Raw genomic sequence first — 72089 nt, forward strand, 5'->3', positions numbered from 1 at the left:
GAGTTTATTGATACAAAACATCAATTGGCCGATATTTTTATAAAACCTTTAAGTGAAGAACAATTTGATTTTATTAGAAGAGAATTAGGAATGTTGATTTATCCGAATACATGAATTTGTTAAATTTCGTTTTCGGACTTTCTTAATTCTTTGATCACTCACTTAAAATCTGTGTTGAAAATTGTGTGCCTTGATGCTAAAAGTTTCTATAATCATGCAATATCATGTTTACCTTCATAATTGTGATTGAAAAGCTATGACAAAACATTGTCCGAATGCATGATTTTGTTGTATTTTTCTTCTGGACTTAATGTATTTCTTGAATGAAACTTTCATGAGTCTATGCCATATCAAATTTATTTCATATCCGTACTCCATCACTTAATAATTTTTTATACATGGAATTAATTGGCAAATGCATCTCTCATGGATTTATCTTTTGTAAATTTTTATTAAGAAATGGATTTGATATAATGATTCTTTCACATGAATTCCTTCTTGATGAAGGAAGAACATTTTTTTGAGATGAACACTTGCAAGGATTTAATTTCATATGAATATCTTGATCCTTGTGAAAAATGAAGCATGATTTAATGAAACTCTCTTATCATTTTTAACTTCATTCAAAGTTGGTTCTCAATGGCTTTTCCTCCTTACTTTCCTCCTTCATGCAAAGCTTTGATGATAAATAAAAGGGAAGAAATAATGAATGCTATCTCCTTAATGTTGAGAACTTTTTAATGATACCATGTCATGAATGCTTGAAATATGATTGATATAAATTTCTTTACAAAATTGAAATATGACATGAATATTTACCACACTTACATATATTGTTGAAGCGTTCTCCTTTTTGTTGATGACAAAGGGGGAGAAATGATACCAAAATTTGATAAATTGATGATAAATGATGCAATTTGATATGTTTGCATTATGATAAGATATCTAAAGCTTAACTTATAATTTTATAAATTGATATCTTACCATAGAATAAATTGCTATGATTGTTATCTCTCATATTTGAAATATAAGACTTGAAAATGGATGTCATGCCTTGACATCATTTTCAGAATGTTACATCATGATAGAAATCATGATGTGTGTATTGATAAGTTTAAATGAACTTAACTTATCAATATGTCTCTTGAATTCAAAGGCTTTGAATTCAAGAATGACTTTTCTCAAGTATGACATATAGATAGGGGGAGTTAAGGTTAACTCCGTCATTAATTGATTGTCATCATCAAAAAAGGGGAGATTGTTGAATCTTAGATTTTGATGATGAAGTCAATTGTCATTTATTGATCTAATCTATATGTTGAGAAAAGTGTGCAAGATTAACTACGATGGCAGTAAGACATGCAGCAAGTGTTATGCCAGAGTCAAGATCAAGATCACGTTGGGAGTTCGAGAGTTCGTCGAAAGTCCGGACGTTCGTCGGAAGTTCTGTGGGAACCAACCGAGAAGTCCAGGAGCTTGGCATAGAAGCTCGTCGGAACTCGCCAAGAAGATCAATGCAAAGTCCAGGAGCTTGCTAGGAGTCCGTCGGAGCATCACCAAGAGTTCGTCGAATGTTCGCCGGAAGTACGTCGGAAGCTCGCCGAAAGAAGCGATTGACGCATCGGAACACGAATTGCAGTAATCATGTCTTAATTATCATAGTTAGAGTGTAGATTGAGTTAGGATTGGGAGGTAATCCCACTAACTTAATTAGGGGCCAATTGGGCTCTTAACAGACCTAAATTGGGCCGAATGGGCTATCCCATTTGACCCCTGAATTCCTGGCCGACGGTGGCACCGCCTGGGAGACTCGATCTCCTAGGAATTTTAGGCGGTGGTACCGCCCCTGTCAGGCGGTGGCACCACCGGCAATTATTGCTGCTAGTGGTGGTACCACCCCTGTCAAGCGGTGGTGCCACCAGAGCTCGATCTCCGAGCTCTATCAAGCGGTGGTACCGCCTAGACTGAGCGTTAGTACCGCCCAATAATGGCGGTGGTACCGCCAGGACCTCAAAAATATGGGATTGGACACTTTTAGGCTCCATTTTTGAACTTTTTGGGGCCTATAAAAACCGTACCCTTTCTTGCATGAAAGGGCACGAAATCTTGAAATACTCTTGAGCCTTTGAGGCCTTAAAGTGTTGTAAAAGCTAAAGTTCTCCTCTTTCTTTCTAAGCATTGAGATCATTCAAGAGATGAGTGAAACTTGTAAGGGTTTTCTCCTAAGCCCGACAAAAGGAGAAAAGCTGTAAAAGGGTGGTTGGCCTTCGCCTATTGAAGGAAGGCCTCTAGTGGACGCCGGTGACCTCATCGGAGGAGGAAGCCGAAAGTGGATGTAGGTCACATTTGACCGAACCACTCTAAAACTCAGTTTGCATTTACTTTGAGCAACTTTCTTTTATAACAAACTACTTCTCATCCTTACTGTGCTTTAACTTCGTCTACATACGCTTTGACGTTAACATCTTCCGAGATCGGCTTTAATCGTTCGAAGACTTACGAAACCGACGCTTTTCATTTGTGCAACTTACATTGCTGCAAATCACCTTAGTCTTCTCTTACAATTTCACTTAAGGCTTCAAGTTCAAATTCCTTCCGAAACGGATTGAGTTGAAATCATTCTCGTTGAATTGGCTTTAATCGAAATAAGGTTTTTGAAATAGCGAAAGTTTTCCACTGTACTAATTCAACCCCCCCCCCCCCCCCCCCCCCCCCCCCCCCCCTTAGTGCGCTCTTGATCCTAACATGATGACCTATGAAATGACGTGTATGGCACATGATGAATTTGAGAATAACCTTCCAAAGAACATGAAGGATTTGACACTTAGAACAAAAGAAGACCACTCGAGCGAAAGCTCAAGTAATGATGATCTTGAACTCCACACAAGTAAATTTAAAATGTTCATAAAATAAGAATAAAAAAATAAAAATGAACTTAAAAAGAAGATGTTATCAAAGAAGAAGAAAGCACTTAAGGCAACTTGGGACAAATCGAGCTCATCCGAAGACGAGAAGCAAACCAATAAAGGCGAGGTGGCGAACTACACCTTAACGACTCTCAACAACGAGGTAAACGACTCAATCGAAATGTCTTTACCTTACAATGAATTATTTGATGCATTCAATGATTTGTATGATAAATTTAAATTAGTCGGTAAAAAGGGATCATGCTTCTCTTTCTAATGAATTTGAAAAATAAAAAATAAGCATGATAATTGCATGCTAAACTATTACACTAAATGTGAAAAATTAGATTCATACCAAAAAAAAAATAATTATTACAACAAATACTTAAACATGATTCTTGCCAATAAGAGTCATGTTTATAGAAATGTATGAATTGGCTTTGTGAATAATACTCAACAAAAGTCAACTATCTTCGTTAAAGAACCCGCATTATATGTTTCCTATGAAAATAGATGTAATTTTTGTGGTAGATGTGATCATTTTATTTTTAAATATTTATTTAAAAAATATGACTCACATAAATTGGTTTAGATTCCTAAAGGAACCATGAATGTCTTAATGCCAAAAATTAAAATATATAGATCCAACCATGTGGGACCCAAAATCAAATGGGTACCTAAAGGAAACCCACCTTTCTTTAGACATCTCTACAATCGAAAGCTAGAAGCAAAAATAAAACTTTGATAGTGAATGCAAGGCTTATGACCGGAGATCCAACACACTTCACAAAGCTTACTAGCTGAAACAAAATGATTTTGATTGAAAATATTTTATGTTTATTGAAATCATGCTTCATGATTTAATGATTTAATTATGCATGATGATTTGAAGTAATGATGATTTTTGAGATTTATAGTTTATTGATATTGATGATTTTTATGATGAAATTTACTTTTTTGGTTTTAAATGATGATATATATTTTTATTTGGCATAAAAGACAAAGGCATGCTTATGTGAAATAAATCACATAAATTGAAACACATAAAAAGCGAATGCATTTTTCTTGAAATTTTCTATCACTATCTTATCGATTTTTCAATAAGAGATTGATTAATTTATGTTATTTTTCTCTTGAACTATGAAAGTAATTTTTATTATTTAAATTTGAATGACTTTTATCCAAATTTTTCATATATTTATTCTAAATGAATCAAGATCTTTTATCTCCTATTTCTTTTTTACTATTTACAAAAGAAGAATTATCTAAATGAATCATAATTTTTCTTTTGATTTCTTGGAATTATAACTTCAAATCTTTTATGAATTAAGATCTCTTGTTATGTGTTCTACTATCATTCCTTCTTATTATTTAAGAAATTTTTTTTTTATGAATCATAATTTTTCTTATAAATTCTAAGAATTTTAATATATGAATCATGATCTTGACAACTTGAGATTTCTTATACATAAATCAAGATATTTTATTCTCCTATGTTACTTTTTTCTATTTACTAAAAAGAATATCTTTTTCGGAATTCATGACTTAAGATTTCCCTTACTATTCGGTCTTCTAATATTTCTTTTCATATTTTTTTAAAGGATATCAAAATAAATCATATCTATTGATATTCACATGATCTTTGATATTATATCTTTTTTTTTACATGATTTTCATTATATACAATTCTTTTGTATTTATAGTTACATACCTTATGTGATGCTTAGAGAATTGATGTAAAAGGAAATGAATTGCACCATTGTATTATTCTCATCTTCTTCTTTCTTACAATAACAAAGGGGAGAAAAAAACTTGCTAGCATCTCAAGAAATACAAAAATGCTAGCTTGCACATTTCAAGAATAACCAAAAAATACTTGCACATATAAAGAGAAGTGCTAGTTTGCACATTTTAAGAAGATGCAAAAACATGCTATTTTGCACATCTCGAAAGATGTAAAATTTTTACTAACTTTCAATCTGAAAAACTTGCTAGCTTGCATGATGATAAATGTAATGCTTTGAAATTATATCTTAAAAACTTACTAATTACACTTCTCCTTTTTGTTGATGACAAAGGAGAAGGTATGATGATGATCATACATGGTATAATGAAATTTTATTATGAATGATGGTTCAGATGCAATACTTGAACTTATGATGTAAATAATGATATGATGTATTGCAAATAATTCATGATTGAAATTATGGCATGTTGATAGGGGGAGTTTAGTTTAAATTATGTCATCAATTGGTTGTCATTATAAAAAAAAGGGAGAGATTTTTGAATCTCGGATTTTGATGATGAAATCAATTGATGAGTTTACGATCTAATCTGCGTTTTGAGTGACGCAAAACTAACTTTAATCAGAAAAGACAAATTGATTAAAGCAGAAAGAATCAAACGTTGGGCCAGAGTGAACATGTTAGAAGATTGGACGTCGGCCGAAAGTGAACATATCAGAAGATTGGATGTCGGTTGGAGGATCGGTCGACATGCTGGTAGAAGGACTTCGTGTTGTGAGTTCAATCATCGAGCCGAAGGATTGTACATTGCACTAAGGAGATCGGAAGTTATGGGAGGTCAACGTGCCGATTGAACAATATGCCGAAGGAGAAGACGATGCGCCGAATGATCGAATAAAGCATTGGATGAAACAATCATATGCCAATCAACATAGAATTCTAGTCTTGTAATCATATGTCTTAATTAGTCGTACTTAGGTCGTAATTGAATTGCTTTTGGATATAACCATACCAACTCAATTATAGGCCCATTGGGCCTGAGTTGTGACTCTTTTGGGCCAAGTGGAAGACTCATTCGGTGACCCAAGATTAGGTGGAACCACATATGAGTTGGAAAAGTCAAGAGAATAATTTTTTAGGCTATCAGGTGGTGGTACCGTCAGACTAGACGGTGGTACCGCCCAGATACAATCTCCTAGACTGTGTCAAGCGGTGGTACCGCCCAATGTCAGTGTTAGGCGATGGTACCACCCAATGTCAGTGTCAGGCAATGGTACCGCCTAGTGTTAGTGCCGCAAGTGGTGGTACCACCCAGCATAGGCGGTGGTACCGCCAAGACCCGAGAAACTCGGGATAATACCTTTTTTGGGTCCATTTTTAAAGTCATTTGAGGTCTATAAATACCCAAGTTATTTCTGCTTGAAAGTGCACCAAATTGAGTAGAAAAAGAGAAAAAGTATACTTGGAAAAAAGGTGTTGTAATTTCTCTAAAGTTAGTGAGTCTCTTCCTCCCAAAATTAGAAGATTTATAAGGGAGGAGTGAGGTCTAAAAGAGAGAGTCTTGTAAAGGTTGTTGTCTTCAAAACCTGTGAAAAGGAGAAAGAGTTGTAAAGGTAATTGATCTTCGCCCATTGAAAAGAAGATCGGTAGTGAAAGCAGATAACATGATGAACTGCATAGAAAAGCATATCGACAAAATAAATAGATTGTTCAAGTATTGTATATTAAAATCGAATAACACATTTTCACAAGTGAAGGGTACTAACAAATAGATCTAAATATAAAATAGAGTTGAAATACTTTTACGATATAAAATATTTGATTTTAAAACAGGGCTCTTATACCAATTGTAAGCATAAAAACCATGATTATACTATTATATAAAAAAAAATTAGTGTCAAAAAATTGAAATCAAATAATGATAGATCAAAATTTACAATACATATCTACTTAGAAAGTCTTTATTTGATTTGTAGGCGTCGGATTCGAAAGCTATAGCGATGTCGATCCTTCACAGGACCACTATAAACGATGATTTAGGGATAAAGGAGAGATGAGATAAGATCTATAATCTCTTAGTTGAGTATTTTTGTAAATAAAAATGAAAGATCTAGGGTAAATAATTAGAAAAATCTCTCCATCAATATCATGGAATCATATCATAATTGAATTTCTATTTTATTGACCGTTAATCATAATCAAAATTAAATAATATCTATAATATATTTTATCTAATAATCTAATAGTTATACTTTTAGATGGCTTTTTGATCATAAGTTGAACAACCTTTTTAAGGGTAGTATGCATTGCAATTGATATTTTTGTTGTAAGAGCATTTGGAGCATCAGCTTTGCCGGCTTTTTATACCTCCGCGATGCTATGGACATAACAACCAGACACCAAGATTACATTTTCTTAATTGTGCTAGTTGTTGATTCTCCCTGTCCTATCTACTTGGTGTTCTTATACTAATATCTCAGATTTGATCCAGGCATCTACATAGTTCTTCCATAGCTCTTTTATTGTCTCTAAGTCTTTATAAAAGCTTTGTGAAGTACCTTAACCCAAAGATTGGATCTACATGTTAGAATTTTAAAGAGTCACACATGTATAATTAAATGTGTTAAGCCATTATTTTGAGTAGCCAAAATTAAAGTGATCCAATTAAAGTAAAGTTATTTGGCTAAGGGACATAATTGTTATGAAAATTAATTATGTGGATACCATCATGTTCCTAACTTAATGACGAGATAAGTTAGGAATATGAAACTCTTGAGGCATAATTGCAGATTCATCAATTATGAATACAATCATAATTGTAGATTCATCAGTTATGACTATAAATAAGGTTATGGTCCCCGGTTGCAGTATCAAATGAAGTTTCTCTTCACCCATCAAGGAGAAATCTAAAGTTCAAAAGGTACTATGCAATTGGAAGACCAAATCACCGATCAATTCAGAAAATACTCTAATGGATTCATCAGGTACGCTTCCGTGTTAATATGTTTATCAATTATCGTAGGATTTCATGCATATTATAGTGGATTAAATAAGTTTTATGGAAACATTCTTAATCCATTATTTTGGATCTATTTGGTTTTTGATTCTATAAAACAATTGTTTGATCCATATTTGATATGTTAAGAGAACCCCAACAAGTGGTATCAGAGCCATCCTACAATGATTGATGAACATTTAAGCTTATTTTCTCATATATTTTAATGATGTTTTCATCAATATTTTGAAGTGATTTGGTTCTATTATCGTTGGAAAAGATGATAGTTTTATATAATCATGCTATTTTGAAGTGATTTGATTCTATCGTTGGAAAAGATTATGGTTTTATGTAATCATGCTACAGCATGCTTCACATTCAATTCAATGCCTTTTTCTGATATGATATCAGTTTAATTTTGGATTATCTTTTCCACTTCGTGTCTTTTCCTATTCATCAATATGCAAAAAATTCATTTTTGCACTACAAGGCATAAATTTTTCAAATTCTTTTTGGATTTTATCTAATTAATATGAATTTAATTAATTAGATATTATTGTAATATTATGTTGGTTTAATAATATTGTTTTTGGATTTTATCTAATTAATATGAATTTAATTAATTAGATATTATTGTAATATTATGTTGGTTTAATAATATTGTTTTTGGATTTTATCTAATTAATATGAATTTAATTAATTAGATATTGTTGCAATATTATGTTGGTTTAATAATATTGTTTTTGGATTTTATCTAATTAATATGAATTTAATTAATTAGATATTGTTGCAATATTATGTTGATTTAATAATATTGTTGCAATATTATGTTGGATTAAACATAGTATTGGTTCTATAAAGTTGTTTGTTGACATAAATTGAATGATTTACATGCTTTAAATATTTTAGTCAATAAATTAAGATCAAGCCAATTTGACTAATATGGTTTAAATTCAATTAGTGATTGTTTAATATTAGATTGAGTAATTTAATATATGAAGTCGCCAAAGTGACCTTTCATATATAACATTTCTCATGAAAATATTAAATGTAATGTGTATTTACATCCATGCGGTAATTATCTGGCCCAAAGGAAGGTTAATGACTGGCAGGATTTTATACATACTTGTAATGGTAAATACGTGATAATTATAAAGTTATACATGTAAATGATAAATCAATCCAAAGATGGGTTTTTCATTTGACATGCCTTATTATCAGTATTTGATCATTACAACAAGACTACCACTAGCAATTAATATTGAAGTCCAAAGACAAGATATTAATGTTGCACTTGGTATCTTGAGATGGGTTAAATCATTATTTGAATTTACTTAAGTTTATGGTAATAAATATGAGCATAATTTCTGGTTATATGTTGTTCTCTTATTTAGGTTCTCTTGCAATAATATCTGCTAACCTCAGTTCTGTATCAGTTCTAAACGGAACCAACTTTAAAGATTGGAAAGAAAATATTCTAATCGTTTTGGGCTGCATGGATCTGGACCTTGCACTAAGAGAAGACCAACTTGCTTCTCTTACAGAAAATAGTACTCATGATGATAGGAGACTATATGAGAAGTGGGACAGGTCTAATCGCATGAGTCTCATGATCATTAAGCGCGGTATTCCAGAAGCCTTTAGGGGTGCGGTGTCCGAAGGGATTACCAAGGCCAAAGATTTTCTTACCGAAATAGAAAAACGTTTTCTTAAAAATGATAAGGCAGAAACAAGCACTCTACTTCAAAGATTGTTTACCATGAGATACAACGGCAAAGGAAATATAAGGGAATACATTATGGAAATGTCTAATCTTACTTTTAAGCTTAAAGCATTAAAGCTTAACCTATCAGAGGACTTACTTGTCCATTTTGTTCTGATATCTCTCCCTACACAATTCAATCAGTTTAAGGTCAGTTATAACTACCAAAGGAATAAATAGTCTCTTAATGAGCTCATTTCATATTGTGTGCAAGAAGAAGAAAGATTAAAGCAAGAAAAGATTGAAAGTGCAAACTTGGTCAACACCTCTAAGGATAAAGGCAAGAAAAGCAAATATAAATCTGGAAAGAATGAGGCTGATAAGGACCAGTACAGAAGAAACAAAATAAGGATGATACTTGTTTCTTTTGCAAGAAATCTGGGCATTTAAAGAAGGACTGTGCTAAATATCATGCTTGGCATGCTAAAAAGGGAACATTCCTTACTTTGGTTTATTTAGAAATCAATTTAACTTCAGTACCTAGAAACACTTGGTGGTTAGACTCCGGTGCAACAACTAACATCAGTGTATCAATGCAAGGTTGCCTAAGCTACCGAAGGCCTAATAATGCTGAGAGAAGCATTTATGTGGGGGACGAAAAATTGGTAGATGTGGAAGCTATAGGAATATTTAGATTGTTATTGTGTACCGGATATTATATGGATTTAAAAGACACTTTTATTGTACCGTCATTTAGACGGAACTTAATTTCTGTTTCTTATTTGGATAAATCTGGTTATTCTTGTTCATCTGGAAACAATCAGTTTACTTTGTCTTTAAATTCAAATATGATTGGAACTGGTTCACTTATGACTTATGACAATCTATATTTACTTGATACTATAGCTTCCTATCATGAATCCATGAATGCGGAATTGCGAGGTACCAAACATGGTTGTGAAAGAAAGGGTACAAAGTAAATAAATTTCTATAGAACACTTAGGAACAAACTTTATGTTGACAGATCCTCTCACAAAAGATGTACCACTTAAGTTTTTTTTTTATGAGCATACTGCTCATATGGGTATATTAGAATTTGAGGAAACTTCAGTTTAGTAGGAGTCTGTCATATGTTTGTTATATGTTCTATGCCAGATTATGTATTTGTACAGACATTTTCTGATTAGAAATAAAGCTTCAGTTTATTATACTTTGTACATTGTGACTATTAAAGTTATTAATGATCTTATAAAGATAAAGTTGGACCAGTTGAAAATTGACATGTACATATCACATTCATGTAATTTTCATGCTACACATTTCATAATTTATCTATGTCATTTGGTTATGTTAATATTAGTGATCATTGATGGGTTTAGCTATGATTGATATAGCGAAGACCGCTTTGGTCCTATATTAATATGGCCAATGGACGAGATTATTTTGTATGTCCTGTTTAATAATGGCAATAGTTTTGAGCTCATAAAGTATATCACATTTATAAGGATACATATGTGACTCAGTGGGAGATTGTTAGAATTTTAAAGAGTCACACATGTATAATTAAATGTGTTAAGCCATTATTTTGATTAGCCAAAATTAAAGTGATCCAATTAAAGTAAAGTTATTTGGCTAAGGGACATAATTGTTATGAAAATTAATTGTGTGGATACTATCATGTTCCTAACTTAATGCCGAGATAAGTTAGGAATATGAAACTCTTGAGGCATAATTGCAGATTCATCAATTATGAATACAATCATAATTGTAGATTCATCAGTTATGACTATAAATAAGGTTATGGTCCCCGGTTGTAGTATCAAATGAAGTTTCTCTTCACCCGTCAAGGAGAAATCTAAAATTCAAAAGGTACTCTGCAATTGGAAGACTAAATCACCGATCAATTCAGAAAATACTCTAATGGATTCATCAGGTACGCTTCCGTGTTAATATGTTTATCAATTATTGTAGGATTTCATGTATATTATAGTGGATTAAATAAGTTTTATGAAAACATTCTTAATCCATTATTTTGGATCTATTCGGTTTTGATTCTATAAAACAATTGTTTGATCCATATGTTAAGAGAACCCCAACACTACATTGATGTTCAACATGCAGATAGATGTTCTACCTTTGACACGAACCACGCATTTTTGGTGTTTCGCTGTACAACTGCTGAAATTTTTGTGGCTTGGTTGTTCGGTTTTGCTTGTCTGAAGTGCTGGTCTTGACCGTATAGTATCAAGATGTGCAATTTCCTACCATCTTCCTTCTAATAGTGCCACGGTCCATAATCGCAAAGTCAGCCTGCTACTGAATGAAAATTAGGATTGTTTTAGGCAATAAGAAGGCCTTCCTTTCTCCGTTTCTTTTTTGTTTTTGTTTCTTTCTTTTTTTAACTTTTTTTTCGCTCGCTATCAAGATTTTTAGTAGCATTGTTGCTAATTTAAATTTATTACAATCTTATTATTCAGAATTTTTCATGGGCAGTTGATAAGATGGAAGCATCGCCAGAGCCTTGGAATCTGACTAACGGACCTCGATGAAGGATAAGAGATGTTTTCTAAAGCACCTCACACACCCGAAGTCTCTGCTTAACATATCTAACATAGGAAAACTCCAGAGGCAGCGACTGGAATTCTTCTTCATTGTACCCATATGAAAACACCATTTTCTTATCTGAAATATTTTTATAATAGTATTATTCCCTGAAGAATGGCACTCTTGAACATTTGGTTTTATGTTCGACATTCGGCATGGAGATCAGGTGTCTTTGTCATCAATACATGATCTCGTGCATTAAGTCTATGCCTTGGTTTATATTGATTGCCCCTGCATAAACGTCATTCGTTATCACTAATAGGCCTGACCTCGGTTCCGCTTCCTAAATTTTGGGAATCATAGGGCCGGTTCTAGAATTGGTTCGGACCTACAGTTTTTTTTTCGGAAACGAATCTTTTTCTGTCCATTTCCATTTCACCCAATAATATTTATGTAATATCCATTTTTCGTTTGAACTTTTACCATGTATTTAGGTTCAGGTTGATATGGTGTTTTTCTTAACAGCTCAAGCTTTTGAAATTTCTGATCATCCAATTAAAATAATTTTTACTAATGCTTTCTTCCGTGTGTTTATATGTTCATCTTTCTAAAACCAGTTGCACTCATCATCTACAGCACCCGGCAGGATCTGCACCTTTGGACCTCTGATCCGAGATCTGATCCACACTTTTGGACCACTCGCCCCTCCCACTACCTCGGTCAATAGATCAGGCGTCTCTATGGCGAGACAAAACCCACTGATGCCGACAGCCGATCAGCCCATCGACCGGCCGACGGATCGACGATCACCTGCAAGTCTTAGCGATGGCTGGAGGAGCATGAGGTAATTTTCTTCCACCAATCTTCCAGGCCAATCCATCAACTTTTAGAGAGTTTGGTGGCTGTCAATGGTGGTGGGAGACCATGGTACATGGCATCACCCACACTGCACTGAGGCTTTTGTGGTCTGGGTGAAGGCATCAGCTGAAAAAGCTGAGAAGAGAGATGGTGAGCTGCCTTTCCTAACACATGCCTCATGTTCCCTTTGCTCCCACACACACACACACACTTTTTCTTCCCCATTAAAGCAGCTGAACACCAACCCATGAGATATGGGATTCTGCAGCTTTACAGTATGTAGGCTGGGAGATGTTACAGGAAGCAAGCAGTGGTAATGAGCGTCGTCACCACTTTTATGGTCTGCTTCCTTCCCCCACTAAGTTGTGCTGAGTACAGTCTCTGAGCTGTAGTATTAGATTGAGGGCCACTTCCAACTTTTCGCTTCATAGTATGAAATGGCAGTAATAAAAGTCATCTTTGGATTTCTCACATATGGAATGTACAAAATACTGAAACAACTAAGTATATATACAGTAATATGAAAAAAAAAAAAAAACATTTCCTCCTCATCCTATGAATTCCAAGATGGATAGTGATCTCTTTCATAATAGTAATTAGATTATGTATCAGAAAATATTCCAAAAGAACGAAATATTTTTTGACAATAGGTATTGATCTTACATTCCATATTCCTAAATCATGTATACATAATGTATGTATGTATAGATAGCTAGCTAGATAAATAGGCAGGTGGGTAGATAGATAATATCACTTGATGTTTCGATTCTCTTTTGTCATCCCATCTTGTCGGTGTGGTGGGACTCATCAACTATTTTTAGCACTTTTACAAATAGTTTCGGCTTATATGTGCATATGTTTTGCTCTTAAATTTAAACATGAGATGATCACAAAACAAAATTCATTCTCATCGGCCGATGGGAATAAAAGTTCTTCGAATGTATATTTAGTTTGGACTACGCTTGACTCCCCATATTAAATCTAAAACCAGTGCTCTTAACATGCAGCATTGCGTCAGGTTCCTTTTATCGTGTTACCAGAGTCGCATAGATCATGAGGATTTCATAGTTTATATATATATATATATATATATATATATATATATATATATATATATATATATATATATATATATATATATATATATATGGCATAGAATTGTTTGTTTATCTCTTTCTGGATAATCTTTTAATGAATTTTCTCTCTTTTCATATGGTTTTATGAATGTTTAATTCTATTCCTTTCAAATTTATTTCATGTATTTATATTGATTCTGATACATCTGTGCTCAGATTTTGTTCATTCGTGCTTTGGGATCAATTTTAAGTTTTGTTTCTTGCATTGGTATTTCTTATTTTTATAATTTTAGAGGTTGTGTATGAAATATTCTTTTATCATATATTCAATGTAAGTGTTTCACTTTTACAATTTTATTAGAGAATATAATTCCATAGAAATTTTGAGTAGTTCTTTCACGACATCTTTCATGTGATCTTTCCATCTATTATCAGAAAGGTTTCGGATATGGATATATCCTAGGAATGTTACATGCAACATTGACTGTCTTAATGGGTTCGAGCTACGCTTGGATGGATCCGACCCTTTAACACCACATATCAACGACTATGTGGTCGATGATTCAACACATCAGCTCATATCATGGCGTTCTAAATCGGAACACCACCAATAGTCCCTCGACTTGAGCCCCCGGGGTCCACTTATCACCTTTAGACGAGAACGATCTAATCGTGGGTGGATCCGTGCCCACAATGACAAGAAAGAGAGAGAGAGAGAGAGAGAGATATGAGGCCAAGGCAATGGAGTACACATTCGATGTCTTGGTAGGTGGGAAACACAACCCCCCCTGGTGGGATCTTAGTCGAGAAATGTATCACCTACGTCAATCCCGATGACCGAGTACAAGATCACAATGGGAGGGCGGGTGTTCTCACGAAAGACGAAAGGTTCGAAGCTAGAAATGGAATAGAAGGGAAGGGAAGGTTTGAAGGTTCTTCTCCACGGGCAAAAAATGATCGAGGGCAATGATGAAGGAAAAGGTGAGAGGTGTCAGGACAACCTCGACCTACTGATACAGCCATTGGAGTAGTCTCTCTCTCTCTCTCTCTCTCTCTTCCCATAGAGAAGGCTCACACACGTGCCCATGCAATTATTGCACCCTCTCCCACTGCCAACCCGTAAAGTGGCCGAGTTGGATGGAAAAGCAAGCAACCTAACAAAGCAAGAGAGGACGGAGGACGGTGTGATGCGTACCTGTTCGAAGCTTATTGGATACTTTGAATCAGTGCATATAAGAAGAATACGTACTTAACGTACCTCCTCACGTATGCATAATGCGGTGGTACGAAGAAGTCTCTTTCGAAGGAACCCAGTTCTGTTCAAGAAAAAGGTATAGATATCAGCAACTCAGCATAACGAATCTAGCAATTCACACGCATCAAATTGACAGAATTGGTCGTACATTAAAGCAAGGCATACATATATATTATTAGCCTGACGATAATCTTTAAGGTTCTGCAAGAGACTGACAGCATGGGCAAGCTGGTAAAGTTGGCATGTGGGAGATCATTATATAAGGAGGCTAGTCACTACACCATACTCCGCCACATCCTTTTGCTCTTGGGTTAATCTGTCTCTCTTTTGGTCCTATGGAAGAGGATGATCAAAGAGAACTGCGGCTGCTACTCTCCTCCTCCACCCGACCTCCCTCTCATGCACCAAAGTCCTCGGCTGGAACTGACACATCTGACCATCCGCTACTTGATCTTAATCTGTCAATGAGTATCAGCACACTGCAGCCATCAGCGACTGAGGAATCCCACGGCTATGCGAGGAGTCTGCAACTATTGAAGCAACAAACTGCAGAGCAGATCCGACTTGCAGCTGTAGAGAATGCTTATGCTGAACAGATAAGAGAGCTGACAAGGAGGGAGCTAGAGTTGGCTGAGCAAGAGTTTGCCCGTGCTCAGCTGGTCTGGGAGCGAGCCAGAGAAGAGGTGAAGAAGGCCGAGAGGATGAAGGAGATAGCCACCAGGAGGATCAACTCTGCATGTTTGGAGATCACTTGCTACAGTTGCCACCAACGGTTCCGGCCGTAGCAGAACCAATTCAACATCACTCTTCAGCTGTATATGGATCACAACAATGAAGCGATCATTCCTCCCCCATTCAACTCTTCCAAGATGACATCCCCAGTCAAAAGTCATGTGCTATCGCCGTTGCCGTACTGATGATGTCCTTAAAAATTTTCTTTCCCCATTGTTAATAACAAGCTAAGCCACTTGAGCTAAAATAAGGAAATTGGTATTGTCATAAAGGAAATGCTGTTCCAATTGCAAAATTGTTGACATGCTTCTAGTTGACCTGTCTGATATTGATATTTATTCTTGAGCTTTTTATGTAATCCATGAAGCAGCGATCATCTTCACCCGAAAATTGTGACAACAGATCAGAATTCTCTGCATGCTCGTCGTCTATGAAGATCCGAGGAACTCCTGTTCAAATAGAAACCAGAACAGAGTTAAAACAGTCTCCAATACTTATTGATGTTATTAACAGTAATATATGGGGAAAAATCAAGTAACAACCACAATTCTAAAATCTTCAGATTATCGCCCATCGTCAAAGTATTAATGAACTCAGTGTCGCTTATAATGGCCGGTGGCTTACAGACCATGTTACCACAAAGCAAGAAGAAAGAAAGAGAACCTTTTCTGCTTTATGGCTGCAGAATTAACTCTTTGTTATTTGTAATTGAAATTAGTTCATTATAATAGTGTGTTAATCTCTTGGGAGGAATCTTTCACCTGCCTCAGAGCGCAAGAATGGCAACTTACATGACAACGCAACCTCCAGCACAATTTGGTAACATAACCTACTCTCAGCAAACATCTGCAACCTAGATCGATATAGCTCCCGATGTAATATTAGACAATCTTTAGCTGGTACAGTACATAATACAATTTAACAACAATGGTAAAGAAACCAATTGTCAGCTATGTGCTCACCCATAACCTGTATGATTGCAACAAATTCAAATCTTGACACCACCTCTTGTTGCAACCACCCTGTACATGCTTCTTCATGTAAGCTATAAGACTACCAAAGGGTTTTTGACATGGATGTTGGGAGAATTGGTCGACTACAACCCACCTTGGACCCAAACACACAAGTGATGTGTGCATTACTAGAACACCATCTCCACCAAACATTTGTGTTGGGTGAACATCCTTATCCTCTCGAAACCAACAACAGAAAGTAGGATAAGAAAATTATTGAAGAAAAATTACTGTTTGACAGAACAAAAGAGAGAAATGATGAAATTGTATGTCTTTGAACTTGAGATCAGTCAAGATTAGCTGGATCAGATCGTCAGACCAGAAGTCAATTGAATCAACCAAGAATCAACAAGAATCTGCCTGGATTGTGTAGGATCGATCAAATTCCTCTAGAACCTACCTAAGATCAGCTTGGAAGTGATCAAATCCATTGGGGACTAGCTCAAAATCAACCAATATCACATAAAACACAAGAAAAGGGATTGTCCAGAATCCCTACCCTGGCTTTCATCAAAAAGAAAAAAAGAACCACCTACAAATAAGCTACACTATAACTTAAGAAGATATGGCCAACATTATATAATGACTCATATTATAGTAGAGCCAAGTCTTGGTTGGGCAATCTATAAGATCCAAAAAAGAACCTAATACTTGACATGTAATGAGCCCATAGGAATAGGTCTATAACAAATACAGGAAAGTCTTGGATAATCAAATTTGACTGCTAAGCATAGCTATTAAGAAGAGAGATACATGAAACAGAATAGGTTTAACCTGAATAGAATCAACAAATAACCTTTTTGATCGGCACCATGACAAATTGCTTTATTGCAGCCTTGCTTTCACCGATTCATACATAGAGATAACATGTGCATGTGAAGTTTAGGCAGCACACTTTAGACCCTTAGACCCATATTGGATCATCATTCGCATCACTATTCCCAAACTTGATTCCCTTGTTTGATGTTTGTGATTGTTTTACTTTGCATCTGCATTGTTCATGTCAATACATAATTCTATATACTAATTGGATACAAGTATTGGGTCAAGCGTGAGTTGGTTTGGAAGATATATTTTTTCACCAGATCCAATGTATAACATCAGACTTATTAAGAAACACAATACATGGAAAAAGAAGACAATGCTTTCTAGCATATTTCCTGTATATGAATTAGTTAGTCAGCAGTTCAGATTGACATCTTCAACAAGAATTATCAGAGCGATATGAATATGCTAATTATGCAAAAGAGTGGATCTGCAAAAAATAAAATACAAGGATCTTAACGCCAAAAGAAAAAATAAAAAAAAAACAGAAATGAGAACTAACCATGGAAGCATTCTCTTGCTTGCCCAGCCATAAGTATGATGTCTCCACTACGAAGGAACATGGAAACAGGCATATCCTCTCTAGATTTTCCCCCAAGAAGAAAAATAGCTTTGCACCCCAGGCTATAAGAGATTTACGAAGTTCATGAGCTTGTTACTAGATGCTTAACAACCAAGGTCAATTTAAGGCAAGCATACCTTATGCTTACAATAGGCTTACTCCAATCCGCTTCCATGTCATCAAGATGACCACCAAGCATGTCACCTGCAAAGAATCTCTCTTAGGTTGTTACATCATAAATCAGTGGAACCAACATACCAGTGGTACCATCTCTCAACCAACTAGCAATAGAACTGTGGGGTTTTAGATATGTTGTGACATACTTGGACTAAAATAGTTCACTATTGCAGCTTCGGGCTGGAATTCTTCCCCTGATGACATGGCTGGTACTGCCATCTTCTTGGCAAGAAGACATAAATCATTTGGTATCTTGTTATGAGGGAGAGATACATCATAGTTGCGCTACATCATAACAAACATAAACCAAGAGATAAGTGATGACGCAACACAAAAAAGCAAGCAAGGACCACATGTGAATAGGACATGATACCTATAAAGCAAAACATTAGCCAAATTGATGAACTTCCAATTCTGGATAAAATTATCCCAGCATTTCTGAAGAATGTAAGTTTTCCAGAAATGTGGCAGTTCTATTTTTTTTTTCTTGCATAAGAAAGATGCACTCAATATGATCATCTTTATCTTTTCAACAAAAGTTCAAATTGCAAACAGGTAAATCAGCTGAATCAGTGTACTTAACAATATAATGTGTTTTCACTAGCATTTATGAAGATAGGCTTGTAATAGGGTTGGTTCTTTGTCACATTTTGCATAAAAAAGATGCACTCAACCTAATCATCCTCAAAAAGCAATAATTCCAAACAAGTAAATCAGCAAACTGGGACAACAGAAAGCGCTCCAAATACTAGTAAATCTCAAAGCATTCATTATAGGCTTAATATAGAAAGTATATAGATGAAACTTAACTGCTATTAAAAGTTTTGCATTCTTACATGAGCAAAACCCATCTCTATGAAGGAGAAAAATTAATACGCCAAAAGTACCAAAAGAAACATCCCGATTTCCAAGCAAACAAAAATCAGGAATAAGGTTCTAATTGACTTAACAATAACCACGGTGTTTTCTGATAACTGACCAAGCGAGGTATGTAACAAGAACGAATTTTAAAGCAGGCATCTTCTTTTAGTAAGTGTCAAGCACATGTACTCATAAAACTATGATAGCAAGCTACTGCAAACAGGATATCACTGTTTCAACTTTCAAGTGCCCTCTGTCAATTGGAATTCCAGATATATAAAGCATCATTTAACTCTATTTTGCTTCATTCTTAACCTTAAGCAATTTATCTTCAGTTGCTAAAAATGATATATAAGTACAAATTTTCTTTTGCATACAAAGATACATTTTATCCTCTATAACTATTCGATACCCAAATTATAGCCAAAATTTATTTCCCAATGGACATCTATATATCTACTAAAAAAAAAGGTGAACTCTTCACTTAAATGAAAATTCACTATAATAATATTAATGATAGATGACAACGGCATATAAATACAACAATTTTCTTTTGAATATAGAGACAGACCATTTCATCCTATATTCCTATTCTATACCCAAACTATAGTCAAAAATATTTTCCCAATGTTCATCTATGATTCTATATCTCTACTTAAAAACTAGGGGAACTCTTCACTGAATTGGAAAACAAGTAAAATACAAAAATGAAACCTCAATGTACCTTAGACCAGTCAAACTGTAGGCCAAGGGTACTCCAACGCAGTTTTCTTAGGAGAACTGATGCTGAAACTGATTTGCATGAATCATGCCCCTCTACATGTGCATCAAGACTTGTTTCTGAAAAGATATATCTAGGTGCAAGCATATTGTTGTCAACCAGACTCACGTTTGAATTTTCTGCTTCCACCAAAATCTTCTTGTTTTGAACAGCAGTTAATAAGTCAGTAATTGGGCCATAAATAGCTGTATGGTTTGTTCTGTTAGGAGGCTGAGGAAAACTAATCAAACTCTGCCTGATCCAGTAGCACTGTTCTTCAATAGTCAATGCACATGGAATAAAATAAAATCCTACATGAAAATAACAAATATGAACCATATCAGCTAATGGTTTTATAACTAGAATCAAGGTTCTAAAGAAAATAGCTGATGCACATCTCTTGTAAGTAGCCAGATGTATAGGACAAGAATAAGACTACAAATAAAAATGTGAAACTTCCAGCAAAGATATCCCGATCCTATGGCATCAGATTTTTCTATCTGACGTAATACTGATCGGCAATCAGCATTGCCAGGAAACTGTATATATAAATAATAAGAATAAGAGAAAATACCCAACATCACATTTAATTTTCAAAATCAACAAATGTTTAAATACAACTGATGTCTTCACAAAGCTGAACAACTCATGATGGTGTCAACCATTAATCCTGACACCACACGCTAACCAAACTGAAACCATAGATGAGATTAGTTGGTTAATGAGTAATCGTATCAGAACAAGAAACACGATTTTATATTTTGGTCTGACCAATGATAACTTGTCTAATAAGATGATAGTGAAGAATGATGTCCATCACATTCCACTTTTTGCACAATTTGAAAAAAAACCTTAAACTCACTAACCAAAACCCAATATCTCTATTCCTATCCTGAGTTATTCTCTCCTCTAGTGCAGGTGATCAGATCCATATGGCAAATCCATGGATTTCTATAGCTGCTCAGTGAACAGGTGGCCCACTTCTATAGCTGCTTCACAGCTCAATGGTCCACAAAAAACTGCACTTTCTCTATTGTCCTTATAATCTATCACTTTCATCTCCATCTTAGACATTATTGAGCTCATATTAAAAAGGGAGTGAGACGAGTGACAAAGAGATGGTGAAAGTCTATATGGAAAAAAGGTGCCTAAGGATAAGTTGTGTTTGTTACTTCCCCGATTTGGTCATGGTGATCTTGAGGCGGTTGCCAATTTTAATGATGATCCTGATCTAGTACACTTCCTCAAGGCCACATGGTTCCTGATCATACCACAGTTGGAAAGTTGAGTGTACATGTTTGTACTTATCAGGTTTGAATTTTAGATAGATAAATCATGTTGCAAAGGTTGACCAGCTCATTACATGTATTAGAATTTGAATATTCTATTACATATAGAGTACTCCAGAGATAGCATGATTAGTTGGAGTTATTTGACTAGTAACAAAATTACTCATGTGATTTTTTTTTGTAATTAATGTTTTTGGATTTTGATCTGGACTAACCAACTGATGTTGCAGCACCACCATTGCCACCAGACAATCAAGATATAACACAATGCAATCATGTATGTGACAACATATCTAGCCCAACTCACTTTAAAATATTAAAACAACAATTGTTAAGAATCAAAACAGAAACAGATGTTCAAGTTCACTATAACTATGTGATTGATCTAAAAATTTAATTTACTAGAGTATTGGCAAACCACATCTAATTTTACATTATTTAAACATTGGTGAACAATAGTTTTGTTTTTCACCTCGAAAACATGTGTATAGATGTGTGTATATATATTAACCAAGTGCACCTCATTTCACCAACAAGTGTAACCTGCCTTAACACACCAGAGCTCCAAGATACTTTGCTGTCTCCATGTCATGAGGCCGTAATCAACTTTAATTTCTTTTTTTGCCAAAATCCAAGTGCAATCATGACACACCAACAAATATTTACACACTTTCTTTGCTTAGAACTAACACAGAAGCAAGTTTCATGTTTTCAAGCATATTTAGGAAATGACATCATATGCTTGTGTCTAACCACTATTTGTTATTGCCAAAAGCCCATTTTCTATGTTTTAAAAATCATTTTAATGCTTATGGGAACAAACTCCATGTCATGATGGAAGCTTAACCCAGTCTGCACAGCAGCAACAAAAAAAATAGAAAAGACGAAGACATTCTAAAACCATGTTCACAACAATATCATGAATCAAAAACTGAGTTAAGAAAATACTGGAGATGACCATCAAAACCTGAATCTGATAAGCCCAGAACGAACGAACACAAAGAACACCCAACAAGCATAGATAAGAAATAGACGTAATAATCCCTGCTACGAACTTTGGAAGCAGTAAAGGAACTAAATGCGGACTCAGAATCGTTTTCTTCCTTCAACTTAGTTTGCAACATTGACTTCACAAGCCTATAGACTCCAAGTGAATAACTTACAAATTCCTTCCTTATCAAAATCACACAAAAGAAAAGAAAAAAGCGCAAAAGAAACAGTAGCAGAACCAAGGACGACGGCCCACTCTGTACCTGGCCGATCTTTAAGGCAAAAGATTGGAAGAGCAAAACCCGGGCACTCGAATCTGTAGATCCCCTCCGGGGTACCTCCGTCGCGTTCGAAGGATTCAAGGACCGCAAGGAAATCGATGACGTCCGAGAGATCGGTCCGGTTCACAACCGGTTGCTTCCTGCAACCACAAAGCATCGAATTCTTCGTAAGAAAGCAGGCAGGAAGAAAGAAAAGGATCGAGAGAGAGAGAGAGAGAGAGGTTTAGGGTTTGAGCCCAAGAAGCGAACCGGGATCTGGGAGGCTGAGATTTGTAGAGCTTGTACCGTTTCTCCGCCCGCCGGAAGGCGGTCCGCTCGGTTTCCGCCCCGCTCGCCTCGACGCCGTACATCCTTCGGCCTCCGGTCGAGCGACTTCGCCGGGGAAATCCAAGGATCGAACCGACACATCAACGCGTTGCATTATATATATATATACATATATATATATACATACGTATATATATATACATATGTATATACATATATACATATATATACATATGTATATATATATACATATATATACATATATGTATATATGTATATATATATATGTATGTATATATATATTTATGTATAATACATATATGTATGTATGTATGTATGTATGATACTATTTATTATTATTATTATATATATATATATATACATCAATAATTTATTTTTTTTTCCCACTTTTGATACTAAGTAGCTCTTTTGTATTTTCTTTTACCGCCGGGATTTTCCCACTTAACATTAATCAGTTATTGTCTCTTTTGTCTTTTTGTTAATCCAGTTCAAGAAAAGAAGCAAAATGGGTAAGAAATTAAGATCCTGAAAAAAATAATAATAATAAGAGAAAGAGTAAGGTCTAAAAAGATTCGATAGAAATCAATTAAAATATTTATATGATCGAAATATCTCCAAATATTATATCCTGATCATGATAATTTTTGACTGGATTTAATATATTTTAAAAAAAAATAATGTAACAAAATAAATCTATGCCAATTATCCACTTTGTTGTATCGTAATATATAAATGAGTTGTATATTGTATTTCTAAGCTGAAATCATACTTTTATGTTTTTTCTGATTTGTAATTATTTTATAATTGAATTTTAAAAAGGTTTATAACTTTGATAAATAAACTTCAAATATATGGAAACCTCAAAATTTAGTTCCCAAATGATTCTTGGAAAGCCATACAGGACTATACTATATTTTTCAAAAATTATATAATTGGATAAATATTTATCAATTATGATTTTTTTATTTTTCAAAAATTATATTTTGATAAATCTTTATTAATTATGATTTTTTTTTATTTGTGCGGATCATGTACGAACAAGTTGAGGCATTTATAGAAGCTGAAGCAATATCTTGATTGAACTTTTGGCTAATTTGATAGAAAATTCACCATTTTTTTATAGTTTAATTATAAATATAAGATAACAAAAATTCAAATGGATAAAAGCTTGAAAATACAAGAACACCAAATTCAGATCCATGTAGATATTAGACAATATTTCAAGCCATATAAGTACATTAATATACAAAATGAATATACATTGTGTACCTAAATTGGTATATTCATGTTTTGATGTGCCACCCATCTAATACCATATGAAACAAAATCGTATGTTTCAAATCGATAGCTAATGGATGCGTAGACCACTCCATTTAGGATGGTATATAGTCAGGGATAAGCGTATCAGTTGGTACTTCTCTATTATGTATCGATACGATCATATCTATCTCCTAAGGGATACGATCATATCTATTATGTATCAGTTGGTCCAATGGCCGAATCAACTATTAGGCTTGTGTTACCCTTTAGATCCTCCTCCCTCCTCGTTCACTCGCTCGTTCACACACTCTCTGAATCGTTCTCATACTCTCACTTTGTTTAATCTTCTAATTGATTGGTATAAATCAACCTCTTGATTTTCACAAACGAGTAATCGTCTAAATTCTCCAACCGAAGGTATTTAGTTTTGTTAGTTTAACAAGTCCCATAGTTTCATGTCGGGAAAATCAGAATTATTGTCTCGTCTTGAAACTATAAATAAGGGTCTGGGCTTTGAAGTCAGATGCACCACAAGAGGTACCATAAGTGGCACCACAAGAAAAACCTAAGTGTTTGCTTTGGTTTAAGTCCATACTCATAAATAGTTTGGACTTATAGTTTGGTTTTTTTTTTTAGTATTTTCGGGTATTTTATGGCCTAGGAACATCTTCCTAAGGCATTTGTAATTGTCCCTCTTTTGTAGTAGTAATTTGCTTATCTTTCGTCCGTGGATGTAGGTCAAAGTCAATTGACCGAACCACGTATATCTGGTGTTCTAGTGTTCTGGTGTTCTTGTCTCGCTTTTATTCTTTCCGCTTTATTGTCTTGTTGGGTTGCCAAAATTATCTTTTGGTAAATTTCTTAGGGCTAGCTCTAACAAACTGGTATCAGAGTCTGGTTCTGAAATCTTTTGGCAACGATGACAATAACAAAGATTGTTGTCGAGAAATTCGATAGAAATGTCAACTTCGGCTTATGGCAACTCAAGATGGAGGCCATTCTGGTTCAAGACGGAGTTGATTTGGTACTACAGGGAGCCGAGAGCATTCCAGATGATATGTCAAAAGAAGAGCTTGTGGAGGCCCGATCAAGCATCATTCTAAATCTCTCTAATGAGGTTTTACGGGAGGTAGCTACGGAGACTACGACTAAGAGCATGTGGGACAAGCTTAAAGCCTTGTACATGAAGAGGACAGTGGATAATCGTCTTTACTTGAAGCAGAGTCTGTATATGCTTCGGATGATTGAAGGTACATCTATACTCTCGCATCTTGATAAATTTGATTCTTTGGTTATAGATTTGGAGAATATAGATGCAAAAATTGATGATGAGGATAAGGCTTTGTTACTCTTGTGTTCTTTTCCCCAATCTTTTAAGCATTTCCGTGATACTTTGATTTATGGAAAAGAAACAGTTTTGTATCAAGAAATTAAATCTGCATTGAAATCTAAGGAGCAGATAGATAGGAATATCACTGGGGAAAGTAGAGAGAATCAGGCTGAGGGTCTGGTTGTTAGGGGAAGAATGGATAAAAGAGAATTTGACAGTAGTAGATCTAAATCTAGATCTAAATCCAGATATAGAAATTTGGAATGCAGATATTGTCATAAAATGGGGCACATTAAATCTGATTGCTTTAAATTGAAAAATAAATTAAAGCAAAAGGAAAAATTTGTTGAAAAAACTACTGAATCCGCTGAAGTTAGTGTAGCAACTGATGAGATTGTTGGAAATATTTTTTCTGCTATTGATGACAAGACGAGGTCTAAAAATGAATGGATTTTAGATTCAGATTGTTCTTATCACATGTGTCCCAATAGAGATTTGTTTTCCACATATGAATCTTGTAATAGTGGAATTGTTTTGATGGGCAATAATGCCGCATGTGATGTTGTTGGTAGAGGCACAATCCGAATTAAAATGCATGATGGTATTGTGAGGACGCTCACTAATGTTAGACATGTTCCTGATTTGAAAAATAATCTCATCTCTTTAGGCACCCTAGAGGCCCTTGGGTGTAAATACATAGCTGAAAGTGGAGTTATGAAAGTTTCTAGAAGTGCCCTTATTGTTATGAAAGCTTGTAGGTCTGGTAGCTTGTATATTCTGCAGGGAACTATTGTCACAGGTTCGGTTGCAGTTTTGTCATCATCATTGTCTGATTCTGACATCACCAAATTATGGCATATGCGTTTGGGTCATATGAGCGAGAAAGGTTTGAGCATATTAAGCAAAAGAGGTCTACTTTGTGGACAGAGTACTGGGCCACTTGATTTTTGTGAACACTGCATTTTTGGAAAGCAGAAAAGAGTCAGCTTCACTTCTCCGGCAGTTCACAAAACGAAAGGTACTCTTGACTATATTCATTCAGACCTTTGGGGTCCAACTCATGTTCAATCTAAGGGTGGTGCCAGGTATATGTTGACTTTCATTGACGATTATTCCAGGAAAGTTTGGGTTTATTTTCTGAAGCATAAAAATGATGTTTTTCTAACATTTAAACAATGGAAGGCTTTGATTGAGAAGCAAACAGGTAAACAGATTAAGCGGCTTCGAACAGATAATGGCATGGAATTTTGTGAAGGTGACTTTGAAGAATTTTGCAAAAATGAAGGAATCGTTCGGCATCGCACTGTTAGGATGACGCCTCAGCAAAATGGTGTGGCCGAACGTATGAACAGAACACTCTTGGAGAGAGCGAGGTGTATGATCTCAAATGTAAGGTTGACAAAGGACTTTTGGGCAGAGGCGATTAATATGGCCTGTTACGTTGTCAACCGCGCTCCTTCTGCAGCACTTGACTTTAAAACTCCGGAGGGAGTTTGGTCAGGTACTCCTACTGATTATTCTGATTTAAAAATTTTTGGGTGTCCAGCATACATGCATGTAAATGAAGGAAAATTAGAGCCTCGGGCTAAAAAGTACATTTTCCTTGGGTATGCTTCTGGGGTGAAAGGATACAAATTATGGTGTTTTGATCCCAAATCCCCAAAATTTATAATCAGTAGAGATGTTACTTTTGATGAATTGTTTATGTTATCTTTCAAAGAGGATTCTACTAGTTGTACAAATGATAGTGCGCAGAAGCAAGTGGAGCTTGAGATTGGTAGTTCAGATTCTTTTAAGTCGAACTCTTCTACTCAAAGAATGCTAGTAGGTGGTCCCGAGTCTACTGACGCAGATGATCCAGAGGAAGAGCAATATTCCATAGCCAAGGATAGACCACGGAGAGATATTCGACCACCACAAAGATATGCAAATTTGGTTGCATATGCTTTGTTTGTTGCAGAAGAGACAAGTGAAGTTGGTGAGCCTACTTCCTACTCAGATGCAGTTTCTTGTGATAATTCCGCTAAGTAGTTGATTGCGATGAATGAAGAAATTGAGTCTCTCCATCGGAATAGAACTTGGGATCTTGTGAAGCTGCCTTCGGGTAAGAAAATTGTTGGATGTAAATGAGATACCATTGCTGAGGGGAAAGTCTTTGTTCAGAAAATTCCGAAGGACAATCCAACTGATATGCTTACGAAGCCTCTTCTGGTTTACAAGTTCAAGTAGTGCTTGGACTTGGTTGGTGTTCATTGTTAGTGATTGCCCGTTAGGGCTTTTATGAAGAAGGTGGAGCAAGTTTTGTTGGAACATGCCAAGGTGGAGATTTGTTAGTTTGGCAAGTCCCATAGTCCCACATCGGGAAAATCAGACTTATTGTCTCGTCTTGGAACTATAAATAAGAGCCTGGGCTTTAAAGTCAGATGCACCACAAGAGGTACCATAAGTGGCACCACAAGAAAAATCTAAGTGTTTGCTTTGGTTTAAGTCCATACTCATAAATAGTTTGGACTTATAGTTTAGTTTTTCTTGTTTAGTATTTTTGGGTGTCTTATAGCCTAGGAATATCTTCCTAAGGCATTTGTAATGTCCCTCTTTTGCAGTAATAATTTGCTCCTCTTTCGTCCGTGGATGTAGGTCAAAGTCAATTGACCGAACCACGTATATCTGGTGTTCTGGTGTTCTTGTCTCGCTTTTATTCTTTCCGCTTTATTGTCTTGTTGGGTTGCCAAAATTATCTTTTGGTAAATTTCCTAGGGCTAGCTCTAACAAGTTTCTTTCTATATTTTTTTATTATTTTATATGATTACTGATTTATTAATGTATGTTTAGGAACATTAAGCACATTATCTTACGTTTAGGTCCACTTACCTAAAATTATATTCATTTATGGCATACATACACTTGATTCTTATTTAAATATAATTTATATATGAGAAATTTAAAATAATGCTAAATTTTTTTTTAATTTAGACTATTTTTAATTTTTTTTAGAATATAGGTATATATCGGTGTATCGACACATGATACACTAATATCTACCGATATGTATTAATCCGAATGATTGATATAATCGATCGATATGAAACAAGATTCTTTGGATATTATATTTTAATTAATTCTTTATAAATTTAAAAATCATATATATATATATATATATATATATATATATATATATATATATATATATATATATATATATATATATATATATATATATATATATATGTTAGTTTAAAACATCAAATGATGAAAAATTAAAATCTAAAAGTTGATAGTATGTCTTGACATGTATAGAATCCTTGAATACAAGTTTTTGTTGTTCTTAAAAGGTTAATTACATATTACCCCATATAATTAGTTATCTTTAGTATTATAGTCCTTATGCTTTTAAAAGTTATAGTGGGATCTTTTTATTTATGAAAGTGAAATATTTAATTTCATTTTTTCTTAAGCCATCTGCTATGCTGATGAAAATATTGTAAGGTTTATCACTGAGTTCATACTGACTTTACCTCACTTCGAGTTACGAGTATGATTTCGTTAGCAAAGTTATAAATATAAGGAGAAATAGAATTAAATATTTAATTTTCATGGATATAGAATCCCAATGTAACTTTTGAAAGTATAAGGATTGGAATTCTAAAGATAACTAATTATAGGGAGTAATATATAATTAGTCCGTTCTTAAATAAGAACTACTTATAGGTAGTCAAATATTTAGATATATTTTTTTCTTGGTGTAGCTCCTATAGATTCATCAATTATTTCATTGGTTAAAAGATATGCTTTGGTAAAAAATATAGTCAGTTATACTCTTTCTAAAAACAATATATGATCAACATTTTGGATCCTTAATATCTAAAATGTTATATAAAAACATAAAGACTTAAAACATGGAGAATTATTTCATGTCTTTCAACTCATTTTACTAGACGTCATTATTATTCCATCATTTTATGTGTCTTAAATTAAAATATCACATTCTGTTAAATAGTTTAAATTGACCAAAAGTCAATTAAAATAAGATTATCGGACAAAAATAAGTTAACAACTGACAAAGATATAATGCGCTTTGATTTCTAAACGATGATTGCACTCTTTCCTTGCTTCTAAATGCTTAGATATATCCTAAGAACGATGCCAAGACAGTGATTCTTAGCTAAGTATTGCAGTGACGTGAGTCATAAATTTCATTACGAATTCATCCCAAACTCTACTAGTATAGCTATTAATCTATTCATATATGTTTTGTACATGATTAATAGATATCCTAATCTGACTTGAGTAGGTTAGGTAGATTTAAAATGAATAATGTGAGTATACAAAAACCCACCACATCCTCATTTGTATCACATTATGCAGATTAGATGTTAGTGAGTTGACGAGGAATCAGAATGAAAAGTTCAGTGTTTCTTCCTATTTGTCATTTCTTTGGTTGGTTTACTCGAAGCTTCAGCATCGTCGACCACTGTTCTTGTTGTCTTGCTCGGGACATTATTCTTGGAGCTCCCATGCCATGATATATAAAGTTAGGGGACTTGTCATTACATTTTAACTGAAAGAAAACTAGGAAAATAGTCCAATATAATTAAGAAATGAAAGAGTTCATACCCATAATTTATTTAATAAGCTCAAGTTTTTGTTATTGTTCCTTATAAAGACAAATTTACTAAATAAAAAAAAGAATGACCTTTTGGCAAGCCAAGGATAGGAATAATCACATTTACAATCATTAACAATGGCAAGTCCAAGCTAGCAGTAGTTTCCTCTCACAGTGGTAGACATGCAATCCACATAATTTATACAAAAAAAATAAATTACTATTCACAATTTTCTTGACAAAGGGTGGCGCATATATTTTACGTAATACACTGCACAGAGCTTATCATGTACAATACATTACATACACAGATGCCAATATAAATAGCTGCCAAGAGAATTAATTTGGCGATCTCGTGATTGGGGAGGGCCCTCTATATTTCTCCATCGATTGCCTTTTGTGATCAGGATCCATGCTGCAAAAACAAAAGCATGGTTAACAAGTACTTCCAAACTTCTAAGTGATCAAATGATTACTGAGTCCTAGACTACAAAAAAGAGTAGAGTCCAAAATTTAGTCTAGTTGGGGTCTCTCACTGGAAAAGCATAATGCCTAATTCTTCTTACTTAATGAAATAAAATAAAATAAAAAGAAGATTAGAGCCCCGAGTTCTTGATTGTTATTTAGGAAGCAAGTATAATTGTCTCTGTTGCATTCAGTCATATGTAAACTTTGGCAATGTAATTCTCAGCCACAGCATTCTGGAAGCATAAGTATACCAATAAAATAATGACAAATACATTCAGCAGAAAGTATCGTCAAATTCCAGCATGGTATTGATATTACTAACATCACAAAACCTTTATGCATGTGTTATAGCATCATGCTTGCTTCTAATATATGAATATATGATTTACCATGTAAGAGATGACGTGTGAGTGCAACATTGTCCACCTTCTATTTCCACAATTTTTAGATTATTTAGGAATATTGTTGATAATGATAAAACTCTAAATTTGAAAATTTACAAGCTTCAAGTGTTCAACTAATCAATCAAAGTCTCTCTTAGTTTCCTCAATAAAATCCAGTTCATTATGATTCTTCCACCAAGCAATTGAGTTATTGGTAGAATTTCTATACATGATACTGAGAATGAAAGATCATAAGAGCACATTTTTGGAAGTTGATATATGATTTTTTTCCCTTGAACATTTTATTGAATTAGTCTTATCATGTGACCTAATTGAACATCAAAATTCAATGACTAGAGATACTAGTTATTGGTCCTCATGATTGATTTAGATAAATAATATTTAAGAACTATTCATATTGGACAACCCAATTCACCCACACCAACACTGCTCATGCATTTTAGCAAGTATATTTGATGATGGTACACTACCTGTGGTAGCATTTGGAGTCCATTAATATGTACTGGTCCCAATTGAAAAAATGACTATGGATTCATTAAGGTATAGGCCATTCTGTAGGGTGGCTAAATTAGATTGTAAAAGATTCCATCATATGCAATTTAAGCAAAAAGGTTTACCTATTTCTCAATCCAAGTAATGTAGAGTAGACAGCACGAGCAGAATAAGACAAAGGATATATAGCAGCAGCAGGAACTGCATGAACAGCAGTTGCGAGAGCTGATCCTGTGCCAGCACCATGCTGAAAATCTTTTAGAGGAGTCCCAACTAAAGCAGATATTGTCCTACCAAAGCCATCACTTAAACTCTCATATGCCTATAGACAACAGAGCAAATTGTCATCAGGACATGGAACCAAATTGTTTGCAATTCGTGCTCATCAATGCACAATGGATAAAAGAAAACAAATGCAATCATTAACAACAGCAACCAAAACACATCCCCCAGTTTACAAATATTCAGCCATTATAAAATAAATGATTCTGACATAGAAGGAGGTGCAGATTGGAATGTATCCTTTTTCTTTAGGTTGGTGCAGTTTGTATTAAATTGACTGCCAGCAGGATATTGTAGCACATCATTAAAAATGTACAGGATGTTTAAGATCAAATACTTAAACTATTTAAGGTTTCTGATTAATTTCATTTGGTCTTGATGCAAGAGATTTTAAAATCTCAATATAATCTACTAGATGAATACAGTACCAATGGGCAAGATACTGACCCATACCACCTAATACCAACTGAGAAAAAAATAGTAAAGGAAATAAATCCAACCCATAAATTTGATGCATGGGAACAAGTATGCCCATTAGTTTAACTATGTGAAATTAAATCCTAGATTAAATAACTTAATACACCACTAATGCTGGTCCCAATCCTCGATAAAAAAGGTGGAGGGTTGTGTTATGCCATTGACAACATCGTAAAACTATGTCAGATCTCATGAACATGGATCTTAACAGATTTTAGTGTAGAGCTAGATCATTACCCAGAAGTGATGCGAGACACTTCACCACCTAGGTGTCCTGAAGCTTTTTATATATCTCAATAGCGACAAAAGATCAATATAATCGACCCCAAATAGTTAGGACTTATAGCATATTATTGTTGTTGCTGTTGTTGTATTGATTAACTCAACACAACAAATCCTAAAATCATAGAAGAGAGAAGTATTTGATGTCTAGTAAGTATCACCATCAGTATAACATTTTAACAAGGTGAATGAGAATCTATACCTGTTGGATACCTTCATGTACATTTTCAGGCTGATTATATCTTACATTTGCTTTTTTTCTCTCTGTCTCAGACTTTGGAGCACTTTTAAGGATGTCTTCAGCTTGCAGCAAGATATCATTGGTTCCAGCTGCCAGATGCACCCCCAGTCTAGCAGCTTCAATTGATATGCTCTTTACAAAAGCAAATGCTCCTGCAATGATTTAAGTCCATTCTAATTATTGTTTGGCTTGCATGAAGTAAAAAAACAAGAATTGTGTCTAAGACTAACTCGTACATACATGCTTGGATTTCAAGACATAATTCTAAATGCATCCATTAAAAGGGCTCTACCAATACGATCCAAATCAAAACTAATGGTTCGTATTTCTCTCATAAGATCAACTATTTCTTCAGGTTCTCTTTATTAAAGTGAAGATTTACTCTTTGGGTAAAAAATACTAAATAAAGATGGACTAGTTCTATGATGGATCTATCCTAAAGAAAAATAAATATTCAGGTGGAAAACGAACTTCAGGAAAGAACAAATATCCACAAAGAGATCAGAACATGTAATACTTGCATACCTCTCTTCATTCCTTTCAGCAACTTGCAATCATTCTTATAGCTTTTTACCGGCAACATAACCAACTTAGAAAAGCCAGAACAAACAGAAAATAATGAATTTGCTGGTGTAAGCCCTTTCAATATATTAGGAACCTAGTGAAAGAAAAAACAACACCATGATCATAAAAAATTGATATAATATATATAATATTTTATTATATTATATTTCCGTCTTTAATATTCTCCAGCAAAGTACACGACCTGGGTAGACTATAACCTGACTGTGAGCAACGTCTTCCAACCATATCCCAAGAACAGTTTCACAAACATTGCTCCATCCATGAACTCCAGTAGCATAGACATGTTTAAGCTGCAACTCAAGTCCCTGCAAATAATGCAAAAGCAAACCAGTAAATAGTAAGGTGAAGCTTAATTCTCTATTACACCAATAAAGAAATAAAGTATGCAAAGCTTAATTCTAACAGTAAATCAAGGATTAAAATATCATACCGTACCGGAGTTTCGACATTCGCTCGGTACGATATGATACTGTATACCGAGCAGTATACCGTTCAATATACCGATCGGTGTATATATATATATATATATATAAAAATTAATAAATATATATTTATATATAAAAGATTATATATATACTTATATATATATTTATATATAAATATTTTGATAAAAGGCGACGTCGCATTGCCTAGACGACGTCGCCTCGTTTCTATATATATATATATATATTTATATTTATATTTATATATAAAAGATTATATATATTTATATATAAATATTTATATATATATATTTTTATAAAAGGCGACGTCGTGTCACCTCGACGACGTCACCTTTTCCTTCTCCCATGAGGCGCGATGTCACCGAGGCAATGCGACATCGCCTTTTATAAAAGTATATATATGTATGTATATATATATATTCCATCTGATAACGGGCGGTCCGTGTATCGGTCAGCTAACGGACCGATACAGATGATATTATTCGAAACTGTATACCTTGCAGTAAATAATAATATGAAACTCTAATACAGTAGAAGAAAGATAGAAACAAATCTCTTATACTAGTTTCATGCAGTTTTTTCTTTTTCGTGTTGAGCTAATAAAAGTTAGTATGAGATAAACACAGTGATCATGATAGCAATATACTTATGGGATTGTTTTCTTATAATGATGAATGCACATGTGAGTCTCACATTCAGGGCCTCAAAGAGAACGAGGGAAGTTTTTTGCAAATGAGGAGTTGGATTGGTTGGGTGGTAGACTAGTGGAGACATTATCTGTTATATGTTTTGCCAATTTTGTACCGAAGTTTTATTTGAAGTATATGGACCAGTATAGCTATCCTTCTTTTGGAAGAGCACAGCAGTCTAGAGTCTCAAGGATTTGTTCAAATCATGATAATGAAAGAATGAACAGAAAGCAATTATAAGTGAGCAAATTACCTTCCATGGGACTAAATTCAGAAGTTCGCCATAATTTCCTCTTCCAAGTGCAGCTGGATTAAAATGCCGAGGAGTATAATCAACATGTATGACCACAGGCCTCACCTCACACTTCTAAAATGACAAATATTAGGAAAGAGTCAGAAATGACAGCACATGATATAACTATTTTAGACATGCCTCAGCACAGAATGCACTTCACTATTACAGGAAGAAAGAATATAAAAACCGAGCTTATACTAGGTAGCATAAAATAAAACCATGATTTTTGTTTTTTTCTTTCTTCATGGTTTCAACAGTAATTCAAATGTCACCAGTTCTTGGAGATTAAATTAGATATTATTATGCAGAGAAGTAAAGGATTTAGTTCAGATTTTCAACATCTTAAAGATATGATGCAATCTGACAATCTCATGCATAGACCGAGCTAATCCATATCAGATCCACTTACAAGATCAAAGATCTCATCTGAAAAGCTGATCCAATATGAATACATCCCAACATTAGTTATTGAAATCCTGACTTAACATTGGTAGATAACTTCTAAACCTAATAATAATGTATTCATATTTTAGAAAAAAGTACATAATATTGAATAAACAAGTCATAAATGTATTGGGCTTAGGTTGATGTGTTCCTGATCTAATATTAATTTGATAATCAGACTAGGGCACAATTGGACTGTTAGATCAAAATGCTGATTCTCAAATGGCTTAAGTTGGACTAGATTATATGAAATCCAATGGAAAGTAAGGGTTGTAGTGTATATCCTTTAAGAAACTAGCACTTATATACATAAGACTGAAGGATTAATTGTTCACTGTTCCATTTTATGTTAGAAAAAAAAAGAAGCATATTCATACTTAATACAAAGAGAGTATAAACACATTCTTATTTGTGATAATCAATTTAAATATGAAAGTCGAATCCCACATGAAGCTTTGTGGAGCTTAACAAACTCAAGAACCTGGTAACAAACATTTTCACAAAAAAAAAAAAATTAAAATGTAAAAATATACTGCATTTTGGAGAAATATTAACAAAATCCAATCTTTGTTATTAAGTTATTATTGAACTGCCTGGGGGAGAAAGATTATGGAGCAAATGAACTAGCCTGAATGAATGCAGATAGTGCCTCTACTATCTTTGACATATCAGACTCATCCAAAGCATTAGATGAACCAGGAGAGAAATCATCAAATGGACCTTGGTTAAAGAAACTCATGAGAAAATTAATGTGTGCTTGATCAAGATGCAATCGGAGTGGCAGAAGCTCAAGGTATATCCTGAAAAACACCAAAACTTTAGCAGTGAGAAATGCTAAAACAAGCAACATGGCTACACAATAATACAAGTGAAAGGAATAAGTTTTAAATTCTTGTTAAATGTCAATTCTTGGAAGCTTTCTCCAATATTTATGTAGACAAGTAGATTAAGACTTTAAAGGGCAACAGGTTTTCTAGTCTCCCACTTAAAATTACACAGTATCATCTTTTACCATGGTGGCATACCAGCATTTCCCTGAAGATTGAATAGACTGAACAATTAGAACTTTGTGCAGTCCAAAATAAACTAGCAAGTTTCCAGAAAGCTAGTTTTTTCAATAAAAGCTAGTTTTTTCAATAAAGGCTAGTTCAAATAAATTTTTTTATGCTTCCAAAGATAATTGATGTAGGATAAATAGCTCTGGTTGCAAATATGGTGTAGGACAAATTCGCAATAAACAAGGATGTTTTTGGGTAAGGATTAGAGAAAAAGGAAAGAGAGGAAAGAAGGGAAAGATATATAATATAATAGAAAAAATATAACAATCAGACTTGCTCTGTCATAAGAATTAATGAAATCATACCATTGGAAAAAAATACATGACCTTACACCACTTCCACATAATGTGGAAAAAAATCCCATTCTTTCATCCATTCTCTAATATCCTAAATACAATTTATTTTTCCTTTTTATAAGATTCCCCAATTACAAAAAAAAAAAAAAACAAAAATAAGGAAAATTACAATAATAAGAATATTACATCCCATAAATTAGAACATATCAATAATTTCATATTTTCTTTTTTTTAAAAGAAAGATGTAATTCCATGTTTGTCTTGTCAAAAATTCTTCCTTATCAATGAATGTATGATTGGTAGACTTCCTTCATTGGGAATTCTTTGATCAATAAGAAATTTCCTTGTTAGGGTGAGATTTTCAATTAAATCTAAAAATTATAACTTCCCAATTTTTTTAAGAATCTTTAATCATTTTAAGATTTGTCCCATTCTTTCAGCTAACTTCCTTTTTCTCTCTCCTTCAGCAATATTAAAAACTGATATCAAATTGTAGAAGATGTTGCCATTTAACAACTTATGAATTATGACATTTGCGAAATCCCAACTAAAATAAAAAAAATTATTCAAAAGAGGTCCTGCATCCTTTACCTATGAGAGTCAAATCTTGCAGCCCATGCTGAGCACTGATTTATATAATTGAATATGGTTCAAAATTTTCTTTCCAATGATAAACTCAATGCAATTTTTGTTGTTAAAAGAAGATCCTTATCATTTGGCACTAAAGTCAATTTAAGAGACCACAAAAAGATACATGGTTCATGTCATCAGATTTTCAACTCTGAGTAAGACATGGGTTATCAAGTGGGAGGTCGAATGGGATAATTTATGAAAGGTGAGGTGAGTTTACTAATCACTAAGCCCAAGCAGTTATTCACCAGATTTATCTTCCTCTTCAAATTTCTACTGCATGTTCTTCTCCAATTTCTACTCCTACTTTGCTCCATTTTTTTGTTCCAAGTTCCAACATCACCTCCTAAATGAAACCTCTCTATGTTCTCTTCCCCTATGCCCTAAAAACTGTATCATCTGTATTGTTTTACTGTGCAAAATTATTTGGTAATGGCTAAATAAAGCAACCATCTCATTCATAGGATCCAATAAACCTTTATTTAATTGGCAACCATATACAATTCATAAGCACAAACAAAACAATCAAATAATAGAAATTACACAAACAGGATATCTTGGTCAACTGCCTTTCACAAGAGCAAAGCTGATAAATGAATGCAGTAGTTCAATATAACCTTGGCTCAAGGACCTGAGTAGTTATAAGTTGTAGAAGCTAATAAAAATGAAGCTTTAAGATATCAGAATCATCTAGACCAATAGAAGGTGCCTGTTTCAGAAACTAACTATTTGCACATAAAAATAGTGAAACTGGCAATAACATAAATAAATTCGAATTAGGCAGCAATAAGCATCATGGACACTAAAAATTTTGAGAAGGAACTCTGGAGGTTTACTTCTGAAGTTTGTTTATTGCACTAACTGAACTGGTTTGCTACAGCAATTATTAGCAGTACAATTTAAGGTAATACACACATCAGATATGAAATGAGTTATTACAAAATCATCAAATAAACTGTGAAATAAAGATTAAAAGAAAGCATCTGACTACCTGTACTCCTCCAGAGGTGACAGCAAGTTGGGCCTTACAGCTTCCAAACTAAACTTCAGTGCTTTAGTGCAGGATTCTCTTGGATGATTTTTTGAATGGTAATTACCTAAAATCTTTAATCTCAAAGAAATAAGCACTTCATACATAATTCTTTACTAGTGTCAGAATATCAGTGGCATATATAATAAATCGAGATAAGAACCATACCATCTTCCAAGGAGCATCCCTGCTGGTGTCAAAAAGATAAAAATCCTGAACTGAAAGAGAAAGTGTTGATGCATTGGTCTTCCCTTCAGGATACATGTCATATTGAAGATGCAACCCAGACAAACTAAGCTCCAGGCATACATTCCTATCTCTTCCATTTGAAATAACACTACACATAGAAACTCCATTTGATTTAATCCAGTCATGTCCATCATACATGCGCCACTTTGCATCCATGTTTCTAAGAAGTATTCTCCCCTTTGCAGGGCAATCAGCAGCATAAGTATTGTCAGGTAGAAATTTGCCTTCAGGCAGATTTATTGAAAAGTAGTCTTCAATTATCATCAGACCATCATCTATCCATGTTTTATTTACAGATTGGTTTAATAAATTCCCCATTTCTGAGATGTAAGATGAATCAGAATCTCTAACATTCACTTTAGATTTTGATATATTCCCCAACTTGTACTGTTCAAGTAAGTTATGAGATTGTATGTTACAATAATCAGACATGGCATGGCATTTAAAAGCATTCTCAACTATGTCATCCAAGAGACCAGAAGCTTGGCAATCTTCATTACCAGTTGACGACCCACTACCTGATATTATAGAATTGCTTGAACTTATGTCTGCCATATAACCTGAATTCTGTTCCTTTCCTGCCTGTTGAATTGTATTCCAACTAGACTCTGAATGCATCAAAACATCTTTGACATCAGGTGCATAGAGCTGCTGAAGCTGAGTGATTAATTGGATAAGACCATAAGTTGTGTCACAACAAGATTCTAAATCAATATGTGACTCTGCACATTCGATTTCCCAGTACAGCCCTCTAATTCTCAAAATAGATTGCAGAAGTGAAACCTGACCAATCTTAGTATACCCATATTTTTGAAGATAAGCTACAGAATAGCCATCAATGTCATGCATGAAGCCAATTGATTCAGAAATAAGAAGGCCTACATCCCTTGTATGAATATGGTAATCCATGGCTGAGTCTGACCTAAAATGAGTGGAAAGGCTCAATGATGATGCAGCCAAAAGGCATGCAGTGTACATTTTGTCTGGTTCGTTGTCGGGTTCAACATCACAAAAATTGACAAAATCCCAATCTTCACTGCTGACTGGAGATTGTTTATTCTGAGGCTCATAACTTAAACCAACATCCATCAAATCCAGAAAAAACGACTCTTTACTCGCCGTTCCATCATTCACCAAGCTTTCTTTCTCTCTAAGAGAAGAACTAAAATACAAATATAGGGTATTAATCCAATCCAATTGAGCACTAGGTGCAATTACTGTCCAACAACGAGCAATCACAGAAGTATAACTTTGCTGGGACTCTGGATTCCAGGTGTGTGTGACAGCAGTACCAGCAGGGCCAAAAAATACATTAGAACCTTCACCATTTCCCCGACTCATTGCTGAACTCCTACATGTTATCAGAAGTAGTTCTGATTCATCTCTGTCCCTATTAATTTTGGAACCCCACAGATCACCTTCGCCGTGGTTGAGCCATAAAAATTTTCCATTTGTTATTCCATCAATACTAAGGACAGATAACGACTCAAACTTATTAAGTTTTAGTTTAAAACAAACCCATGATCCCTGTAGTTCCTTTTGTAATGGCTGAGCAACCTCCACCAGTTCATTGAACCTGATACAGGCATTGATGGTATCACAGTCCAGAAGAATCGAGATTTGAGATGCATTATAGGAACTCAGGGACATCTGTTCATTGTTGATATCATTGTCAATACTAGAATCCATCCCGTTGGCTGCCTTTGAACATCCATCAGTGACATTGTTTAGCAAGCAATATAAAATCTTATAATCATGATCATCAAGATTGATCCAAAGAGAGCACAACTTAATATGTAAACATAATGCAGAATTAAGGATCAATTCTTGGCGGATCTTAAAATTTGATTTCTCAAGGTCCTCCATATGAGATATGGAGGAGAAATTAAATCCTTCTCCAATAACTTTATTTCTATTTCTTTCATGTGATGAGGCCAAACTCCAAACTCTATCTGCCATACAACTATCAGTCACAGGATCCTTCTGATCTTTGGAGTTGACACTAAAAGTACAGCTGCATTCACCAAATGATTCCAACAATCTAACATGGGTCAGACCATTCAGAGTATTATCCTCTAGAGCTGATTCTAAACCATGATATTGTATTTGAAAAGGAAATGTTGGGAGAGAACCGTGGACCTTTTCCTGCAAATAGTGACTTAAAAATATTTGCTCACTGGAAATGTTCTTGCAATCATTTGAGGAAAACCCCACAGCATATTTCTGAGTATCATAGTATGCATCCAGGTTGATATGCTTGACTGATGCACTGAATTTTGCATCTTGAGAGCAAGTCTATTGATTTCATCAAAATGTGCAAGGTTAAACCATACATGAAAAGTATGAAAAGAAAAAAGCTTTATAATGATTGACAAGGTGTTGCATACCAAATACTCAAAGAAACAAAGTATTACCTTCAGATTAAAAATTATATCCTGACACTTAGATTCGAGGTGGCGCATCTTCTTATTATGATGATTAACTTCAGTTGCACTGAAAACATCACTTGACGATAGGCAGGTCATATAAGACTCAGAGTTTAGCTCACTAACTAGTGGGTCAAAAAAATTGTTGGGACCTCGTGGGAGTTTTTGATCATCGTTGTTGAGGAAAAGGATAACAGAGACATTACCAAGTGCAGCTTGTAAGGTTGTATCCACACGTTCTGCATCGATATGATGAGAATACTTAGCCAACTACCAAATTACTAGCAACTGGAAAGTAATTACCACAACATGATACAACCATGAAAGAGATTAAATAATAAATTTGTTATTAGCTGTCATGTCATAAATTGAAAAGGAATGTTAAATGCAAGGAACAAGAAAGATAATAAAAACCATGAATTTAAGGGGCAGTCCTAGATGGGTGGGCATGTGCTGATGCACCAAGGGGTGTTTGATGAATTGGTAAATGAAAAATAGGGAGATGAGAGATTATAGGAAGAATAAGGGAAATAACAAGGTTGAGCAGGCAATTTAAGGGTCGAATCTAGACTGAAACAATAAAAAGAATGCAAACCTATGGTAGTAAGGGGTCATCCTAGATGGTAGAACATGTCGGATACCGTGATGAAGCAAAGAGATGTTTTATAGATTGGGAGGGACAAATAAGGAGGAGAGAGATAAGAAGAAGAACTAGAAAGAGTAGACAAGATAACAAGGCCAAACAGCCATTAACAAAATCAAAATTCTTAACTCAATGCATCATAGAACACTGACTAGATTAGAAGCTGCTCTCATTTATTACATTTATTTTTTTTCAACTATAAGCTACTCAAACACTTCAAAATGAAGGAAAAAATTAGATAATCATTACTAGATATAAATCTACCCAAGTTAGATCCATAGTCCTATATCCAGTGAATCTGGACTGTTTATTACATTCCAGGGAAAAGAACATAAGAGTTCAAAAGTTCCTATAGAATTTAGAAAAACCATAACCCTTCCCCACGTACTCAACCTAGACTTCTCCCAAAACTATCTAGCCAAGGATCAGCACGAATTTTATATTGTGTAGAGGACATGCTTACATTGCATTGGCTTGGCACCAAGCATGTGTCATGAATGCAGGCTGGCATGTATCACAATAGAAGCCTAGTATAACCAGCTCTCCATCTGTGCTGTAAAGTTTAAGACACTGGATTGACCCACATAATGACATAATTTTTAGATATTAGAATTTTGACATAGAAATATGCCATAGAAATAAATACAGGTAGGAACTAAAATGCAGTACTTGGGTGTTACTAAAAATCTTGTGGAACTTTGGTTGTGAGAGAAGGCTACAACATAAAGATAAAAAGAGGATGGACCTAGTGAATGAGGCTCCCCCAGTGAAGGGTCCAGGAGGCCAAACTTATCATTGCACTAAGGTCCGCCCTTAGGCTATAACATAAAGATAAAGAACAATAATGCAATTTGAACCCATATGGTTAAATCCTTGAAGGTGAAAAGTAGACATTTCATGATAAGAACATCAGTTGGGTATACATAGATCATTAACTGAAATAATACCAAAAATAATTGGTTTAAAGTCATGCTTAAAAATTTATTATCAGCTGACTGCAACTATTTACAATCCCTGCAAAGATTTCCATTTCATCATATGGTCCGAAAGATAGAGACAAATTTCCTCTTTCTACAGAGGTAAATATATGATTTTTGTGTTTGGAGATTTGGGAAAATACTTAAGTATTTGAGCAGGACACTGATAATCTACAGAGAACAGATACCACATGAAATGAGAAATATAAAGAAATAATAAGTCTTAAGATAATTCAGAAGGCAAAATCAGATGGAAAATATATGGCACTGAGAATAGAACTTGTCCAGTACCATACACCACCCCTACCTGAGTATGCCTGGGAGCTCCTCATTCCATTAGAACATTCATCAAATTGGTCGACGCTGCAACAAATATTCATTAACCAATTTAGAAATCTTTAATAAATAAGTATCACAAAAAACCAAGCATTTTAGGATAATTACATTGAGTACAGAGCATCATCACATTGAAACTATATGTACAGGAACAACAGGAATGACATTGTACGAGAAAGCCACAGAAACTAGCAAACTTCTGAATGGCAGGAACCATCATGTAGTTGATAATTTGCAAATGAATTAAATATTTACTGGCTAAAAGCATACAGATGCCAATATAAATATCATATTTATGATAGACATATGATTTTAAGATGAGCATAGAGGAGGAGGTGTCATTTTGCTCACTGAAATAGGCATTCAGGTAAAAGTATGTTATTTATGTGAAAATGACTGTCATATATTGTGTTTATTATTGAACTGTGAACTGAATGATAATAAAAGAGAAGCTGAAATTTTTGTGGCACCTCTTGGGCACTAGAGTCTTTTCAAAAGTTCATGAGGCATGTGTCAAAAGTGCACAAGAGTATAAGTCTTAGAGCGAGGGTCAAAAGTACGAGCCAAAGCAATCAACATGCTTTAGATGCACCTCTGGTAGCACTGCCCTAAACCACTATGAAAATGCAATTGTCAGAACAGGATACAAAATAATATGACAAAGCCCATGGTATGAGGATCAAAAGGCATGAATATATTGTACGCATAAGATCCATGTCTAACAGCAATTATTATTTCCTGAAAAAAATAAAATTTTCATTCAAATAAGAATGAATTATATCAATAGAGAATTCTATCCTGACTTCAGTAAAATAAAAGCAACATCTTGAATATCTCTTTAAAAAGACCTATGATTAGAAGCATTTTTATGTGACTTATTCTTGAAGCTGTTCTCAGTATATAGGAAAAAGAATCAGAGAAGTTGTTCATATAATGTAATGTGATATTAACTACAGGAATTATTGAAGTTCGTCAATGGTATGAGACTAATTAAGATAGCGAAAATAAGAACAGAAGGTGGATTTGAATAGCTACTCTATGATCAATAAGTATCATGAGGAACTTGGATTGGATAAGAGGATATATAATATGCACGATGTTTCAAAAAAAAAAAAATCAGAAGACGGACCTTCCATTGTAATCTGAGTTCACTTCACTTTGGTTTTCTTGACAATGAGATGCTCCAATATTTAGAGATTGCCATGCGGACATGGCCCACTCAATAATGTTGGGTTGCACCCTTAATTCCACAGAGTCTATGGATACATCAGCATTAACTTTGTGTATATCTAAGGATCCATTTTCACATGGTATGCTTAACTTTATTGTCCCTGAGAATCCACCATTTGGTCCAGTCAGAATTGGAATGGCACCATTCTGCAAAACCCTCTTATTAAAGCTTCTCCCTCTGTGCTTATGAGGCTCAGTGCTCTCATCAATATAGTTCATCTGAAGAAATTCAACATTAGCTTCTTGAAATTTTAGATAACTCACTACTTTTGACATGGAATCCTCAGAAACATAAGTTTCAAACTCAATTTCTTTTATTCGTAGAACCAAAAGTTCATCAAATGCTGACTGGAGATCAAATCCGACTGTGACACTGTTTATTCTACCATGAAACCTTGTGAGACACTTTTTTACAGTGTCAGCAATTGCCTTAACTCCTTCATGAACATAACCATAACTGTAACAATTTTCCAGATTTCCCAGTTTAAGTTTCTCCACATTGGTGCTATGTTGCTCAACATCATAACCTGATGGGGAACAATCAGGGAGGGTGATGTTGCTCCCACTAGATTGTCCAAACACAAGCTCAAGTTCATCAAGCTCTATCTCAATATTCTGTGTTAGCTTCCAGGGGATTTTAATGGATAAAGATTTTATTGATCCCTCTTTTACCATAACTGGTGCACCGACAATCTGGAACACAAAAAGACGATGGCATTGGTTAGAGAAAAATGTCTACTAGTGATATGAGATGAAACTATTATCTTAAAAGAACTTAGACCTAGCATCTCAACATTGTTTATTTAGTCAATACATCGACTTTAAAAAGAAAAATACAAATATGACTACATCTTCTTCGGGGAATAAGTAAACATTATCTTCTAAATTTAGATCACTATTTCTGTTAAGAAAGCTAGGTCATTATATACTTGCACGTGGATAATAAACTCTCACAAAGACACACATAAAATCAAGTCATCCAACCTACAACTACATCAACTTCTTCACTAACCGGCCAAACTGGAAAAGCTTCCTGCTGCCGCTATCATCTTGCCTAAATCTTGACTAGAAGCTAACAAAGTTCTTACAATTAAATAATCTAAGTAAGAAGCCTTACGAGTAAACAACAACCCTCAAGAAAAGCCTACAAGCCAAAATTGCATTCTCAACCTTTCATCCTCTTTTAGAAGTATTTTTACTGAATGCCAGAAAATAGCTCCAGAAATCACCAATGGATCAACAGAGCATTAACAACGACAAAAGGAAAGAAGAACAGAAGAACGATAACGAGAGGGAAGGGGGTACCTTCTGGTTGAGGAAATCGACATCGAGGGCGAGATCGGAAAGGCAGATGGTGCCGGTGGCGAGCCGAACATCGAGCTGGTCGAGGTCGATGTCGCCCAAAATTACGTCCCCCAGGTTCTTCTGCAAGAGGGACCTGAACGCGCGCTTGATCGCGCTCGATGGCAAGAAATCCCACGGCCAGAACATCCCTAGGGTTTCTCCGGCCGATCACGCGTGAAGAAGAGAGTACGACGAGCGAAATGCACAACGGATCCCTTCACTCCTTCCCGCCCTCGCTCTCTCCAGCCATATATATAGGAGCCAACGTAATTGGAATCCCCCCCTCCACCGTCCTCTTTTTCACAAATTTGCCACCAAGCTTTCTTTTCGTTTAGTTTTCCTCGTCCAGATAAGTTTGGTTCATAGCTAGAGGGGCACTTTTGATATTATTTAAAACATGAGGTGCTTTTCGAGAAATTCAAAAAAGAGAGGAGCTTTTCTGGAATTTTCATCCTATTAGGTAATCCTTGAAAGATAGAAAAAATTTATAAAAATATATATATTAAAAAATAAATTACTTGCATAACAAATTTTAGAATTACGATATTGTGCTTTTTATAAACTAAAACTATTCGGTCATGTAAAGCAAAGATATCCGGATAATTAATTCTAATTCTATTGAATTTTAATTTTTTTCAATAACTATATGTGAGTAGATGCCATTTGAAAATTTTCATCGAACAGCCATTTTTTTTATTTACATAAAAATCTCTTTATCCTTTTCCTCAATTTTTTTTTCTACTGAGAGATATATTTTTTGGGTCCTTTGATATTATTGAGAGAAATGAAGTGTTCTGCGAGAAATTCTTAAGAAGGGACGCTATGTAGAAAATAGTAAAATAGAGGAGCTTTTCAAGAAAATTTATCCTATTAGGTAATCCTCGATAGGCAATATAAAATTACAAAACAAAATATATGATAATTAGAGAAGAAATGGTTTCCGTACAAAATTTTAGAAGAATAATATTGGACCTCTTGTATGAACTAACACGATTTCGTCATGTAAAGTAAAGAGATATGGATATTTAATTCTAAACATGGTGAATTTTTAATTTCCTTCAATAAAGAAATATAAATTTATTGTTTACCTTTTTCTTTATTTTTACATTAAGAGAAGTATTATTTAAATCTTGATGGTCATTTTTGATACTATTCAGAAAAGTTGTGAAATAAAAAAAAAAGGGAAACTCTATAGATAAAAAAAGGCATACGGATGAGTTTTTTTTTCTTTCCTGAAAGACAGAATAAATTAATAAAAATAAATGATAATTAGAGAATTGATAGGGATAATCTTGTCTCGTTCCGACTCATCCACCACGGAAGCAAACACTTAAGCAGGACTCGAGTCATCAGCTCTCCGACGATGTCACGTCATAAGCGCACCCTAATTTACCAGTAGTCATAAGTGCCCTATAAGCTAATCACGTGAGTGATGACATATGTGACATGATATACACTTTTTTTGTTTATTATATATTTGGTATTTTTTGGTTGAATCTCGTATTTTGATGATGAAACAAATTGATAGAGTTTATGATCTAATCTGTAATTTGAGTGACGCAGAACTAGCTTCGATCATAAAGAGACAATTAAAAATGGAAGAATCAATGTTGAGTTGGAGTGGAATAGACCAAAAGATTGGACGTCGAGCTAGAAGATTGGTCGATGTTGTTGAATCTCATATTTTAATGATGAAACTAACTGATAAGTATTTATGATTTAATCTACGTTTTGAATGATGCAGGATGCTTCGATCAGGATGAGACAATTAAAGCAGGAAGAATCATGTTGTGCCAGGGGAAAACATGTTAGAAGATTGGACGTCGAGCCGGTGGATCGATCGATGTATCAACAAAAGGCTTCGGGCCATGGATTCAGGCATTGGGCCAATAAGAGCGGATATTGCACTAAGGATATCGGAGTTGCAAAGTCAACTGGCCAATTGGGCAATAGGCCATAAGAGAGGACGATGTGCAGAAGAATAGGACGAAGCGTCAAGGGACCAATGACATGCTAAACAAAATGATTCAATGCTTAGTATTAATTGTCTAAATCGAAGTATGTTTTACATATGTAGGATTAACTACGATAGCAAGGCATAAAGCAAAATGAAGTCCCGGAGTTAAGGACACGATTTCGTTGGGAGTTCGAGAGTTCGTCGGAAGTCCAAACGTTCGTCAGAAGTTTTGTCAAAACAAGCCAAGAAGTCTCGGAGGTTGCCAGAGAAGCTCATCGGAACTCACCAAGAAGATCGTCGTGAAGTTCAGGAGCTTGCCGGGAGTCCGTCGGAACATTACCGAGAGATCATCGGAAGTTCGTTAGAAGATCGCCGAAAGAAACCAAGACATAGAGACTTGCTTAACTTAGCAAATGTCTTAGATTTCATAGTTAGTACGTAATTGGGTTTGGATTTGGGCCAACCCAATTAAGGGCCAATTGGGCCCATGTAAGAACTGTGTTGGGTCCAATGAAAAGGCTCAAACAGTGCCCCAAGAGGTGATATCGTTGTGGCACAGTCTCCGAGACTATGTCAAGCAGTGGTATCATTAGATTGGGCAGTGAAACTGCCCAATGTCAGATTGACACTAGCAATGGTACTGCCCAACGTAGGTGGTGGTACCGCCCGTGCTTGGGAAACCCGAGATGAGATGTTTTTAGGCTCCAAGTTTAAATCAACTTGAAGCCTATAAATACCTCTCTCTTCCCTGGTTAATATACACAAGCACAAAGAGTTTAAAAGTGAAGAAACACTATTATAATCACTTGAGAAATCCCTCCTCTAGATCTAACCTTAGAATTATATTTAAGAGGAGTGTGAGTGCTTGTAAGGGTTGTCTCCTAAACCCGGTAAAAGGAGAAGAGGGGTGTTAAAAGGAGGTTGATCTTCGCCTATTAAAGGAAGATCGATAGTGGATACTGGTGGCCTCGACGGAAGAGGAATCGGCGAAGTGGATATAGGTCACAACGACCGAACCACTCTAAAATCTGGTTTGCATTTTACTTTGAGCAATTTATCTTTACTGCAAACCTCTTTAATAGCTTACTGCTTTCAATACATTTACGAACGTGCTACAAGTTAAGATATTTACAAAATGATTTTTGTCGAAAATAGATTTAATCAAAATGAAAAGCTTTGAAGACGTGATTTTAGCGCTGCACTAATTTACACCCCCCCCCCCCCCCCCCCCTCTCTTAGTGCCGACCTCGTTCCTAACAGATGTGTCGGTAAAATGCTTCATGCCATGAGTTTGGGAATCATGCCAAAAAGATCGGACATTGCGCCAAGGAGATTGGATGTTACAAGAAGGCAACATACCGATTGAGCAAGACACCGAAGGAGAGGACGATGCATCGAAGGGTCAGACGAAGCGCCGAATGAACCAATGACATGTTGGATAACATGTGATTAATGCTTTATAATAATTGTTTAGATCAAAATACTTTTAGTTCTAATTAGGTTGGTTTAGAATATAATTAGGTCAACTCAATTAGGGGCCAATTGGGCCTATATTGGGGTTGTTTTGGGTCACGAGAAAGGCCCATTCAATGACCCAAAAGTTGGGTCAGGCAATGGCACCGCTGGAGGCTTAGTCTCCAAGACAGTCTCTGAGACTATGTCAGGAGGTAGTACCACTAGATTGGGTGGTGGTATCTCCCAGTGTTAGCGGTGATACCGTCCACTGGCAGTGCTGCAGGCGATAATATCGCCCAACATAGGCGGTGGTATTGCTAAGACTCGGGAAACCTGAGATGAGATCTTTTTTTGCTCTATTTTTAAGCCATTTGAGGTCTATAAATACCCTAATTATTCCTACATGGACATACAAGAATTAAACAAAAAGGAAAAATAATTCTAAGTTATAAAAGTGTTGAAAAGATTGAGTTCCCTCCTTGAGCTTAGAGGTTATTCTAAGGGAGGTGTGTGAGGGTTACCTTGAGGGGTGTAAAGGTTATCTCCTAAACCTGTGAAAAGGAGAAAGAGTTGTAAGGGTAGTTGATCTTCACCCATTGAAAGAAGATCGGTAGTAGAAGCTGATGACCTCGAGTAAAGAGGAATCGAGAGTGGATGTAGATCACGATGACCGAACCACTATAAAAGTAGGTTTGCATTTCTTTCATATTTTTTATTTATATTACAAACTGATTTACTTGCTTATTACTTTCACTATGCTTACGAACACACTTTCATGTCAAGCACATTTCCTATACGAGCTTTTATTGAACGAGAATTTTCAAAATCGATGTTTTTGTCAAAAGCACTAATTCACCCCCCTCTCAGTGTCGACTTGGTCTTAACATTTTTCTCACTTTATATTTCCTATTACATATATTGTGATGTCCTTGGATCTATGCAATGAGAATCAAATCATGATGAGTTCATGATAATGAGACTAATTCACCTTTAAACATAGACCATAAATAATCTCAATTATATATTACTTGAGAGGGACATCGAGATAACCAAATAAACTGGTGTGTTGTATACCCATCCATATGATAAAGGTAACTAGTCTCATAGTTGCTCATATAGGGATACTAGGGATACAATGCAGGTGCTCATTGGAGAATGAGGTCACTAATCGATCCACTCATGAAATATTGAATGATTGATAATACCTCATTGTCAGACAGCGATTCTATTGTTCTAGTGGTGTATTTGGTCCTTAGACTTGAGACACTAAGGATGTTTTGTATGAATACTCCACTCTTTGATACTGGATTATAGTCTGGAAGTTCCAAATGCTAGTCATAGGTGCCCTGCAAGCTAATCACATGAGGTGATGGCACGTGTAACTTGTCACACAATCTTTTTGCTTATTATTATTATCACTTTATATTGCCTATTGCATATTTTGATATCCATGGATCTATACAATGGGAAATGGATTGTGATGAGATCACGATAATGAGACTGATTTGCCTTTAAACATAGATCCTAAATAATCCCGGTCATAGGTTACTTGAGAGGGACATCAAGATAACAGGATAGATTGGTATATTATATACCCATATATATGATGGAAGCAGCTGGTCTCATAGCTGCTCATGTGAGGACATTAGGGATATAGTGTATGTGCTCATTAGAGAATGAGTTTACTGATTGATCCGCTCACAAAGTGCTAGATGGTTAATGATACTTGATTGTTAGACAGCAATTCCATTGTCTCAATGGTATACCTGGTTCTTAGACTTCAAGGATGTCTTATATGAGTACTCCAATCTTTGATACCAAACTTATAGGTTTGGAAGTTCTAGATCTAGCATAACTAGCCATCAAGAGTGGTAGCCAACCTTACAAGTACTATTGAGTGTTGATAGAGGATCATCCACTCTCGTGTCATAAGAGAAATATCCCATGTATTCTTGCTTAAACAAATCCTTGGCCAGGGTCATTCGGATTGAGAGAGAAATAGTTCTTCGGGAGAATCTAATTAGAGCGAGACTCAAGTAGAAATCGTATGGGTTTGACAACACTATACCCGGTATATGATTTTTGGGATATTAGATGGATGAGGGACTATAGATTATTTGGATTGGATTCCCTTGTGTCATTTGGGGACTACGGCGTAGTGGCCTGATACGTCTGCAAACAATGAGTTAAGTGAATTATTATGGAGATAATAATTCACTAAGCCAGAAGGAGTTCTGATAAGTATGACTCATGACCAACTCGGTATTGGGCCTAGAGGGTTACACACATATGGTAGGCATTACGATGAGTAGAGGTTTGGATATGAGATATTCATCGGAGCCCCTATCTTATTAGACATCCAATAAGTTCCTAAATTATTAAATCCTATGGATGAGATCCAATAAGAGTCAATGAGAGATTAATGGATAGAGATCCACTAATCTAAGAGGCTTTGGTAGTTGGATGAAGAACCAGTACCCAATAGGGTAAAATCCATTAGAGTTAAGTTGATAGGGGGCCTCTATAAATAGGAGGGAACCAAAGGCTCATAGGCTAGAGCTTCTCTTGGTTATTATATCCTATTCTCCTCTCCCCTTCTCCTCCTCAGATAGCAGGCCTAGAGATTTGAGGAGCGTCATTGTAACCCTGTTGTGTGGATCACCGCTAGAGAGGAGAATGCTTGACCCCTTCATCCTCTCTTACAGATCTGTAAGGATTCAGGTACATATGATCTTCCTAGGTAAAACACAATCTTTCATATACATAGTTTTCGTTTTTGTGGATTTTATGCACCAATCTTCGCACACCAACGAACATAATTTATGAGAAATTTGAGGATTTTTATTTTTTGTTCTTTCGCTGTGCATGTGATGTCACCCCTAGATTTCCCTACACCAAATCTAGCACAACCGATATGTTGGGAAAACTACGAGCGACATCACATGTACAACAGTAGAACATTAAAAAACCAAATCTTCAATTTCCTAAAAATATGTTCGTCGTTGTGCGAAGATTGGTGCGCAAAAATTATGAAACTTAAAATAGTGTATATGAAAGATTGTGTTACCTAGGGAGATCGTATATCCCTGAATCCCTACAGATCTCTAGGAGAGAGTGAAAGAGGTCAAGTGTCCTCCTCTTTAGCGGTAATCCACACAACAAGGCTACGACGATGCTCCTCAAAACTCCAAACCTGCTATCTAAGGAGGAGAAGGGTAGGAGAATAGGAGAGGCAACCCAAAAAGGCTCTGGCCTATAAACCATTGGTTCCCTCCTATTTATAGAGATCCTCTATCAACATAACCCTAATAGATCATGTTAGGAATAAGTCGACACTAAGAGAGGGGGGGTGAATTAGTGCAGCGGTAAAATACGTTAGTTCAAAAAATCTTTTCATACGATAAAAACTGAACTCGGAAATGCTTAACTTTGAAAGCGAAGTAAAAGCATATTGAAGGCAGTTTGCAATTAATGTAAATTGCAAGAAGTAAATGCAAACCAGATTTTATAATGGTTCAATCATCGTGACCTACATCCACTCCGTCGATTTCTCTTCCGTCGAGGCCACCGACATCCACTATCGGTCAATAGTTGTTGCCCTTTCTCGCTTTTGCATCAACGATTTTGACATCAAAAGTTTCTCCAAAACACAACACATGAAGTTCAAAACCAATCTATCGCGTGAACAAACCGGGTTTGATACCACTGTTGGAAAATCTTGGGGGTGCATGTGTAGCAGAAGAACAGAAAATAAAATCCCCAATTCCCAAAGATATGTTCATCGTCGTGCAAAGATTGGTGCACAAAAATCTGCGGAACTTAAAACTGTGTATAGAATAGATTGTATTGCCTACAGAGATCGTATATCCCTGAATCCCTACAGATCTTTACGAAAGAGTGAAGGAGATCAAGCGCCCTCCTCTCTAGCGGTGATCCACACAATAGGTGTGTGAAGATGCTCCTCAAAACTCTAGGCCTACTCTGAGATGGAGAGAGGGAGGAGAATAGAAGAGGCAAGCAAAGGTTCTAGCCTATCAACTACTAAATCCCTCCTATTTATAGAGGTCCCCTGTCAACTTAACCCTAATGGATCCTCCCCTATTGGATATTGGATCTTCATTCAATTACCTAAGCCTCTTGGATTAATGGATCTCTATCCAATAATCTCTCATGGGGTCTTATTGGATCTCATCCATGAGATCCAATAATTTAGAGGCTTATTGGATATCCAATAAGATAGAAGCTCCAACGGATATCTCATATCCGAACCTCTACCCATTGTAACGCCTACCATATGTGTGTGACCCTCTAGGCCCAATATCGAGCTAGCTGTGAGTCATACCTGTCAGAACTCCTTATGATTCAATGAATTATTATCTCCATAATAATTCACTCGACTCATCGATTGTGGACGTACCAGGCCACTACATTGCAGTCCCTAGACGATACATAGGAATCCAATCCATTGGACCTATCTGTCCTCATTACCATGTATCTATAGTCCCTCATCCATCTAATATCCCAGAGACTATATACTGAGCATGGTGCTATCAAATCCATATGGTTTCTATTCGAGACTTGCTCTAATCGGATTCTCCCGAAGAACTCTTTCTCTCTCAATCCGAATGACCCTAGCTAGGGATTTGTCTGAGCAAGAACATATGAGACATTCCTCTCATGACACCGAGAGTGAATGATCCTCTATTGACACTCAATAGCCTCGTAAGGTTGACTACAACTCCCGAAGATTGGCTGTGCTAGATTTAGGACATCCAAACCTATAAGTCTAGTATCAAAGAGTGAAGCACTCATATAGAACATCCTTGGTATCTCAAGTCTAAGGACCAAATATACCACTAGGACCACGGAATTATTGTCTGACAATAAGGCATCATCAACCATCCAACATTCCATAAGCGGATCAATCAATGAACTAATTCTCCAATGAGCACCTGTACTATATCCCCAGTGTCCCTATATGAGTAGCTGTGAGATAAGTTACATCCATCATATGGACGGGCATACAATACACCAATCTATCGAGTTATCTCGATGTCCCTCTCGAGTAACCTATGACCGGGATTATTTAGGATCTATGTTTGAAGGCGGGTCAGTCTCATTATCATGATCTTATAACGATTCGATTCCAATTACATAGATCCAAGGACATCACAAAAAAAAAAAAAAAAAAAAAAAAAAAAAAAAATATATATATATATATATATATATATATATATATATATATATATATATATGTAATAGTAAATATAAAGTGATAAAATACCAAAATATAATAAGCAAAAAGACTGTGTGTCAAGTCATATGTATCATCACTCACGTGATTAGCTTGCATGACACATATGACTAGCATAAATCATATATCAAAATATTTATTTTAGAGTCTTTAACTCTACTAGTACTTTTGTGTGTGATTTCAAGAGTGTGCCAAATATCAAAAATCATTTCACAAGTCGAAATATGATTAAACTCATTTTTATCCAAAACGTAAAATAAAGCATTCATACCTTTCGTATTTAAAAAAAATAATTTTTTATCAAAGTCACTCCATTCATTCATAGGTTTATAGGAGGCTTGAAAACCAAGTTCAATAATATTCCATAAATCAAAGTTCAAGTAAAGCAAGAAAACTCTTATCCGAGTTTTCCAATAAATGTAGTTTGTCCCACTGAACATGGGAGGACTAACAATAGAAAAGCCCTCTTGAATGCCAAAAAGAGTCATTTCTCTTGGGTGTTAAACTAAACGAGAAATAACGTAGCTTTGATAATAACTGTTAGGATTGAGTCGGCACTAAGAAGGGGGGTGAATTAGTGCAGCGGAAAAATTACGTCGGTTTGAAAATCTTCATACGATAAAAATTTAATTCTGACGAAAACCATTTTATTTTTCTTGATTGAGTAGAGAAGAGAGGATTAGATGGTTTATAATAAAGTAAAGTTGAATGCAGTAAAGAGATTCAGCAGTAAGGAATGAACACACCGGAATTTATAGTAGTTTGGTCATTGTGACCTACATCCACTTATGATTCCTCCTCCATTGAGGTCACTGGTGTCCACTAATGGTCCTCCTTCAATAGGCAAAGACCAATAACCTCTTTACAACTCTATTCTCCTTTTGATAAGTTTAGGAGAGAACTTTTACACCCCTATAATCTCCTCTCTTAAACTTCACTAATACTTTAGAGTTTGAGAGGAGTTCTCACAAGATTACAATAGCTTTTCTTCATTTTTTACTCTCAAATCTTATGTATATTAACCAGGGATGAGAGGGGTATTTATAAGCCTCAAGTGGATTCAAACTTAGAGCCTAAAAGTGTCTCATCCTTGGTTTTTAGGGTACTATCAGTACCATCGCCTACAGCATTGACACTGGGTGGTACCACCACCTGACAGTCTCGGAGCCTGAGTTTGAGTGGTACCACCTCCTGACATAATCTCGGAGACTGTGCCATCAATGGTTCCATATGTTGGGTCATTGTTTGGGCCTTTCACTGGGCCCAATACAACCTAAACTTGGGCTCAATTGGCCCCTAATTGAGTTAGTCCAATTTCAACCCAATTATACCTAAAACCTACTTCAATCTAGACAATTATTACAAAGCTTAAATCAAATATTGTCCAGCATATCATTGGTTCATCAACGCTTCGTCCAATTCGTCGGTGTATCATCCTCTCTTGTGGCCAATTCCCAATCGGCTAGTTGACCTCTGCAACTCCAATTTTCTTAGTACAATTTTCACTCTTCTTGGCCTGATGCTTGAACCCATGGCCCAAAGCCTTATGTCGATACGTCGACCGATCCTCTGGCTCGACGTCCAATCTTCTGACATATTCCACTCCAGTCAAACATGATTCTTCCTACTTTAATTGCCTCTCCCTGATCGAAGCTTCCTATTCACTCAAAACATAGATTAGATAAACACTATTAATTAGTTTCATCATTAAAATTTGAGATTCAACAATGATAACTTTAGATTTATTGAGAAGATATGTTGCATGAGATGTACCCTACATAAAATAATTTTCTTATTTCTTGAAGATATTCTTCAATACAAATCTTGATTCTTTCACCTTATTTCTTTTTAAGCTCTTCACAAAACTCTTCTCCCACTATTCTGCCCTCCATCAACTAAGGAAAGGAGTCATATTAATATACCATGATATAACTTTAGAGTTTATTGATATGAAACATCAATTAGCTAATATCTTTATAAAACCTTTAAATGAAGAATAATTTGATTTTATTTTGAATGCATGAGTTTGTTGTATATCTTTTTCGGACTTGGTTCATATCCTTTCATAAATTTGGTTCTTGATTTTTCTATAGAGAATGAATTCCTCCCTTCCTCTTCTTTTTATGTTTTTATGACAAAGGAAGAAAGAAACTTGCATATCTTAAGAAGAACCAAAAAGCTCTTAAGCAAAAATGCTAGCTTCTCATTTTTAATGCAAAGTTTTTGCTTAACTTCTTTTTTCGGCTTGGATAAATTGATGTAGAACTTACTTGAATAATTTATTTTTAAACACTTGCATTATTGAATGGTTCTCCTTTTTGTTGATGACAAAGGGGGAGAAATGTAGTAAATTGATAACAATTTGGCATTATGAATGTTTGAAATAATGTGTAAAATGTATCGTATCATGAATGCTTGAAACACATCGTAATGTGGCATGGATACTTAAAAATATTTCATTCTTAAAATCATGCTTGATTTTATATAAAAATAATAAATGTCTATGATGAGATATCGAATTTATTATGCTTAATTTCCTACTTACAAGTGATATCATGCCTCAGATTAATGAATTGTCATCTTTTATAAAACTTAAAATTTGAATCTTGCTAAATCTTATATTTAAAATTTGTATCATACTTGAAAATGATGATTGTCTATCATTATTCGATATTGGACTTGAAAATAGATGTCATGCCTTAACATCATTTTTATTGTGATAAATATGTGGTATCATATTTTGAGATGGTAAATCATGATTAGTATGCATATAACTTATCATTTTGATGCTTGAATTCAAAGGCCTTAAATTCAAGAGTATCTTTTCTCAAGTATGGCATATAGATAGGGGGAGTTAAGGTTAACTCCGTCATTAATTGATTGTTATCATAAAAAAGAGGTGATTGTTGAATATCAAATTTTGATGATGAAATCAATTTGTAAATTATTTGATCCAATCTATATGTTAAGAAAAGTGTGCAGCATTAACTATGATAGTGATCAAGGCATAAAGCAAAACGAAGTGCTAGAGTCAAAATCGAGAATTTGTTAGGAGTTCGAGAGTTCGTCGAGAGTCTGGAGGTTCGTCTGAAGAGTTGTCAGAATTAGCCGAGAAGTCCAGGAGCTTGCCAAAGATGCTCATCGAAACTTGCTAAGAAGATCATCATAAAGTCCAAGAGCTATTGAATCTTAGATTTTGATGATGAAATCAATTGGTAAATTATTTGATCTAATCTGTATATTGAGAAAAGTGTGCAGGATTAACTACGATAGTGGTAAGACATAAAGCAAGTGTTATGCTAGAGTCAAGATCGAGATTTTGTTGGGAGTTCGAGAGTTCGCCGGAAGTCCGGACATTCGTCGGAAGTTCTGCCAAAATTGACCGAGAAGTTCAGGAGCTTGCCAAAGAGGCTCGTCGGAACTTACCAAGAAGATCGTCGTAAAGTCCAGGAGGTTGCCGGGAGTCCGTTGGAACATTACCGAGAGATCGTTAGAAGCGTGCTGGAAAAATAATTGACATACTGGACCAAGATTGCTTAGTTAATGTCTTAAATTATCATAGTTAGACATTAAGTTGAGTTAGGATTGGGAGGTAATCCCATTAACTCAGTTAGGAGCCAATTGGGCCCTTAACAAGGCTGAATTGGGCTAGTTGAGCAACCTATTTAGCACCTGAAGTCACGGCCAGCGATGGCATCGCTTGGGACTCAATCTCCTAGGTGCTCTAGGCGGTGGTACCACTGATAGTTAATGCTATTAGGCGATGGTACCACTAGAGCTCAGTCTCTGAGCTCTATCAAGTGGTGGTACCGCCCAGACTGAGTGGTGCTACTGCCCAGTATCAATCTACAAGCGATATTACCATCCAATAATGGTACCGTCAGTACTCCGAAATCCAAGGATGTGACACTTTTTGGCTCTAATTCTAAAGTCATTAGAGCCTATAAATACCCCACCCTTTTCTACATGAAAGGGCATGAAAGTATGAACAAAATATTAAAGTCTTGGGGTGTGAAAGTGTTGTAAAAATGCTAAGAGTCCTCTTCTTCATGTTCTAAGTCTTATGATCATTCAAGAGAGGTATGAGGCTTGTAAGGGTTATCTCCTAAACCCGTGAAAAGGAGAAAGCACTATAAAGAGATGGTTGGCCTTTACCTATTGAAGGAAGACCATTAGTGGATGTAGGTCACAACAACCAAACCAATATAAATTCTAGTGTGCTCATTTCCATTCTGGTTTTCATTACTGTCATTACTTTCTAAGTTAATTGCTAGTTCATTTACTCTAAAGTCAAGCACTTTTCGGGATTGGTTTTCAACGAACGAATATTTTACAAACCCGAGATTTTTTTCGCTACACTAATTCACCCCCCCTCTCAGTGCTACTCTTGATCCTAACAATTGGTATCAGAGCAAGGTCACACTCAATTTGGTTTAAGACCTAACAGAGATGGTATTTGCCGGTAACCAAGAGGGTCACTCAATTACATATCCATCTAAGTTCAATGGGACGGATTACACCTATTGGAAGACTAGAATTAGGATTTTTCTAATTTCTATGAATTTTGAGTAATGGAACATTGTGGAAAACAGCTTTCAAAAGTCTTCTCTTCCAATGAATGATTGAAATGAGTTGGAGAAGAAGACTTTCGCTTTAAATGCCAAGGCTATGAATGCTTTGTTTTGCGCTTTAGATAAAAACAAGTTCAATCGAGTGTCTATTTATGAAACGACTTTTGATATTTAGCACATACTCGAAATCACTCACAAAGGCACTAGTAGAGTAAATGAGTCGAAGATAAATCTTTTAGTTCATACTTATGAATTATTTTGGATGAAGCCAAGCGAAACTATTATTGACATGTACACCCAATTTTACGGATGTCGTCAATAGTTTAAAAGCTCTTGGCAAATGTTTTTCAAACTTTGAACTTATTAATAAAATCTTGAGATCCCTTTCAAAGAGTTGAGACCCTAAAGTAACGGTCATTCAAGAGACCAAGGATTTGAATAACTTCCCTCTCGAAGAACTTATTGGGTCACTAATGACCTATGAGATGACTTGCAACACTCATGAAGAGCTTGAGAACAATCTTCCAAAGAACAGAAATGATATGACACTAAGAACTCATGAAGACCACTTGAAAGAATGTTCAAGTGATGAGGATTATGATGATGACTTGGCACTCTTGACAAGAAGGTTCAAAAAATTCATAAAAAGGAATAAATTTAAAAATATCACTAAAAATAAAATTGAACCCAAGAAAGAACAAGTTATATGCTACGAATGCAAGAAGCCAAGACATTTCAAAAGCGAATGTCCCCAAGTAAAGAAGAAGCAACCAAAGAAGAAGAAGGTGCTCAAAGCAACGTGGAATGACTCGAGCGATTCCGAAGGCGAAGAACGAAGCAATAAGGAGATCACTAACTACGCACTAATGGCTATCGAAGATGAGAAATATTTACCATCATAAGCTAGGAGTAAGAGATGATATATTGATAGTGGATGCTCAAGGCACATGATCGGAGATCCATCTAAATTCTCTAAACTCACTAGCCTAGACGAAGGGTATATCACATTCGGAGACGACAATAAGAGTAAAATCATTGGCAAAGGAACCATAGGTAACAAATTCAACTTTTTAATTAAAGATGTGTTATTGGTTGATGACTTAAAGCATAATCTTTTGAGCATTAGTCAATTATGTGATAAATGATATATCATTAGATTTGAATCCAATGCTTGCATTATTGAACAACCACACAAAAACACCTCTATGATTGCCCTAAAACAAAATAATGTGTATACTATTGACATTGATGATCTTTGTAATGAAATGTGTTTTTTGGTTTTGAATGACGATGCTTGGCTTTGGCATAGGAGATTAGGTCATGCTAGCATGAAACTAATCTCTCAAATCTCATCCAAAAAACTTGTAAGAGGAATTCCTGACATTAAGTTTGTTAAAGATAATGTGTGTGATGAATGTCAACTAGAAAAACAAATAAAAGGTAGTTTCAAACCAAAGAATCAAATGAGCACCTCTAGACCATTGCAATTGATCCATATGGATATGTTTGGACTAATTGATACATCAAGCCTAGGAGATAGCAAATGCGTCTTTGTCATTGTGGACGATTATAGTAGATACACTTATATATACTTCTTGGCATATAAAAGTGATTGCTTTAGGTATTTTTCTAAGTTTTGTAAACTTGTTTCAAATGAAAAAGGCTTTATGATTTCATCAATTCAGAGTGATCACGGTGGCGAATTTCAAAACTATGATTTCTAAAATTTTTGTGAATCTAATGGATACAACCATAATTTCTCTACTCCGAGAAATCCTCAATAAAATATAGTAGTAGAAAGAAAATATAGAAATTTATAAGAAATATCAAGAACCATGTTAAACGAATATAGCCTACCCAAATATTTTTGGGCTGAAGCCATTAATACGACATGCTATGTCATGAATAGGATTCTAGTCAGACCATTACTTTTCAAAACTCCTTATGAATTGTAGAATGACAAAAAAACCTAATGTTTCGTACTTTAAAGTTTTCAATTATAAATGTTTTATCTTGAATGAAAAAGATGCCTTTGGAAAGTTTGATTGAAAATTTGATGAAGTGGTTATTCTTTTATTTCAAAAGCATTTCGTATCTTTAATAAAAGAACCTTGGTCATAGAAGGGTCTATTCTTGTTGTCTTTAATGAAGTCTCTAAATTTAAGAAAAATGAGTTTGATGATGATCTTAATTTTGATGATTTGAATTTAAATGAACCCTCTCCTCCAACTAGTAACTTGGATACATCTTCTTCCGAAACATCCTTACCTAATGAATGGAAGTATGTAGATGCTCATCCTAAGGAGCTAATCATAGGAGACACATCAAAAAGGGTTCAAACTCGTTCTTCTCTTAAGAATTTTTGTGCTAATGCCACTTTTCTTTCTTAAATTAAACCAAAATGCATTGATGAAGCCTTGAAAGATAATTCATGGGTTATCATAATGCAAGAAGAGTTGAACCAATTTGAGAGAAACAAGATGTGGAAGCTTTTTCTGAGGCTAAATGACCATTTAATTATTGGTACTAAATGGGTCTTTAGAAACAAGCAAGATGAATTTAGTATTGTGGTTAGAAACAAGACTAGATTAGTGGCCAAAGGTTTTAACCAAGAAGAATGTATCGATTATGAAGAAACCTTCGCTCTTGTGGTATAATTAGAAGCTATAAGGATGCTCCTTGCCTATGCTAGTAGTAATAATTTTAAATTATTTTAAATGGATGTTAAAAGTGCTTTTCTTAATGGCTTTATTTTCGAAGAAGTTTATGTTAAACAACCTCCTGGATTTGAGAATGATAATTTTCTGAATCATGTGTTTAAATTGACTAAAGCTCTCTATGGATTAAAACAAACCTCAAGGGGTTGGTATGAGAGACTTAGCTCCTTTCTTATCCAAAATAATTTCTCCAAAGGCAAGGTCGATACTATATTGTTTATTAAAAATTTTAAAAATAATTTTCTTGTTGTTCAAATTTATATTGATAATATTATTTTTGGTTCTACAAATGAATCCTTATGTGAATCATTTGCCAAGAGTATGAGCCAAGAGTTTGAAATGAGTTTAATGGGTGAACTAACTTTCTATTTAGACTTACAAATCAAACAACTTAGTGATAATATTTTTCTCACTCAAATAAAATATGCATTAGACTTACTAAAATAATTTAATATGGATAGTTCAAAGGCTATTAATACTCCTATGAGTATCTCCACTAAGTTAGATATTGACAAAAGTCGAGAAAGCTTTGATTAAAAAGCTTATAGGGGTATGATAGGTAGTTTACTATACCTCACCATAACTAGACCGGACATCATGTTTAGCATAGGATTTTGTGCTATGTTTTAATATAATCCTAAGCTATCTCATATTAAAGCAGTTAAAAAAATTCTTAGATATCTTAAAAGAACCACTAATCTAGAATTATGGTATATAAAATCTAAAAACTTTGAATTAATTATTTATGCTGATGTGGATTTTATTGGATGTAGAATAGATAGAAAAAGCACATCCGGAACATGTCAATTTCTTAGGTCATGCACTTGTCTCTTAGTCTTCCAAGAAATAAAACTCAGTTACATTATCTATGACCGAGGCCGAATACATAGCGGTTAGTGCATGTTATGCACAAGTTGTATGGATAAAAAATACAATGGAAGATTATAGAATTTATCTTAGGAATATTCATGTAAAATGTGATAACACAAGTGCAATATGTTTAATAAAAAATTCTATTCAACACTCTAGAACTAAACATATTGACATTAGTTATCATTTCATAACAGATCATTTTAATAACTATGACATATCTTTAGTGTTTATTGATACAAAACATCAATTAGCCAATATTTTTACAAAACCTTTAAGTGAAGAACAATTTGATTTTATTATAAGAGAGTTAGGGATGTTAAATTGTCTTAATGCATGATTTTGATGTATATCTTTTTCGGATTTTCTCTTTTTTTTATGAGGCTTTCATGGAATCCGAAATATCAATCTACTTGGTATCAAATTTATTTTATATAAACTTAATGATTTTTGATACACTTAGTCCCTTCACTCATGGAATTCATTAACAAAAGCATCTCTCACAGATTTCACTCTTGTGAATTTTTAATGAGCAACGGATTTGATTTATGATGTTTTATTCAATGATTTTTAATCCTTCATTTGATATGTGAATCCTTTTCATGAATTCCTTCTCTTTGTTAAAAATTGAAGAGTGATTTAATGAAACTCATCATTTTGAATTTGACTTAGTTCAAATCCTTTCATGAATCTGGCTCTTGATGGATTCTTTCTTTCCCTTATTCATCTTCTTCTAATTCTTATGAAAAGGAAGAAAGAAACTTACACATCTAAAGAAGAACCAAAAAGCTCATGAGTAAAAATATTAGCTTATCTAAAAAGGTTATCATGCAAAGTTTTTGCTTACCTTCCTTTATGGTTTGGATAAATTAGTATGAAACTTGCTTAAATTTTTACCACACTTGCATTGTTGAATTATTCTCCTTTTTATCCAAGCCAAAAAAAAGGGTAAGCAAAAACTTTGCATGATAACTACTTTTGGTTTTTAAAATGGATAAGCTAACATTTTTACTTTGGATGTGAAAAAGCTTTTTGGTTCTTATTGAGATGTGCAAGTTTCTTTCTTCCTTTGTCATAAAAAATAAGAAGAATAAGAAGAAGAGAAAAAAGAGTAAGGGAGGAATTCATTAAGAACCAAATTCATAAAAGGATTTGAACTCAGTCAAATCCAAAACAATAAATGAATTTCATCAAATCAAGCTTCTATTTTAACAAAGAGAAAGGATCAAGATGTCCATACAAAATCAAATCCTTATTCTTGCAAGTGATTATCACTTACTAAATGTCCATAAAAATTATTCTTTCATGAGAAGAGCAAGGAAGAATTCATGGGAAAGAAACATCAAATGAAGGATCAAAATTCCATGAATGAAATCTATGAGAGATGCATTTGTCAATGAAATCCATGAGTAAAGGATATGAAATAAATTTGATACCAAGTAAATTGATATATCAGATTTCATGAAAGCTTTATTTATGAAATTAAATAATTTCATGAAACTTTATTTTAAAAATCAAGAAAGTCCAGAAAAGATATACAACAAACTCATTCATTCAGACAATTTAACACCCCTAACTTTGTAAATAATCATCACATGAGAAATAAGATATCATATCTTTTATTGATAGTTCAATCATGTTTTGTTTTATCAGATATCCAAAATAGTTGTCGTGTCCTATCATAATCTAATATATTATTCTTAATTCCATTTGACTAACTTCATCACGATGATGTTGTTTTGGAAATAGGATACTTATCACAATGTGATGAAGCAATTTTGTAATAAAGGGTAGCAAATGTTCATAATTTTTTGGAGCGATGGACAGATTTAGGTTACCAAAGATAGTTCCCAATGCCTCAGAATATATAACTCCAATTGATTCTTCGTCCTATAGCCCTCTAAAGTAACAACTTCTTCTTTTCTTAGGAATTCCTACAAGGTTGCAAATTATACTATCCATGATAGATATGTGATGCCCTAAGAGATAAGTTGATACCTTATCATTTTCATCCACATACAAGTTGTTGTAAAACAAACGAACAAGTTTTTGATAAATAGGTTCACTTATTTGGAGGATTGAAAGGATATCTAAGTTGGTAAATGATTGAATTGGTTCTAAATTACTTAATTCTTCTAGATTTATATATTTTCCCTTATGAACACTTTTAGATTCAAATGTTGGGAATTTAAGGGCATGTTGAGGGGAATCAAAGAGTATGGAATCATAGATTTCATCTACTCTCCTTTTTCCTTTGTCCCTTGAGGATCTTCTGTAAGAAATTTTAATGAAGCCAACTTGTGTTTCTAAATCATTGTAATAGAAACACAATAAAACTAATGCGGAAACGAAATAGCGTACCTCCAGCCATTGTCGCCAAGAATTTCTGCAGAGGTTTCTTCTTGAACTTTGGTTCTTCTCGGCTCAGAACTCTCGCTTTAGATGGTGTAGGAAAGCCTTTCGCTTCAAAGAGATGATTGAGCCAAGGGACCAAAATCCTCATGTATATATAGATGTTCTCCCATCAAGAACATTTATCATCACCAACTCATAACGTTCAAGAATTAATTCAAATTTGTAACGTTTGGACCATAATGAAGAACTTAATGATATTAAATATTTAATTTAATAATAACGGTTTCATGCATAAAGAATAAGAAACTGAAATCATTTAAACCATAATAAATGAAGAAATTCATGATAATGAATTATGAATCTTAATAAGAACGGTTACGTTATTATTAAATAAGATATTTAATAATAACCGTTACATTCTCCCACTTGGTCCATACGTTTATCTTAATAATTTGAATTAATCTTTTTCGAACAACTTTCTTAAGAAATAAATACATGAATCATAGCGATAAGTCCTCTAAGAGCGAGTATTATCATCCATGTATCACGATGTATTTAGTTTCTTAATCTTAATGTGGTAATATTACTTTATGAATAAACCTTATGTTTATTCTTGGTCCAACAACAATATATTTTCTCAAAATAATGTGCACATAAATGAGAAAATTTCACAATATATAAGAGTTTCAATATCATTACAAAGTGGAACTAAGTCCCATTTTCTTTACATGATCCTTGAATTTTAGAGGTGGCATGCCTTTAGTCAAAGGATCAGCAATCATCAATTCAGTGCTAATGTGCTCAATGACCACTTTCTTTTCTTTTACACGTTCTCTTATGGCTAAATACTTAATGTCGATGTGTTTACTTCGACTTCCACTTTTATTGTTTTTAGCCATAAAGACAGCAGCTGAATTATCACAAAAAATTCTTAATGGCCTAGAAATAGAATCCATGATTCTAAGCCCAGAAATGAAACTCTTAAGCCATACACCATGTGAAGTAGCATCAAAGCAGGAGACAAACTCAGCTTCCATGGTAGAAGTAGCAGTCAAGGTCTGCTTAGCGCTTCTCCAAGAAATAGCTCCACCGACCATCATAAAAATATATCCTGATGTTGATTTACGAGAATCAACACAACCGACGAAGTCTGAATCTGAGTAACCAATCACATCCAGATTGTCTGTATGTCTATACATAAGCATGTAATCTTTGGTTCCTTGTAGATACCTCATCACTTTCTTTGCAGCTCTCCAGTGGTCTATACTTGGATTACTCTGATATCGACCTAGCATCCCCACAATAAATGCAATATCAGGTCTAGTACAGACCTGAGCATACATAAGGCTTCCTATGACAGAAGCATATGGGATGTTTTTCATTGATTCCCTTTCAAAATTGTTCTTTGGGCATTGGTTCAAATTGAACCTATCACCTTTCACAATGGGAGCAACACTTGGTGAACAATCCTTCATCCGAAATCTTTCTAAAAATTTATCAAAATAGGTTTCTTGTGATAGACATAAAATGCCTTGAGGTCTATCTCTATAGATCTTAATGCCAATGACATAAGATGCTTCACCCATATCCTTCATGTCAAAATTTTTAGAAAGAAATTGTTTCACCTCATGCAGCAAATCCTTATCATTGGTTGCAAGAAAAATATCATCTACGTATAAAACAAGGAAACATATTTTACTCCCACTAACCTTCTGGTATATGCATTGATCCATGAGATTTTCAACAAATCCGAATGAAGAAATCACTTCATGAAATTTAAAATACCATTGGCGGGAGGCTTGTTTTAAGTCGTATATAGACTTCCTAAGCTTGCAAACCAAGTGCTCACCAACACTAGAGGAGAAACCTTCAGGTTGTTTCATATAAACCTCTTCCTCTAGATCTCCATTAAGAAATGTTGTTTTCACATCCATTTGTTGCAACTCAAGGTCAAAATGAGCAACTAATGCTAAAATAATATGCAAAGAATCTTTCTTAGATACAGGAGAAAATGTCTCCGTATAATCGATTCCCTCTTTTTGAGTAAATCCCTTTGCAACAAGTCTTGCCTTGTATCTCTCACTGTTGCCTAACGAATCTTTCTTAGTTTTAAAGACCTATTTGCAACCAATGGCCTTTGCTTCATTAGGCAACTCTACAAGATCCCAGACTCCATTGCTCATCATGGAATTCATCTCTTCTTTCATAGCATCATGCCACAAATTTGACTTTTTGCAACTCATGGCTTGTGAAAATGTTTCAGGATCATTTTTGGCTCCAATATTATAGTCAGATTCTTGTAGATATACAACATAATCACCAGGAATTGCTGATCTTTTATTTCTAGTAGATCTTCTTAATGTTGTACCAATGGTTCCTTGAGGAACTTGTGGTTCAACTAGTTGTTCAGGAGCTTGTTGTAATTCCTGAATTGCTTGATCTATTAGAATACTATCAACAACTTGTGGAATTTCAATGATTGGTTGTTCAACACTAGTTTGTACTTGAGGAGTGCTATGAACTATAACCAATCTATCATTTGATGTGGAAGGTTGAGATTCTATATGATCATGTGCGGAAACTATGTTCCTGAAATGTTCACTCCCACTAATCACATCATCCTCAAGAAATTTAGCGTTTCTTGATTCCACAATCCTAGTTGTGTGAGATGGACAATAGAACCTGTAACCTTTGGACTTTTCGGCATATCCAATGAAATACCCACTAATAGTCCTCGGGTCCAGTTTCTTCTCTTGTGGAATATATATCCTGACTTCAGACGGACATCCCCAAACGCGCATATGTCGCAAACTCGGTTTCCAACCTTTCCATAGTTCAAATGGTGTCTTTTGGACAGCCTTTGTTGGAACTCGGTTTAATATATACACAGCCGTTTTTAATGCTTCAGTCCACAAGAACTTAGGAAGATTGGAGTTTCTAAGCATACTCCGCACCATGTCCAATAATGTTCGGTTTCTTCTTTCTGCAACACCATTCTGGTCTGGAGAACCAGGCATAGTGTATTGGGCAATAATCCCATGTTCTTGAAGAAACTTAGCAAAAGGACCAGGTGCTTGTCCATTTTCAGTATATCTACCATAATATTCTCCACCCCTATCTGATCTCACAATTTTAATTTGCTTACCACATTGGTTCTCAACTTCAGCCTTAAAGACTTTGAAGGCATCCAATGCTTCATTTTTATTATGAAGCAAATATATATACATATATCGTGAGTAATCATCTATAAAGGAGATGAAGTATTTCTGACCATGTATGTCCATGTCTGGACAACATATATCAGTATGAATTATTTCTAATAAGTCTGAACTCCTATTAGCACCCCTTTTGGACTTATTGGTATGTTTTCCTTTAATACAGTCCACACAAGTCTTAAAATTAGTAAAATCAAGAGTACTAAGTACCCCATCTTTAACTAATCTTTTAATTCACTCTATGGAGATATGTCCTAATCTCCGATGCCATAATATAGAGGAGTCCTCATTAATATTACACCTCTTAATGCCAGCGTGAACATGCATTGAACCTTGAGTATTATCATTTTGTAATAAAATACGGTAAAGACCGTCAAACAAAATACCATTCCCAACACAATCAGATTTATATAATAAACGAAATGATGTGTCTTTAAAATTAAAGGAATATCCAAATGGTACGAGTCTGGAAACAGAAATTAAGTTTCGTGAGAAACTTGGTACATAAAAGGTTCTTTCCAATTTTAAAACAAAACCACTACTTAAAGTTAAAATGCATGTTCCAATTGCTTCCACATGTGAGCCCATCTTATTTCCTGATAAGATGCTTTGCTCACTTCCCACTGACTTCCTTAGGTTTTGCATACCCTGCCAAGAGTTTGCAATATGGATTGTTGATCTAGAGTCAATCCACCAGGTGTTAATATTAACATTGACCATATTAGATTCATAACATACATACGAGGTTGGTTTACCTTTCTTTTCAAGCCATTGTTGGAATTTCGTACATTCCTTCTTCATGTGTCCCTTTCTTTTACAAAAGAAACACCTTGCTTCTTTCTTGATATCAGCTTGGGGTGGTATTTTACCTTTTCCCTGCTGATAAGCTTTTTGATTGGCTTGATGTTTGTCAGTTTTGTTCTTCCCTCGAGTGGTTACCATCAATGCACTCTCACCCAATTCCATTACTAACCTCTCTTCTTCTTGAACACACATGGTTATTAATTCATTAATTGACCATTTGTCCTTATGTGTATTGTATAAAATTTTAAAAGGGCTATATTGAGGTGGAAGGGTGTTCAGAATATAGTGCACCAAGAAGGATTCTGACATATTAACCTCAAGTTTCTTAAGTTGAGCCGCAATATCTTGTATTTGCATTATATGCTCACGCACACCCTTTATGTTGGTGAGTCTAAGGGATGAAAATTTCATAATAAGGGTGCTTGCTAGTGCCTTATCCGAAGTGATGAATTGTTCATCGATAGCCTTTAGCAAGTCTCGGACATTTTCATGCTGGTCAACAGAACCACGTATGCCAGCAGTTATCTTAGTTTTGATAAACATCACGCTGAGCCGATTGGATCGCTCCCATCGCTCATATAACGCGATCTCAGTTAGAGTGCTGGTATCAGTGACTATAGGTGGTTCGTCTTTTCTCATAGCATAATCAATATCCATCCACCCTAAATGGAAGAGAACCCTCTCCTTCCATATCTTATAGTTATCACCACTAAGTTCGGGAATATCATATCGAATATAAGAGAAATTAACAGTTTGAGAAACTGCATAAAATCAAACATGCTTATGTCAAAATTTGAAGCTTAATAGACTAAATTACATGTTTTACCAATGTGAAACATGCCAAAAATATGAATCTCATGACATAAAAATTGCCTGTGGGCTAAATTCTTAATTCAAATAGATTCATATGGTCTTTATGATAAAACTATCAAATTATATTCCAATTCATAATCCCTGTGGGTAAATTATGAAAATAATCTGATATTTTATCCTGATTAATTATATTAAATATAATAAAAAATCCTGTGGGATAACAATTATTATACGAAATATAATCAATCACAATATGATGTCTAATTACTTATGTGATCCTTATTTTAACTTTATATATAATTTTAATTAATTAAGGATGCTGTGGCTAATTCTTAATTAATTAAGATTATATGGATCACTAGACATTTTAAACATAAAAAATTTGCTCATAAACATAATTTAATATAACTAAATATGCATACATAATATGAGCATTTTACAGACTAAAAATGTTGAAAATGATATTTCCTCATGATTTTCAACAAAATATATCAACAAGTTTCCAAGAAGAAACCAAAATCAAATCATTTTCATGGCATAAAAATGAAAAACTCTTTCGTATCAAGGCAGAGGTCAAAAGGCTCTGATACCAAATGTAAGAAATTTTAATGAAGCCAACTTGTGTTTCTAAATCATTGTAATAGAAACACAATAAAACTAATGCGGAAACGAAATAGCGTACCTCCAACCATTGTCGCCAAGAATTTCTGCAGAGGTTTCTTCTTGAACTTTGGTTCTTCTCGGCTTAGAACTCTCGCTTTAGATGGTGTAGGAAAGCCTTTCGCTTCAAAGAGATGATTGAGCCAAGGGACCAAAATCCTCATGTATATATAGATGTTCTCCCATCAAGAACATTTATCATCACCAACTCATAACGTTCAAGAATTAATTCAAATTTGTAACGTTTGGACCATAATAAAGAACTTAATGATATTAAATATTTAATTTAATAATAACGGTTTCATGCATAAAGAATAAGAAACTGAAATCATTTAAACCATAATAAATGAAGAAATTCATGATAATGAATTATGAATCTTAATAAGAACGGTTACGTTATTATTAAATAAGATATTTAATAATAACCGTTACATCTTCTAGATTTCATGGAACTACACAAGTTATCAATAAGATGTTGAATCTCGTATTTTGATGATGAAACTACTTGATATATGTTTATGATTTAATCTACGTTTTAATTGACGCAGGATGCTTCGATCAGGATGAGACAATTAATATAGGAAAATCATGTTGTGCCGGAGGAACATGTCAGAAGATTGGACGTCGGGCCGGTAGATCGGTCGACGTATCGATAGAAGGCTTCGGGCCATGGACTCGGGCATCGGGCCAAGAAGAGCGGGTATTGTGCCAAGGATATCGGAGTTGCAGAGTCAATTGGCCGATTGGGCAATAGGCTGCAGGAGAGGATGATGCGCCGAAAGATCGGAAGAAGCGTCAAGGGACCAATGACATGCCGGACAACTTGGTTAATTGCTTAGGATTAATTGTCTCGATCGAAGTTTTGTTTTAAGTGTGCAGGATTAACTACGATAGAAGAAAGACATGCAGCAAGAGTTGCACCGGAGTCAAGACACTGATCACGTTGGGAGTTCGAGAGTTCGACGGAAGTTCGGACAATCGTCGGAGGTTCTGCGGGAACAAATCCGAGAAGTCCATGAGCTTGCCAAAGAAGCTCGTCAAAACTCGCCAAGTGGATCGTCGCAAGTCTAGGAGTTTGCCGGAAGTCCGCAGGAGCATCACCGAGGGTTTATCGGATGATTGACGGAAGTTCACCGGAAGCTCGCCGGAAGAAGCGATTGACGCACCGGAGCAAGTTGCAGTAAATGTCTTAGGAAAAATCGTAGTTAGCACAATGATTAAGTTGGAAATGGAAGGTGATCCCATTAACTTAATCTTGGGGCAATTGGGCCCCTGAAAAACCCAAATTGGGCCGAATGGATCAACCCATTCGGACCCTGATTTCTGGCGGGAGGTGCAACCGCCCAAGCCAGGAGGTAGCACCGCCTGGGCTAAGTCTCCGAGCGAGACTGGGTGGTGCAACTGCCCCAGCCAGGAGGTGGCACTGCTTGGGGCCTATAAATACCCCACCCATTCAGCACTGAAAGGGTAACGAACTAACACCGAAATCTTGATCTTGTTCTGTGATTTTTAGAGCTCAAAATTATTGTAAAGGCCAAAAGTTCTTCTCCCTCTTTTCTTCCAAGTTCTGAGCTGTAAAGAGAGGAGAGAAAATTCTGTAAGGGTTGTCTCCTAAGCCCGTCAAAAGGAGTGAAACTGTAAAAGGGTGGTTGGCCTTCGCCTATTGAAGGAAGGCCTCTAGTTGACGTCGATGACCTCGTTGGTGGAGGAAGCCAAAAGTGGAGTAGGTCAAGATTGACCGAACCACTCTAAATCTCGGTTTGCATTTACTTTAAGCATTTTATCTTTACTACAAACCTCCTCTAAAGCTTACTGCTTTCTACGCATATACGATTGGGTTTCAGCTTTGCACTTTCCGAATCAACGTTTAGACGTAAATCTATTTTTTCGTACGATCATCATATTTCAGTTTGTGTTTACATTTTGATTTCTATCTTAATTACAAACTGCCTTAATATCCTTGCTTAAGCTGCATCTCGCCTAATCAAGTGATTTACGAATCAGCATTTAGACGTAAATCAGTTTCTTCGTACGAACGTCATATT

General features: G+C 35.0%; 2 protein-coding genes across 3 annotated transcripts; one reads left to right on the plus strand and one right to left on the minus strand.

The window, feature by feature from the left end:
• The first annotated feature begins 15416 nt into the window (after positions 1-15416).
• On the plus strand, positions 15417-15866 carry LOC135613900 (protein indeterminate-domain 16-like). Its single transcript, XM_065110914.1, has one exon. The coding sequence runs from the start codon at positions 15417-15419 to the stop codon at positions 15864-15866; it is 450 nt and encodes a 149-aa protein (XP_064966986.1).
• Positions 15867-15995: 129 nt separating this feature from the next.
• Positions 15996-22972, minus strand: LOC103988650 (alpha-ketoglutarate-dependent dioxygenase alkB). Of its 2 annotated transcripts, none has more exons than XM_018826859.2 (7): positions 22857-22972; positions 22554-22711; positions 19976-20322; positions 18537-18675; positions 18351-18417; positions 18154-18275; positions 15996-16262 (listed from the first exon to the last, which is right to left on the minus strand). In XM_018826859.2, exons 1-7 carry the CDS (start codon positions 22919-22921, stop codon positions 16123-16125), a joined length of 1038 nt encoding a protein of 345 aa, XP_018682404.2. In that variant the 5' UTR covers positions 22922-22972; the 3' UTR covers positions 15996-16122. The 2 variants fall into 2 exon arrangements, with proteins under 2 accessions (XP_018682404.2, XP_009405524.2); XM_009407249.3 differs by having other exon boundaries at positions 22821-22972.
• Between the last annotated feature and the right edge of the window lie 49117 nt (positions 22973-72089).

Source organism: Musa acuminata, chromosome BXJ2-6, assembly GCF_036884655.1.
Source record: "Musa acuminata AAA Group cultivar baxijiao chromosome BXJ2-6, Cavendish_Baxijiao_AAA, whole genome shotgun sequence".
Classification (NCBI taxonomy): Eukaryota; Viridiplantae; Streptophyta; class Magnoliopsida; order Zingiberales; family Musaceae; genus Musa; species Musa acuminata.

Bases quoted from the DNA above. Each gene is read 5' to 3' on its own strand.
- LOC103988650 (XM_009407249.3), bottom strand. From the start codon at position 22,921: ATGTACGGCGTCGAGGCGAGCGGGGCGGAAACCGAGCGGACCGCCTTC. The intron at 22,712-22,820 runs GTTCGCTTCTTG...TTGTGGTTGCAG, and splicing joins TCTCAGCCTCCCAGATCCCG to GAAGCAACCGGTTGTGAACC. The intron at 20,323-22,553 runs GTACAGAGTGGG...ATTTTCATGTAG, and splicing joins TTGCCTTAAAGATCGGCCAG to GATTTTATTTTATTCCATGT.
- LOC135613900 (XM_065110914.1), top strand. From the start codon at position 15,417: ATGGAAGAGGATGATCAAAGAGAACTGCGGCTGCTACTCTCCTCCTCC.